General features: G+C 38.4%; 1 protein-coding gene across 1 annotated transcript; it reads right to left on the reverse strand.

The window, feature by feature from the left end:
* Positions 1-12,646: 12,646 nt before the first annotated feature.
* SEPSECS (Sep (O-phosphoserine) tRNA:Sec (selenocysteine) tRNA synthase) lies at positions 12,647-54,731 on the reverse strand. The gene is made up of 11 exons (XM_036920990.2): positions 54,520-54,731; positions 53,567-53,721; positions 51,649-51,767; positions 51,146-51,304; positions 48,654-48,807; positions 45,619-45,721; positions 36,869-36,998; positions 36,645-36,736; positions 19,780-19,873; positions 17,968-18,058; positions 12,647-16,586 (listed from the first exon to the last, which is right to left on the reverse strand). The coding sequence occupies exons 1-11, from the start codon at positions 54,631-54,633 to the stop codon at positions 16,280-16,282; spliced, it is 1,518 nt and encodes a 505-aa protein (XP_036776885.2). The 5' UTR covers positions 54,634-54,731; the 3' UTR covers positions 12,647-16,279.
* Between the last annotated feature and the right edge of the window lie 17,358 nt (positions 54,732-72,089).

A 72,089-nucleotide genomic window follows, 5' to 3' on the forward strand; every position in this document is an offset into this window, starting at 1 on the left:
AAGCATTTAACAAAATTCAACATCTATTCATGATAAAAACTCTCAACAAAATAGGTAGAGAGGGCAAGTACCTCAACATAATAAAGGCCATATACGACAAACACATAGTTAACATCCATAGTTAAGAGTGAAAAGCTGAAAGATTTTCCTCTAAGATAAGGAACAAGGTAAGGATGCCCATCCTCCCCACTTTTATTCAGCATAGTACTGGAGGTCCTAGCCACAGCAATCAGACAACACAAAAAAAATGAAAGGCATTTAGATTGTTAACGAAGAAGTTAAACTGTCACTGTTTGCAGAAGACATGATATTGTACATAGAAGACCCTAAAGAATCCATCCAAAAACTACTGGAACTAATAAGTGAATTTAGCAAAGTTGCAGGATCCAAAATTAATACACAGAAATCCATTGCATTCCTATATGCTAAATATGAACTAGCAGAATAGATAAATCAGGAAAACAACTCCATTTACAATTGCACCAAAAAGAATAAAATACCTACGAATAAGCCTAACCAAGAAGGTGAAAGACCTATACCCTGAAAACTACTAGACACTTATGAGAGAAATTAAAGAAGACACCAATAAATGGAAATACATCCCATGCCCATGGACAGAAAGAATTAATATTGCCAAAATGGCCATCCTGCATAAAGCAATCTACAGATTCAATGCAATCCCTATCAAAATACCAACAGCATTCTTCAATGAACTAGGACAAATAGTTCTAAAATACATATGGAACCACAAAAGGCCCTGAATAGTCAAAGCAGTCCTGAGAAGGAAGAATAAAACTTGGGGTGATTATGCCCTCCAACTTCAAGCTCTACTACAAAGCACAGTAATCAAGACAATTTGGTACTGGCACAAAACAGGCCCATAGATCAATCAAACAGAATAAAAAGCCCTGATATAAATCCACACATACATGGCCAATTAATATAGGATAAAGGAGCCATGGATATAAAATGGGGAAATGACAGCCTCTTCAACAAAAGGTATTGGCAAAACTGGACAGCTACATATAAGAGAATGAAACTGGATTACTGTTTAACTCCATACACAAAAGTAAACTCGAAATGGATCAAAGATCTGAATGTAAGTCACAAAACCATAAAACTCATAGAAGAAAACATAGACAAAAATCTCTTGAATATAAACATGAGCAACTTTTTCCTGAATGAATCTCTTCAGGCAGTGGAAACAAAAGCAAAAACAAAGAAATGGGACTACATCAAACTAAAAAAGGTTCTGTAAGCAAAGGATGCCATCAGCAGAGCAAAACGTCATCCAAGAGTATGGGAGAATATATTCATCAGTGATTTATCCAATAAGGGGTTAACATCCAAATTATATAAAGAGCTCACATACCTCAACACCCAAAAAACAAATAATCCGAGTAAAAAATGGTTGGAGGATCTGAACAGACACTTCTCCAAAGAAGAAATTTAGATGGCCAACAGGCTCATGAAGAGATCCTCCATATCACTAATTATCAGGGAAATGCAAATTAAAACCACAATGAGATACCATCTCACCCCAGTTAAGATGGCCAACATTCAAAAGAAAGAAACAACAAATGCTGGGGAGGATGCAGAGAAAGTGGAACCCTCCTACACTGCTGGTGGGAATGTAAATTATTTCAACCATTGTGGAAAGCAATATGGAGGTTCCTCAAAAAACTAAAAATAGAAATACCATTTGACCCAGGAATTCCACTCCTAGGAATTTACCCAAAGAAAACAAGATCCCAGATTCAAAAAGATGTTGGCAGCTGCACCCAGAGGGTGGCGCTCAACGTGGGGCAACTTGAAAGTCCCATACTTCCCAGTTGCAAAATACCCTACATCACAAAACCACATGCTAATCACTCCTTAGCATAAGAACCAATCAGATCTACTAAAAATTGCCATGCTAATGAAGCACGTATAGCAGCACCAATCAGCACAGAGCATGAGAGCTATATAAGCTGGCCCCTTCGTTTAGTCTGGGTCCTGCCCGACACATTTGTTTCACAAAGAGCTGAAGATTAAAGCTTTCTGCAGAAGAATCCTGCTGTTGTTGCGTGCTGTTCTTGCCGGCAAGGACGGGGCACGCGACAAGTGGTGCCGAAACCCGGGAACCAGAACATCACCGGCACAGGGAGGACCCTTCAGACATCTGGAGAGGATTCAGAACTGCAGGACAGAAGAAAGCCCGGAGAGGTAAGTTCCGAGAGACGCGCTTTTAAGGGTGGTGGCTGATGGTTCTCTGTAAATAAAGAGGCACCATGGGAAACGCACCATCATTAGTCTCAGCATTACAGGCAGTTCTCAAAGAGCGAAATTTGAAGGTCTCCGCCAAAGTTTTAGGATCATTTGTAAAAGAAGTAGACCGTGTTGCCCCCTGGTTTATCTGTTCAGGGTCCCTCTCCATCCCGAGTTGGGACAAGTTAGGGAAAGATCTTGATAGAGAAGAAGAAGAGGGACACTTGAGAGGAGGCACTAGACCACTATGGAAACTGATTAGAGCTTGCCTACAAGATGAAAAATGTGAAAAGGTGATAAAGGCAGGACAGAGAGCTTTGACAGAGATCCAAGAAAGCATGTCAGAAATGGAACGGGAGACAGAGCTAGCTCGCGGCCGAAAAAGGGCCGCTAGAACGAAAGTTAAAAAGCCCCAGAGTGAGGGAGAGAGCCCGTCCAGGGCAAAAGCGAAAGAGCCCCGAGAAGCAGGTGACGACCGCCTTGGAGAAAATAGCAAATACCCCTGGAAAGAGTTGAGGGAACTCCAACTTTCCAATAGGGAATCAGAAGATGAACTAATGTCCTCGGAAGAGGAGGAGGAGACTAGAACCGCGAAGTGCGGAAGTAAGGGAACCAGCAAGGCTGAAAAGCGGGCCAAAGAGAGAATGAAAGCAGGGTGCTCTCCGTCGCCCACTGCTCCGCCACCTTATGTGAGCGGTACACATACTTTCTGTCACCCAGATACCATACAAGCAATTAAGCAAATGTTCCCTGTGATTGAGGACAACGGGGTACGCTCCCACCAGCCCCTGAGCCATAAACAAGTTAAAGATTTAGCAGAATCCGTTCGGGCTTACGGAGTCAGTGCTAACTACACCTTAGCACAGATTGAAAGGTTGACAGAGACAGCTATGACACCTACAGATTGGCAGTATGTGACTAAAGCATGCCTTACTAGCATGGGACAATATATAGAGTGGAAAGTGTTGTGGCATGATATCAGCATGACCCAGGCACGTGCAAACGCTGCCGAAGGGCATCCCGCATGGTCGTATGATATGTTGACAGGCCAGGGACAGTGGGTGGCCAACCAGACCGCCTTCCCCGCACAGGTGTACGCACAAATAAACACGTGCGCTGCTAAGGCATGGAAAGCCCTCACTAACAAAGGGGAAGTGTCAGGCAATTTGACAAAGATTATCCAAGGGCCGAGCGAGCCATTTTCAGATTTCGTCGCTCGCATGATGGAGGCCGCGGGTAGAGTATTTGGGGACCAAGAGCAAGCTATGCCCCTGGTGGAGCAATTAGTATTCGAGCAGTGTACCAAAGAATGCAGGCAAGCGATAACACCCTGGAAACAGAAGGGGATGCATGCTTGGCTAAAAGCCTGCAGAGAAATAGGGGGACCACTCACCAATGCAGGCCTAGCCACAGCTATATTACAAAGCCACAAACAAGCCAGAATTACCAATAAAAATATTAAATGTTTTCAATGTGGGAAATTAGGACATATAAAGAGAGAATGTAGAAGCCCAACTTTAGAGCACACAACCCAAAAGACCCCTGGATTATGCCCTAAGTGCAAAAAAGGCAGACATTGGGCCAATGAATGCCGATCTGTTAAAGACATAGAAGGGAAACCCTTAGAGCTGCCAAAAAACGCCCAGAGGGGCCCCCGCCGTCAGGGCCCGCAAATATATGGGGCAACCAGCACACAAGTGTCATTCGGGAGCAACAAAGTCCCCCAAGGAGAGCCACTCCAGGTTCCGCGGGATTAGACATCCGTGCCACCACCAGAATAGTGTTAACTCCGCAGATGGGAGTTCAACCTATTCCCTCAGACTTCAAAGGCCCTTTACCACCAAACACAGTTGGATTACTCTTGGGGCGCTCTTCTGCTGCCTTAAAAGGCCTTGTAGTCCACCCCGGAGTTATTGACCAAGACTATGAGGGACAAGTGAAAATTATGTGTTCAGCCCCCAGAGGTATCTACCCCATATCCCCAGGAGACCGCATAGCCCAGCTTTTAGTGTTACCTAGTCTCCACGCCAATTACCCTTCCATCGCAGCGGAGAGATGAGGAAAGGGCTTCGGCTCCTCCAACTACAATTCCGCTTTCATAGCATTAGACTTATCAGACAGACCAAAATTGACCCTCAAAATAGAAGAAAAGAGTTTTGAAGGAATCCTAGACACTGGAGCAGATAAAAGTATTATCTCTGCAACCTGGTGGCCCTCCAAATGGCCTGTAACACAGTCCTCACACTCTTTACAAGGTTTAGGATATGAGTCTAGTCCTACCATTAGTGCCAAACCATTGAGATGGCAAGCGCCTGAAGGGCAAGAAGGTACAGTTACCCCTTATGTGCTCCCACTGCCAGTCAATTTGTGGGGAAGAGATGTTATGCAAGGCCTAGGCCTTAAACTCATTAATGAATACTCCACCCCTGCCCAAGGCATGATGATGGATATGGGATATATCCCTGGTAAAGGTCTAGGGAAACACCAACAGGGACGCACAGAGCCTATCCTTCCCAAAGTAAAAAATGACCGTCATGGCCTGGGTTTTTCCTAGGGGCCATTGAGGACGCCATGCCCATACCCTGGCTTACAGAGGAGGCCATATGGGTTCCTCAGTGGCCCCTATCCTCTGAGAAATTGGAAGCAGCTCACCACTTAGTACAAGAACAGCTCCAATTAGGACATTTAGAACCCTCTGTATCTCCATGGAATACGCCCATATTTATAATCAGAAAAAAGTCAGGATCATGGAGATTGCTTCATGATTTGAGAGCAGTAAATGCTCAAATGAGGCTGTTTGGACCTGTCCAGCGAGGACTGCCACTCCTCTCTGCTCTACCCAGAGAATGGAAAGTAATCATAATAGACATCAAAGATTGTTTTTTCTCTATACTCCTAAATACCAAAGATAGGGAAAGGTTTGCTTTTACCCTGCCAGCTATTAACCATGAACAACCCGACTCCAGATTTCAGTGGAAAGTCCTCCCTCAAGGGATGGCAAATAGCCCCACCATATGTCAACTGTATGTTCAGCAAGCGCTAGCACCAATCCGCGAGAACTACCCCAAACTAAAAATTATTCACTATATGGATGATATCCTTCTCTGCTCCCCACAATCAGCAGAGGTAGAAGAGGCCTATGTAAAGCTCACTAAATCCCTAGAAACTTGGGGACTGAATATAGCCAGTGAGAAAGTCCAAAAGTCTAGTATTAGCAAATTCCTAGGAACCACTATTTCCACAGATGTTATTTACCCCCAAAAGCTTGAGATAAGACATGATCAGCTGCGAACCTTGAATGATTTCCAAAGACTCCTAGGAGACATTAATTGGTTGCGGCCATTTTTAAAGATACCTACCACTGACTTGAAACCACTGTTTAAAATCCTAGAGGGGGACTCACAACTAACATCTCCGCGCTCTCTTACGCCTGAGGCAGTACAAACTATCCACAAAGTAGAGCAAGCCCTTATGACAGCACAATTGAATAGGATACAATTAAATGAACCTTTTGAGTTATGCATCCTTCCTACTCCGGGACTGCCAACTGCTGTCCTGTGGCAACAAGGCCCATTGATCTGGGTCCACCCCCAAGCCTCTCAAGTTAGAACTATAGAATATTACCCAGCTGCCATAGCCAATCTCGCTCTGAGGGGAGTAAAAAACTCATTAACACATTTTGGGAAAGCTCCAGCAACAATCATAACCCCTTACAATATGGAGCAGATACAAACATTATGCGCTATGAATGATGATTGGGCCATACTTGCTTATAGCTTCTCAGGAACCTTTGATAACCATTTCCCAAAACATCCCCTCCTCAATTTTGCCAAAACTCATCCCCTAGTGTTCCCTCGGATCACTAGCCAAACCCCGTTGCCACATGGAGAAACAGTCTACACAGATGGATCCAAGACAGGTACAGGTGCCTATGTCCATAATGGCGAAGTTGTGACAAAAAACTATACACCCAATACTCCACAGATAGTAGAATGCCATATAGTTTTGGAAGTACTACAAACCTTTCATGGACCTTTAAATATTGTGTCAGACTCTAGTTATGTTGTTAATGCAGTTAATTCCCTAGAAGTAGCTGGACTGATCAAAGCATCAAGTTCGGTAGCTACCCTGTTCAAACAAATACAATCACAATTACTCCTTAGACGCTCTCCTTTATATATGACCCACATTAGAGCACATTCAGGCCTTCCCCGGCCTATGACCCAAGGCAACCACTTAGCAGACCTTGCAACTAGAAGTATAGCTTTCCCTCTGCTAGACCCTGTCGCCACAGCTTCAAAATTCCACTCACAATTTCATGTCACTGCTGAAACACTGCGCAAGCGGTTTAGCATAACCAGAGCCGAAGCTAGGAACATTGTTCTTAGCTACCAACACTGCTGCAGTTTTCTTCCCACACCTCATGTTGGGATCAATCCTAGAGGTATTAAGCCTTTACAGGTTTGGCAAATGGATGTAACACATATTTCTTCCTTTGGGAAGCTGAAATATGTACATGTATCTGTGGATACTTGTTCGGGAGTCATCTTTGCCTCCCCATTGTCTGGAGAGAAAGTTTCCCATGTCATTCACCGCTGTCTTGAGGCTTGGAGCGCATGGGGGTTACCCCAAATTCTCAAAACAGACAATGGTCCAGCCTATACTTCTGCCAAATTTGCTCAATTTTGTCATCACATGGGAATTAAACATGTCACTGGTCTTCCTTACAACCCACAGGGTCAAGGGATTGTGGAGCGTGCGAACCGCACTCTCAAATCCTATCTAATTAAACAAAAAGGGGGAATTGAGGACATACCCCCCACACCCAAAACAGCTATAGCCCTAGCACTCTTCACTCTCAATTTTTTGAACCTGGATGCTCAAGGCCATACAGCGGCGGACCGCCATAATCAGTGGCCAAAAGACCCACAGGAACTAGTGAAATGGAAGGATGTATTATCTAACCAATGGAAAGGCCCGGATCCAATTATAATAAGATCCAGGGGAGCTGTATGTGTTTTCCCCCAGGGTGAAGAAAACCCCTTCTGGATCCCGGAACGCCTGACCAGGAAAGCCCTGAACAAAGGAGATGGCGTCTCTGTGCCTGTGGATCCTGCTCTTGTCAATGGGAATCCTGACTCAGGGAGTACTGAGATGGGGAATATTGTCAGTCTTCCCTAAGCCCATGCCTGTTCGCTATAATGCAGCAGTTTTTCCACGCTTTTTTACTACTAACTCTAGCATGAACCTGCCTTACTTACCATTAGATTCTCTAGCAGCTTCTTTAGGAGAAAAACGAACCTTTGAAACCGATGGATCTTTGTGCTTCACCACTCGTAACCACTCAAATTGCCTGTCCCTTAAACAGCATATGTACGGGTGGTTTAGCCGTGATAGAAAATCTGGTGAATTTAGTCAGTCCTTTCGTGAGAATAAGACCTACACTTATGCAGCAGTAAGCCAAATGGTCCTTTGGATCAATGGTACATTTGTGAAACCTCCTATTAAGCAGATTAATTATAGCAACATATTGTTCCCTTACCGTCCCCGTCAACCCAAATATGCTCCCCATTGTATTGGAGATTATGAGGGAGAGCAATGGCCCTGGACTGATTGCCAGTCACATGCAACGACCTGGGCAGATGAGGGACACAAATTTTCCTTGTCCCCAGATATGGAGGAAATTTCCGGCAGTGTTTATAGAAGGGTGGCAGAAGGAGGGGAGTTCCAACAAGATGTAGGCAGGAACCCCTTCCATAAATGGCTGCTGTGTGGAGTTAATGGTTCGTGTTCAGACCTTTCTCCCTTTATTGTCCTACAAGGGGGAGGGATTGGGATGTCTAATAGTTCCTGTACCTATGAATCTACAAGCCCAACCTTAGATGGCAAAACTGTATACCAGGTGAATAAGACTACTTATAATATTTCATGTCAAAGAGTTGCACCAGCCCCTGGCCAATATCCACCTACTCCAGTATGCGTGTATCCCCCATTTCTATTTATCTTATCCAATAACAGTTTTGACTCTTGCTCCAATGACACCTGTTTCTTGTCTCAGTGTTGGAATATAACTGTCCATTCCAATGCTTTAGTGGCCCGCATTCCTCGCTGGGTCCCTGTCCCAGTGGATTCACCTGATTCCATGACCTTGTTTCGTGAGAAACGTGACTTTGGTGTCACTGCCGCCATAGTGGCTTTAATATCTCTGGCTGCAGTGGCTGCCACTGCAGCTGCCATAGCCTTGGACACCTCTGTTAAAGCGGCTGCAGAATTGAATAATCTTGCGGATTCAGTAGCCACTGCTCTAGACCGCCAATCCTCACTTGATGGAAAGATGAAAGGAGGAATAATGGTCCTCAATCAGCGAGTAGATCTAGTGGAAGAGCAACTAGATGTGCTCTGGCAGTTAGCCCAATTGGGATGTGAGCGAAAATTTCGCGCTCTCTGCATTACTAGCATACAATATGAAAACTTTACGCGAGCAGCTAATCTGTCACGAAGCCTGTCCCAGTATCTTTCAGGAAACTGGTCCCAAGACTTTGATGGAGCATTGGAAGAGCTACGGCGAGAAATAACCCACATCAACTCCACCTGGCTAGATATCTCCGTAGCAGAAGGACTCTCTTCCTGGTTCCACAGAGCTCTCTCCCACGTTAAAGAGTGGGCGGGCATGGCTGGGATGAGTGTATTCATGCTTGGAGGTCTCATGCTCCTACTCTGGTTGTTATGCAGGCTCCGTGCCCGACATAGGCAAGATAAAGTAATCCTTGCTCAAGCCTTAATGGCGGTAGATATTGGCGCCTCTCCCCAAGTATGGCTCAACATGCTCAATAAAGAAGCTCAGCTTTAGCTTGAGGTAGCCCTTGCACCCTGAGCCCTTGTGGCATTGCACCAGGCCCGGGTACCTTATCGCTTCCCTGCAGCTTTCCCTAAGAAACTCGCGGTGCAAGAGGGTCAAAGAAAAGGTCCAAGACCCTTTGTACCAGGCGGTCCCAACGTCTGCTAGAGGATGCAAGGCAAAGCACTGCAAGAGGTTTTGGACCCCTCTGAGAGACACGCCTGACTGCATAGGGGTAGATGCCCAGAGACCCCTCTCCAAAAAGGGGGCATCAAGAAATGTTTGCTGGAGGTCAGGCCTCTATCTCCGCCTCAGCTGACAAGTTCCGTCCTGAGTTTCTATTAAACAAAAAAGGGGGAGATGTTGGCAGCCAAACCCAGAGGGTGGCGCTCAACGTGGGGCAACTTGAAAGTCCCATACTTCCCAGTTGCAAAATACCCTACATCACAAAACCACATGCTAATCACTCCTTAGCATAAGAACCAATCAGATCTACTAAAAATTGCCATGCTAATGAAGCACGTATAGCAGCACCAATCAGCACAGAGCATGAGAGCTATATAAGCTGGCCCCTTCGTTTAGTCTGGGTCCTGCCCGACACATTTGTTTCACAAACTGCTGAAGATTAAAGCTTTCTGCAGAAGAATCCTGCTGTTGTTGCGTGCTGTTCTTGCCGGCGAGGACGGGGCGCGCGACAAAAAGACATATGCACCGTTATGTTTATTGCAGCACTATTTACAATAGCCAAGATATGGAAGCAACCTAAGTGTCCATCAGTAGATGAATGGATAAAGAAGAGGTGGTACATATACACAATGGAATATTATTCAGCCATAAGAAGAAAACAAATCCTACCATTTGCAACAACATGGATGGAACTAGAGGGTATTATGCTCAGTGAAATGAGCCAGGCAAAGAAAGATAAGTACCAAATGATTTCCCTCATTTGTGGAGTATAACAATGAAGCAAAACTGAAGCAACAAAACAGCAGCAGACTCACAGACTCCAAGAAGAGACTAGCGGTTACCAAAGGAAAGGGGTTCAGGAGGGAGGGTCGGGAGGAAGGAAGAAGGGGATTAAGGGGCATTATAATTAGCACACATAATATAGATAGGCCATAGTGAAGGCAATATAGCATAGAGAAGACAAGTAATGACTCTTTAGCATCTTACTACACTGATGTACAGCAACTGCAATGGGGGGGACTTGATAATATGGGTGAATGTGGAAACTACAATGTTGCTCATGTGAAAACCTTCATAAGATTATGTATCAATGATATCTTAATTTTAAAAAAAAAGAAAAAAGACCTGAACGAAGTAGGGGAGCTAGCGAAGTGTCTAGACTGAGATGTTCCAAGGCAGAGGGAATGGCTGGGACCAAGGCTCTAAGGTAGGGTGCCTGCAATGTTTGAGGAACAGAAGATGGCCAGTATGGCTGGAGCGGCAGGAGCGAGGGTGAAAAGTAGGAAGAGAAGAGTCAGAAAGATAAAGGGGTTGGGGTAGGATGGCCAGGTGCTGTAGGGTCCTCGGGTACCAGCCAGGACTTTGCTTCTACTTAGCAACATGTAGGGCCACCAAGAGAGTTTGAGCAGTGTGAGAGGATACAACTTAAAAGGATCCCCCTGGCTGTTGTATTGAGAACAGACTGTAAGGGGCATGGGTGAAAGGTAGGGAGACAATTTTTTTTTCCCCCGTAGGAGAGGGTGATGGAGTGCTGTAATAATCTGGGCAAGAAACATTGATAGTTCAGACCTGGTTGGTAGCAGAGGAGGAGGTAGAAGTCATCTTGACTCTGGATAAGTTTTTAAGGCAAATCCAACACCATTTCTTGATGGAATAAACACAGGGTCTGAGAAAGAGAGCAGCAGAGGATAACTCCAAGCAGAAGATTTGGCCTAAGCAATTCAAAGAACAAAAGCATAGAACAGGTTTTTTTTTGGAAGATCAAGGAATCACCTTTGGCATGTAGAGACTATTAGACATCTAAGAGATGATCAGGCAATTTCATAGGAGTGTGCAGTTCAGCAAAGAGGTCTGCCAAAGATACAAATTTGGAAGCCATGATCAGTCACTCCACTATAAATCATCAAAGAATAGGGCTAAATATATTGAACTGCTATGCTTGTATGTCTGCTGACTATACCAAAAACTTCAGTCAGATAAATACAATTGATGTTGAAGTCATGTAACATAAACTTTTTGTGTATATCTCTCTTGGGATGTGATCTGACATTTCAGGTGCCTAAAATAGTTAATGCATTTTAAATTTGATTCTTTTAAAAAAAAATTCTCAAATGTAAAAGCAAAACAAACTCATAGAGATCAAAAGAGAAACACTCTGAAAATGTAAAAAAAAAAGATGGGTCATCTAAAACCAACTATATACTTTTTAATTTCCACTAGAGAATGGACAAAATTCATTGATAATTCCCTCTCAAAAAGATTTCTACTAAATAAACTAGACAGTGGTATATTTTAATTTAAATCTAGTATAAATTGGCTTTATGCAGAGCATCAAAGCAGTTCTTAACAGTAAGTGCTGTTTCAGGCACTGAGTTAGTAATGTCCGACATACTATCATTTCATTTAATCCTCAATCCGATAAGGTCGTACCCATTTCACATATGATAGAACTGAGATTCGGAGAGGTTAAATCTGTGTGCTCACATGGTTAATAAGTACCAGTGCAGAAATATAACTCCAAATCAAATGAGAACTACCTGCAAAATTCAAATAGCACAATTTAGAAATGAAATCTGCTGAAGGATGTGATAGTATTTTACTTTCAACTAAAAGTGTTTTAGAAAAGATAAAATATTTCTGAGCATCCAACTTCCTATAGTCAATAGATCCTTTGCAAAATGGTTGCTGGTATGTCTTCTCCTTTCTTTCTTTAAAATTCTCTTTTTTAATTATCTAGCTCTCCACCCCCTCAATACTCATTATAAGTATGGCTTTTCTTACTGATTGATGTTGATACTGATGACTGAATAAAAAAAAAAATCAAGTAATTTTGTGTCACCTGTATTTCAGATTTATCTGTAGCAATGATTAGGTAAAATAAAATAATGCACTGTCAATGATTAAAAGTTAATTTCATGTAATAAATTACATAATTCAATTTTATTTTTAAACAGACTACACCAAAAATATTTTTGGAAACATCCTTTTCTTCTGGTAAATCATATAGGTTGGCAGGCTGATTATCAGCTTCAATTCTAATAGCTAAACTCCCCACACGTATACAGTTAAATATAGCCTTTCTTCACATTTCTCTAAAAGTTCAACCTGATACCACTTGATAAAAACAAAACAGTATAAACATTTCCAGATTTTCCCCAGGCCTTAGACTGAATTGTAGAATATTCAGTGGGAAATTATAAAGATCTGAACCCATTAGCCTTAAACTGATATGTTAACTATGTACATAGTATAATTGCTAAAAGGACCGTGAAAATTAAAAGGCACAAAAAGATGCAGACGGTAAGTTTCAGACCTGTATATTAAGAGTGGCCATAAGGGACACATAATCAACATAATGTGACAGACAAGGAAACACCTGTTTACAAGAACTTTTTTACTGTTAACAGCATATTCATTTGTTCCTATCAAATTATTCAGAGGGTATCAAACCTCTGTGTTTGCAACCTGGATTATATTTTAGTTTCAAAATAAGGTTGGCTTCATGAATGCAAAACAAAACAAAACCATTTAAGGGCTTGGCAGAAATCAGTACATCTTAGAAAGCAGCAAAAGAAAACCCAACTTTTTTTTTTAAGAGTTTCTGCCCTGAGAGTTTTTTTTAATTTTTTATCATTAATCTACAATTACATGAAGAACATTATGAAGAAAACTCAACTTCTATATGCACCAAATGTGTGTTCAAAAACATTTCTCATGAGTGCATTATAGATGAGACTCATTAGAGTACATTGTTGCTCATTGTTAGCTATTTTCCTCTATGAAAGAACACAAGAATTTAACTCCCATGATGAGCTAGTAAGACATTAAAGTAACATTGCAGGTAGAAAAAATTACCTTTAAATTTAACTAAAACCTATGATATGCAAATATTCTAAAAATAAAAGCACATCCTGTAGCTTAGGCCTCAGTGACAGTTCATAATACAGGGTGGTTAGAGAAACAGAACCACAGGAGAGTTAGGTACTGGAGCACAGTATTAGAAAATTTTAATTTTAATTTAAATTTAAAATTTATCTCAAGAGCTTATTGGCTGAACAGAACTGTATTCAATAATTCATATTCTATAAATTCATTCCACTAACACAAAAAGCTAAATAGAAAGGTTTATAGTTGAACACTGATATCATTCCCTGATAGAGTGAGAATTCATCAGCAGAAGATAGAAGAGTCAAATTGAGAGCTGGATTGAAAATACCTTCCCAGGTGGTGTGTGTAAGTAACACACTGTGTAGTGATTAAAGAGTATCTTGTGTTTTTCAATTTTCTTTTTCAGGGTAGATTACGACAGCCCAATGATTTTAAAAAACAAACTCCCAAATTCTACCTGAGAGCCTTAATACAGGCAGTTGGATCATAAAGACAGAAAAGATCACCTTAGTGGTGGGAAAATGTATCACCCGTTGCCCCTAGGCCATGGTTCAAGGACACCTAAGGCCAATTATGAGGCTACTAATCAGTACTAGCAATTGTATGTACATACTTTTTTATACTTATATGTGGAAATGGGAAAGACCAAGAGAAAAACAGTGTTGGCAAAGGAAAGCCTGAATGTGCAAAACCCACCACATCCCTACAAAAATTCTTGTGAATTCTATAACCTCAAGGTCAAATTTAAACCAGCAGGAATAGAGATGGAATTCCAAAACCTCTCAAAAAATAGGGCTAATAATAAAAACTGCAGCTGATTTTATGCACCAAGAATGAAATGCTATAACACATCTATCATTCACATGTGGGTTCATGTAATTTATCTTCAATTAGAATTATTATCTATTCAGCAGCTGAAGCCCAAGAACTGCTGATACACTGCAGATGAGAAAACATTTGCTAGTCTCTCGGCTCTGGTCTTAAGCTAAATGATGATCACACAATATAGATCACTTGTTCTATAAAACCATTTTGGCTTACGTGCATAATAAACTGTACTGCCAGCATGGACATTTGCAACATCACTTCCTTCCCTCTTGTAGACTGAGAGGCTCTGTTCCAATTGTTCAGCTTTATTGGTTCTACAACTCAGTCCCAAATTCACATAAAAAACATTATACAACTTTTTAATCCAAGATTTACTCCTTTAAAATGTGTTATTATAGCCATGTAAAAAAAAAATCCTGATATTTAAAACATATGAACCCCAAGGGTTTAATAATTTAAAAGTAACTTTTAAATATTTATAATTAAGTACTTTATCTCAACACAGTCTTGACTTCCAAGGCTATCAAGCCAGTGTTTTAAGTATTCTAATTTACACGTTACTGGGACTGCCATCTATCTGAGTTCATGTGTAAGAGTTCACACACTGCCAAATAAATAGAGAAAAATACAATCCAGAAATCAGAAGAGGCGGCATTCTCTACTGTGTGTTTTCACAATTATGTTCAATGAAATGTCAGTATTTAATTTAAAAAATGGCTCCCCCCTCTTTAGATAAGGACACATTCAAACTGGTTTTGAAGGAATTCTTAGTCTTTTATATGCTAATAGGTAGGTTTGGAAAGTCCCAAAATTATTGTCTATGGAGTCTTTATTCCCGTGAGCATCTCTTAGGAATAATGCTCCACCAGAGCAGGTCTTGAGAAACATGGCTGTCATATTTTGGTGGATTCAGAAGCTTCCTTAGGCTATGAGATATCAGTCTGTTTCCTAAAATTAACAACAAAAATAACTGTGATAGCCAGTAAGTCTGGAATTTCAGACTTGGAAAGTGAGCATGTGGGCAGAAGAGGGGAATACACCTGTTTATCATACTACATCATTTTCACCTCCCCAGCACAAATATGTCCCAAAATGATGTCCCACATTAACTACTTTTATAATGGCTGTGAACAACACCTAAACTAACCAAGATACAAAGGCTGCTTAAAACAAAAACAGCAGGACAAAGTTTTCACTTGCTCTCATGGAAAAATGCCTAAGTGCCATATGGAACAATTTATAATCATATTTAGAACTGGTAACTCTGGTTGTCACTTAAGAGTCTAATACTGTAAAGTCTGATAACACTTATACAGCTATCTTTTTAAAAACACTACAGAATAATTAAAGTTGCTGTGGACAACTTCTCTTTACCTGAGTTTATTTACTTTACAGCAGTGTTTCTCAACCTCAGCACTACTAAGATTTTGGGCTAGATATCCTTTGTTTTGGGAAGTTGTCTTACCCATTGTAAGATTCTAAGCAGAATCCCTGGCCTCCACCTCTAAATGTCAAGAGCATTCCACCAGTCGTGATAATCAAAAACGTCCCCAGATGTTGCTTAGATATAAGCAAATCATCTCCAGTTAAGAACCATTGCTACTGAGTGAAAATTTAAGTTTACACCTTGCATCTGCTTCCCTGGAAAATGATCATTTTACAGGCAGATCGGGACTTAAACACACTGGCAAACATCTAGTAATCAGTAGTTTTAGAGATCTTCCTAATTGTGTGATCAGAAACATAAACAATTTGTGAATAGTAGAGAATGATTAGGAGGAAGCAGTCTACACATTTCAAAGAGAATTAGAGGTAATTTTACTGTCATATTAGTAAGAATTATCTGAATCATAGTGCTTAACTGATAAACATTCCAACAATTAGAAAAATGCTAACTATATATTATAATCTGTTAAGGATCATAATGATTGAGGCGATCTTAAAATAAAAAAGGTAACAATCATCACTGGCTAGCTCAGACTATATGCTATTCCTTGACCATTTATTCTCCATGAAATTCTCAAGAACCTTAAGCCTTAGTATACCATGGAGAAGACAAGTAATAACTCTATAGCATCTTACTACCGCTGACGGACAGTGACTGTGATGGGTTGGTTGGGGGGACTTTATAATATGGGTGAATGTTGTAACCACAATGCTGCTCATGTGAGACCTTCATAAAATTGTATATCAATGATAGCTTAATAAAAAAAATCTCAAGCCTTCAAACTGCTTGCTTACACTGTAGCCTCACCAAGTCTTTCAAATTATTGAAAAGAAAGCCTTCACATGTCATGAAGAAGAATTCTGGTTTGTGTCAAGAAGCACATTATCTAGTTTTAAAGCCGTTTCTTCAATATTCACATCTTCAGTTTTGTCGTAATTGCCAACTCCAGACACATCACTCTCTTTATTTTGTTGTTTTCTTACTGTCTTTAAACATTTGTCAAGTCTCTTTATGAACAAGTCCACATCCTGGATCTTCATTCCAATGGCTGAGGCAGCGTTGAGGTAAGCACAAGGGTAATTATTTGTATGTGACATAAAGCCTCTGAAAGTGTAGCCACTCACGGTTTGCACAGACCCAAGAGGCACAACCCTGAAAGGGAAAAGATTTAGCAGTTTAATATGCCTTGTGATGTTAACAGAATGCCACCCATAAATAAAGGATATCTGTGTTACTGAGCCTTACATCTACTTACTAAGAAGTTTAAAAACAGCCATGAATCATGGCCTATGAGAATAGACTGTGTCAGCCTTAAAATAAAATTATTCAATACAGTGCTATTTTACACAGAAAAAGTATTGCCTGGTGATTATCACTTACTTATACTTCCATTAAAGGTCTACAAAGCTCTAGAAATTGCAGCCACCTTCACACCTTCTCCAAAGAGGTAACAAGAAAATTATTTCTGTTTTTGTACCAATTATGGAATCTGACTTCACATATACATACTTTAATGGAATACTGAAATTTGTTAAGTTAAACCACTTCGATTAACTGCCATGTGTCACCTAAAATAATCAACAAACTAAAATTACACCTTGTGATCAGTGTTATGCAATGGATTTTAAATTGAGGATTCTGAAGAAATTATGTAACCACTGATGACAGTGGGGTGGTGGTCAGCAGTCAGTAATAATTCAGCAATGGCATATGCATTTTTTTAAGCTTGATTTCACTGGCATATTTGATATAAATAGATTTCTAATGGTACTCTTTTTTTAAAGAAGTCAGTTAAACCTTAACAAATAGTGGCAACACTGAAAGGCCAAGGAAACCGTTTTAGATGTGTCAAAACTATGGTGTATACAGATACAGTTCATTGAGGTAAAAGCTGAGTTAATCTAAGATTTTTTTCTTTTAAAAAGTTCTCCTTTGATATGAAATCTCTAATTTCTGGTAGTCAAGAGAGAAATTTAATAGAAGCATGTAAAGAAGAGTACTTAGAGCAAGATATTTCCTTTCAAGTCATTTTTCTCTGACCTCATCAAATAAAAAATGAAAAATGAAATTCATTTAAGCCATGTAACATATAAGAGTAAAAAGTACATCTTTCAAAGGCAGTACTCAGACAAGAATTGCAAAACCTTTTCAGTTTAGGAAATGGACTTTTCCTTAAAGCATTTTTACTGAAATATATTAATGAAGATGACTTATTTCTAACACCATAATGTGACTCTACTGAAGTTATCTAACAAGGAAAATAAACACAAAAATTTCTGCTTAGAGGTAATGAAATTGTTTCTGTATGTCAATTAAAACAACCAAGAGTCATCTTTCTGTAAGTATTTTAAGAGTAGACAGTCCACAGGTGGGCACAGAGCAGCTTCAGATTCTACACCCTCTTCTTTTACTCTAGGATGACTTCTCAGGTGCAGTTTTAACATATACTTGGGGGACTACTGTTAAGGAAAGGTACTTCATTAGAGTTAACTGAAAAGCCAATTAAATCCAAGCCCCTCTTAGACATACTTACCTGGCTCCAGAAACCTGTCTGGTAAAAAGCATTGAGCCAAGCTGAGTGACAGCTTTGTCACACTGTTCATCTAGTGTCTTAAGTGTCACAGCTGAAAAAGAAAAGTATTCTAATGTGACTTGGTTCAACAGCACAAAAATCACTCAAAAACCACTGAATGATGGAAATATTACTTTTAAAAAAATTGTGGTAAAGTACATGTAACATAAAGTTTACCACCTTAACCATTGTTAAGTGTACAGTTCAGAGGTAATTAAATACATTCACACTGTTGTGCAACAATCACCAGTATCCATTCTTATAGCTCTTCAGCTTGTAAAACTGAAACTCTACACCTACTGAACGGTAACTCCCCACTCTCCCCTCCCCCAGTCCCTGGCACACACTGCTGTACTATGTCTTTATAGTTTTGACTACTTTAAGTACCACATAAAATGGAATCACACAGTATTTGTCTTTTGTAACTGGCTTATTTCACGGAGACATTACTATTTTTATTCATTGCCAAGTGGCACAATTTTACTTTAATGCACTCAATAAATTATTGCAGGGATTTGTTTGCATATCAGACAAAATATGCTAATATCTATTAACATACTCAGAATGGGAACAGAATTTCCATTATCACCCTTCTAAAGAGTGAATCTTTCAGTTAAGTAGATAGAACAATGACATCATTGATACGGCAGTTCATTCAAATTCGACCATGAACAATGACATCATTGATACGGCAGTTCATTCAAATTCGACCATGTTTTAAGAATTTGTAAAATGAGAATGTGGGATATTTTCAGCACATCTATAAGAATAAGATAAATTTCTGCATGTGGATATGAAAATTATCTTTCTGAGTTATGTGGGTAAACTGTATCCTATTCATATCAGTGCTACTAGGTAGTATTTCCTGAAGACTGACTTACGATGCTATATGCTTTACAAATATAATCTCAATCATTCTTAAGCAATTTTGCATGGGAGGGATCATTATCTCTGTTTCATAGATAGGAAAAAGGAGTTTAGAGGCTAGTAGACTGCAGAATTGGGATTCAAACCATATCATCACCTTCTATGATTATAAACCAGCAAAGGACTGAATGGGATGGGTTTCATCCTATGTTGGTGGCCACATGACTCTCCAGGGATGAGCCCATTCCTGAGAGAGGCTCCAGTCACCAACGATTGTTTCACTGCTTTCCTCAGATATACATCAACTATGAAACATATTATACTACATATTTTCACAAATTAAATGGGGTAATTATGAAGCTTAAGTTAGTTAAATGCACAAAAGTCAACATTCACAGTATCCTTTTTTGGAGCCCTTATACTACAAGGACAAAAATACATTGACATAGTCCTTATACAAACAAAGGAAATTGTCATAAATGCAGACTTCTCTAATATAGAGACACTCAAGAGAACAAACAATAATCACCTTAAAAACAGTACAACAAGAGATTTCCTTTCTAATATTGTGGTGTTCTGTTAACTGGTAGAGATTTTTCAATATTTATATACAGTTCTTACTAGTAACCAAATCATTTTGGTTAGAAGCATGAATTAAAGTATTTCTATATATTCATGTTAATACTTAATGTTGACTTGGATTCTTTCATTATATAGTTTTTATTTTAGAAATGCATTAAAGCATTTCTAAAGGTTAACTGAACTTTTTCAATTTACAAATTAATACTGTAATGAATTTAGAAATATCATTGTAACCAGAAAAAAAATCATATTCTTTTAGAAATACCAGCTTCCTGCTGGGGATGCTTTAGAAGTACTGATTTTTTTTTTTAAGAAAAAAATTACCTAAAGATATAGGATTGTGAGGTGTATGCAACAGTCTTTCACTGTAGGTTTCTGACAGCTTCTTTAGTTGGTTGGACAAATATGAAAACATTTCCTGCAACAACAAAATATTACATTTAAAGAAAATCAAAGAAATACTGCAAACTTGCCAGATTTAATAAGATAGAATCTGTTTGGTGTGGAGTCTTTGGTGTGAAGTCTGTGCTGTAAATTAACCCATCTACGTTTCCTAGAGCAGTTCTTTCCTTTGCCACAATATAGTGAGATTTAAAGCTGCCATATTTATCAGAAACCGTAGGATTTAAGTAAAAAGAAGGGCAAAAAAAACAGCAAAGTTCCTGCTTTGGGGCTATTCTGTCCCTGTCACAATCCATCCGCCTTTCAGAACCTCCTGGCCTAGTCCTCTAGTCCCACCAGTCATCAACCTCTTCCCTGGACCACAATAGATTCTGAATAATTTCCCTGCCTACTCGCCTACCCCTCTACAATTCAATCTACACATGGAGGCCAGAGCGATCTTTCAAAAGCATACATCAGGTCAGGCTCCTTCCAGTGACTTCCTCTTCTAGGTACAAAAAAACCAAACTCTTCATGTATAAGGCCCCAAATGATCTGGCCCAGCCAACACACCCAACTCCACCCAGGCATTCCCTCCACTTACTTCAGCACCAGCCACGTCAGCCGCCTTCCCAGTCACTGATCGTGCCAGGCTCATTCCAGTGCCAGAACCTTGGTGCCTGCTTCCCCGGGACTCACAGAGCGCTTCTGCCATATCATTCCATGCGTGCCCCCTTCCATGGCAGACCTCGGAGACCCTCCTTGCTACTTCCCTGTTAGCAGCTCTCCGACTCTGCCAACTCCCAGCCCTCAATCTCCCTCATTCTCCCTCCAACACCCTTACCTTTTAGTTCCCTCACTGTACTTACAATCTGAAATTATCTTATTCGCTTAAATGAATAGTGCCTATGACTACTTACTAGAATGGAAAAACTTCTTGAGAGCAGTGGCTTTGTCTTCTTCACCACTGTTTTCCAAACACCAAGGAAAATGTGCCAGGATTTTAGCATATAAATAACTTAGGAAGATGGGAGTTTAAAAATCTATTTTCTTTAAATCACACAAACTTAAAATTAACAACTCCCTAATTCAATTAATAGAGCAACTAAAACCCAAATACTGTGTCCTTTATCCTACTCTGGAAAATAATGTATATCTAATAGAAAACAGAATAAAAATATAATTTACAAGTATAACATTTCATGTGCACATGTATATATTTGTAAGTTTAATGAAGTTACACAAATATTAAGTTGGCAACTTTCTTGCCCTAAGCTCTTTAAAAAGTGTTGAAATGAAAATCTGCCCAAATAAGTCTGTACCTGAACAAACCATTTGCACTAACCTCCTCCAGCCACAGTCAAAACATATAAGCTCTAAAGATGCCCCAAAGAGCCCAGGGCCAACACAGGACCTGAGTGGAGACAGCAAGAAAGGATCCTTCTTCAACTTCAAAGACCACATGAGCTGCTTCAGTTTTCTCTTAGGTTAAGGGTTGAATAGTCTGATCCCACATGGAGACCCAGAGTGGTTTTTTCATATCTAAAGCACAGAGATGACTACCTCCATCTTTTGTTAGGTAAAGATTAAGAGAAAAGGAAAATTCCTACCAAGTTCATGAATTATTAATGAGCCTACTTAAGACCACGAACATCTTTACCCTTATCAACACAATGTATTTTATAGTTCCATCTGAAAAAATTTCAAACTGTCAATCTTAAAATTTTAGTATATTTTATAAGATCAATTCTCAGTGTGTCCAAATTATGAAATCTTAGATCACTAAAATAGATTTTAATATTCATAAAGCTAACATCTACATTTGTCGTAAGAGCAAATGCCACTGTTAAAAGTAATAAACCTTTCTCTTTCATCACTAAAAAGAGTGTAGAGATAAAGGAGGCAAACGTTATCACCATTTGCAGAAATGGAAAAAGTTGTAGGCATCTGTTTTTAGACATATAAAAAGCCCTGGCCCCTTCCTCTTAAACTAATTTTCCGATATTCATTTCAGATGGTGAAACAATAGGATAATCAAATGGAATAAAGAAATTAAGAGATTTTCTGGCAACTTGAACAATTCATAATCTTTTAGTACCACACCGATGTTAATGAAAAATAGAATTCCTGGGTTTCATTTATATATTTTCATCTACTATAAAGCAACTAGGTCACTAACTTAAATGCTTTATATTATTTTTTTAAAAAAGCTGTCACATATTTCAGTTTAGATATTAATCGCTCATTTCTCTTCATCTATATTATATACCAAAGTTTTAATCCACATCTATCTAATTTTCTCTTCCTGTCAAATTCATCAACCTCTCATAAACAGAAACAAATCGGACACCCAGGTAATAAATGCCTTTTACAGCCTCCTTTGCTTCCCCCCCAACAGTAACAGCAAAAAACCTACTTCAGTGGTGATGACCGGTTTAAAATACTCTATCTGGTATGGCTGCCACAATCATCACCACTGGGCTCACATTTGTAGAGTAAGAAGAAACCTGTTGAGTAGTTAATTTGTACTTAGTTATTCCTACAAAAAAAGAAAAAGAGGAAATGTTTCCTTAGTAACACCCCTAGAGGGTGCTTGTAAACTTACTGATGATATGTAGCTATTAAAAAACAGGTTTTCCCAATATCAATTTTTAATACTTTAACAAATTAGTTTTAAGCAGTTCTACCAATCACTTACTAATGCCACTGGAACTCAGTTTTAACTGCAGTTAACATTACAATAAAATCTTTAGACTATAAACATAATGCTAAGGTAACTAAATCTTACATATCACTAGTGTGGGAGCAATTAGACAAAAAAGAAAATATTTGAGTCAAGTTCACATCCATCTGCAAATATTTACCATGTCTCTATTCTGTGTAAAGGGTTACAATAGGTAATCCAATAAGCAAAGAAGTTTAAAATATCTTAGAGTACAATATATTGAATCCTACAATATCCCACATATTGAAGTCCTACATACTCTCCCATTAATATCACTAAATTTAAAAAATATTGCCTAGGAGATTGTACCACTATTTCCTACACTAATACTTAGCTAAGCAGTTTTTTACCTGATATATTAAAGGTACTACAGAACCTGTACTATTTTTTTGCTATAGTTAAATCTATAAGTGACATTTATTATAAAATACTTCTGAAAGGGGAGAAATTTATAAGCATCCAAAGCAAATGTATATAGAAAGATCTTACTTAAAAGAAATGAAATATTATTGATTTTCTATGTCTTTTGTGCTGTATTTAACTTACTTTTAAAAGACTCTTCACTAGAGATAAACTGAACTGTATACCTGAATGCTAATGTCAGCTGTATTTCTGGAATAAAAATACAAAACTTTATGCCATAGTTCAAGATGTTAATGGAAGAGAAGTTGAATTATATTATGTATTATCTTTCATATGGCCTTTTGCAAACTGATTTGCAGCTGTGAAGTCTAACAGTTAGCCTATCCTTCCCCATAACCTAGAGATGTACATAATTCACTAAATTTTAAAGAAAAGGTCTTATGTAATCATGTTTTTTGAAACATACTCTTTATGTTATAGTATAAGATGAAAAAACAGAACTTCACATATTATTACACATGAGACACATAGTATGTATCATAAGGTGGGTAATAAATCAAAAGGGAAACATAAGTAGTCCAATATTTCAGTGATAATATGAAAGGATAGATGGACAACAGACTGGAGGTACAACACAGATATCCGTATTTGCAGATAAGAATACTAAACGCAATATGCTGCTCTCTGTGACCAGCCTGCTGAAAGAACCCAAGCACATTCAGCAGTGCTCGTTTCACAGTCTAATGCACTGCTTTTGAAGTGTTCTGTCGAGGCCCCACAATATCATGCATTTCTTGAGATTCAACTACTCTATTTTTAGGGCTGCAAATCTACTAATATTTCCAGACTTAGCTTTGTTATAGAACGTTATTATACGTCTGATGTTCTTTTAAAACTTAGCTGTCATCCAAGCTTCAGCTAACAAATTCCAGTCATTGGGACAGCCATTCCACTGTTACTTCTTTTCTGTACTTGTCCAAATCAGCAGATATTTGCAACAATGAATGATCATCTGCCTGCCCTGTTCAGCAAAGCACTCTCCTACAAGGAAAGCTAAGCAGAATAACAGTGTTCTCCGGAAGCAAACCAGAGTGAAGATAAACTTCCAAGACTGATCTTTCTTTTTGCATACAGAACTTAAAGAAGCTAAATTCATGGTTATTTCTCCCCTCAATGAAGCCGATGTGTTGATCAGGAAGAGGCTAGGGCAAAGAGGTTCAATTCACACAAACAGTTCCACTCTCTGATCCTTTCAACCCTTCAAAGAAGAAGGCTTGAGAAGGAATGGCTTCAAGCTGAGTTCTTGTCTGTGAAAAAGATAAAGCCTTTTCTGAAAAGATACACTAGATGAAATAACCTCTAAAAATATCATTGTGGTGAATACGGGCACAGAATAAAAAAATTCTAAGTTTTTTTTAACACTCCTCTTTTAGTATGCAATAACACCAACAATATAAAAAGGAGTTCTCAGTGATGGTATATAAATAGCTCTGACTGGAGCAAAGTAACTTTGCCTCAGCTTCTCCAGAGCTAAACCAATAAACTATCATGATTAAATTTTCACATTTCAAAAGCAAGTCCATTTAAACAAAAGAGGCCCTTACTTCTGTAGCAAATCCAATAAAAAAAAGAAAACAGTATTTATGCTACATATATGCAACTATGGTTTATTGAGGGCATCCACATTTTTCAATGAAAAGAACTGCCTGTTGAATGAAATTGTTAAAGAGCAAACTTTTATTCACTTACAAGGCCAGAGCTCTCAGAGGAGCATTGTAATATTTGGAAGATCACTATTGTAGAAAGTCTCTGTTCTAAGTAAATTCTATACAAAGAATTTTAAATAAAAGCAATTAATACATTTGAGCCTTTGGGTTTTACATGCCTTCTAGATAAGAACAGAAGGTCACAAGAGCATTTTTATGGTTCCAACGCACAGCAGAGAGCAGGTCACCACTCCCTCAGTGCTGGATGAGTGACCGTAAGCAGTGAGAAGAGAGTGGGAAAACAGAAGGTGCAGAGGTTTTAGCATCACACAGACCTGGGTTTCAATGCCAGTTCTGGCACTTATACGTGGTCCTTGGATAAGTACTTAACTTTTCCAAGCCTCAGTTTTATCTGTAAAATGGGGATAATACCTACTTTATAAACTTGCTCTAATTTGTATATGAAATAATGAATATAATGGACCTAGAAGAGTTCCTGACATACAGCAAATTCATAAAAACGTTAGTTTCCCCACCTATTTTTCCATTAGCCTAAGAGAATTTTCAGGTTAAAAAAATTAACATTAGCTAGCAGGATTCCTATATTCATGTGCTGATAACCTGTAATCCTATTCTTGTCCTGTCCCTGTTTATTCAACTGTACCATATCTAGATAAAAGAAAAAGAATAAAGTCCTGGATGTTAAAAGAGAATTACCACTTGACATTTGAGGTGGAGCCATACAATTCATAAATATTACTAGAACATAAAACTTCTCCCATAAAATATTTACCTTATTATTAATAAAGAACAAAGTTGCAATGAAAAGCAGAGCTGGGCTGCTTGCTGGATCCATTCACCACCTGAGCTACATATTTTTGCAGGACATTCTCAAAGCAGGTGGATTTTCATTCATGCTAAGCAAAATGTACACATGCACAGGCCTTTGGAATCATTTAAAAGTAGCTGAAATTTTAAAGTCAAACCCTATCTGTCAAAGTCAGAAGAAGCATGGCACAACAGAAATTCTTAGATTCAAAAAGATGACAGAACATCCCTAACATCAAAAATTCCAAAATCCTAAGGTAAGAAAAATACTCTGGAACTGGAGTACCAGCTAGGGAGGAAGTCCAACTCCCAGAAGTACAGTACCTATTACATATAACAGGTAATCACCATTTTAACTTATTCCTTTTTACAAGTTCTTAATTATATCCATATAGGAAAATGTTTCTATAAGAAAATCTAATTCATAATGGAAATCAGTAACAAAATGTTATTTGCTTTCTAAGCTTCCAGAAAGATACCTATTCTGTGTAAAACAAGAGATGTCTATATGACATGAACCTATGTGTTCCCAAATGTCTTGCATTAATTAGTTCACTCAATATCTGATGAGCTCCTTATATGAAGCAAGGGTTGCTAAGAATAGAGGGATAAATAGCAAATTCCAAGGTGGACACTAGTCTCCTAGACTACCTATGATCAAGGACCAAATTTCATTTCAGACACCTGATGGTAATTTTTTAGGAGCATGTACTCCAGTAATCAGTTTAATTTGTTAGTTAAAGTTTAACCACAAAAGCATTCAAGATTTGTATTAGTTTATTATAGCAAATATTTAATATTTTTAGCTATGATGATTTTGCTTCAAGAAAAACAGGAAATACTAAGTAGTATGTTTATTTGATATTTTAATAACAGCATATAAAGATTTTTATAAAGTTTCCATCTATTTAATAAAGTATAATTTTTAAATGTCTAAATTAATACTTTGTGTAACAGTCTTATTATCAGAACTATTATATATTCCATTTACTTAGTTTATAAATGATTTTTTTAACTAATCTGCATAGTAATCAATATAAGGTAAAAAGCAGCTACAATATAAGAAAAGACTATAATAAGATAACTAAAAAGATCAGGAATACAATTTACAAATTATATTTTAAGTCTTTGATATTCGGGATATTTATGCAGTCCATCTCAAACTTCATAAAAAATATTATCTACCTATGTATAAATATTAAAATGCTATGGCATTATATGTTTCCTCCCCAAGTGACCTGTGTGCCAAAAAGTAATGGGTTTCAAACTTGGGTTGCATCAGATTCACCAGGGCAATTTGTTAAAAATGCAGACTCACTGAATATGAATTTATTCTAAAGGAAAATTAGTTTTATTAAATGATTGAAAACAAATTCTCCAAGAACTGCACAGTACTTTGCTTTCTAGATTCAGACTAAAATACCCTCTTAGAGTTCCACAGTTAAGCTAGCCATAAATTCTAGCTTATGAGAATTTTGACATATACAGTCATGAAACTACTCCTATTATCAAGATAAAGAACATTTCAATAACCCATAAGTCCCCTCCCCCAATCCAAGCTTCTGGCAATCACTGATCTTTTTTCTGGTTTGGTACCTTTTGCCTTTTCCAGGACAGCATATAAATGAAACCATGCACTATGTAGCCCTCTGAGTCTGGCTTATTTCATTTACCATAATGCATCTGAGAGTTGTTATGTTCTCTCATTTATCAGTAGTTTGTTCCTTTTTATTGCTGAGTATATATGTACCACAGTTTATTTATACACCAAATGATGGACATTCCAGTTGTTTCCAGGGTTTGGCAATTATAAACACAATCACTATAAACATTCACATACAGATTTTTGTACAGACGTAAATTTTCAATTCTCTTGAGTAAGTAGCTAGGAGTGGGACAGCTTTATATGGTAAGTATATGTTTAATTTTGTAAGAAACTGGCAAAGTATTTTTCAAAGTTGCTGTACCATTTTGTATTCCTATCAGCAACACCTGAGATCTTTGCCAGCATTTGGTATTATCCATCTTTATTATATTAACCCTTCTACTAGGTATGCAGTGGTATCTCACTACGGTTTTAATTTGCATTTCCCTAATGACTGATACTCAGTATTTCCTCCTGTATCACATAAATCTTAAGAGATGTCCTCATGATAAAAAGTAAACAATTATTTTCCTATGGACTGGGTTAGTAGGGGCTAGGGAGGTAGGGGTGGGAGTGGTGCTACAATAAAATAGGGCACAAAATATTTAAATTTGTGTTACATACTCATAAGGCTTGTTAAGAGAATCTATCAGATAATACATATGAAAATATTTAAAAATATGTTAAGTACTATTACAAATCTAAGGGACTAATAATTATTACTAAGTGGTAGAAAGTACCTCACTAGGGGCCTCTAGCTCTCCCAGATGGGAAATGAATAAAACCTTAGTCTGACCTGCTCTGCCAACACACTGTCACTGTTAACAATTCTGGAATTGTCCTAAATTAAGCTAGTTTTTAGTATTGGAGACAAATTCCAGTTTTCAAGCACAAATGTCACCTTTTCTTCATAGCCAACATAACCAATGAGTTCAGCATTCCAATAATGGCAAGAGATGAATTTATTATTTTATAAAAAGAAGCTGACCAGAGGGGCGGAAGATGGCGGCGTGAGTAGAGCAGTGGAAATCTCCTCCCAAAACCACATATATCTATGAAAATATAACAAAGACAACCCCTCCTAGAATAAAGACCAGAGGACACAGGACAATATCCAGACCACATCCGCACCTGAGAGAACCCAGTGCCTCGTAAACGGGGTAAGATACAAGCTCCGGCCGGGCGGGACCCAAGTGCCCCTCCCCCCAGCTCCAGGCGGGAGAAGAATAGGCAGAGCGGGAGGGAGACGGAGCCCAGGACTGCCGAACACCCAGCCCCAGCCATCCGGGCCAGAGTGCAGACACAGTGCGTGCCCAGGGGTCCCTGGATACTAGGAAAACAGGGCAGCAAGAACAGTGAGCGGGCACCAGAGGCCGGGCGCCGGAGGACATAAGAAGAGCCCGCTACCAATTTTTTTTTTTTTGCTGTTTTCTTTTGGCTAGCGCTTTTTGGAAGTCTTAAAGGGATAGGGACCCCAAAACTAGGGAAACAGGGCAGCAAGACCGGTGAGCAGATGCCTGAGGCTGGTGCCAGAGAATAAAGAAAAACGAGCGGCCACCTTTTTTTTTTTTTTTTTTTGGTGGTTGTTGTTTTGTTTTGGCAGGTGCTTTTTGGAAGTCTTAAAGGGGCAGGGCGGGACACTTAATCCAGAGGTAGGGAATCCGGGGATCTCTGGGCACCCTAACCTCTGGGCTGCAGGGAGCAGGGGGCCCCTTACGGAGATAAATAGCCTCCCAGCCGCTCCTGCTCCAACGCGACTCCACCATTTTGGAGTAGCTGCCCGAGCCAGGCCACGCCCACAGCAACAGCGGAGATTAACTCCATAGCAGCCGGGCAGGAAGCAGAAACCCTGTCTGCGCGCAGCTGCGCAGCACAAGCCACTAGAGGCCGCTGTTCTCCCAGGAGAGGAGGGCCACAAACCAACAAGAAAGGAAGTCCTTCCAGCCGTCACTCGTCCCAGCTCTGCAGACTATTCCTATCACCATGAAAAGGCAAAGCTACAGGCAGACAAAGATCACAGAGACAACACCAGAGAAGGAGACAGACCTAACCAGTCTTCCTGACAAAGAAGTCAAAATAAGAATCATAAACATGCTGACAGAGATGCAGAGAAATACGCAAGAGAAATGGGATGAAGTCCGGAAGGAGATCACAGATGCCAGAAAGGAGATCACAGAAATGAAACAAACTCTGGAAGGGTTTATAAGCAGAATGGATAGAATGCAAGAGGCCATTGATGGAATTGAAATCAGAGAACAGGAACGCATAGAAGCTGACATAGAGAGAGACAAAAGGATCTCCAGGAATGAAACAATATTAAGAGAACTGTGTGACCAATCCAAAAGGAACAATATCCATATTATAGGGGTCCCAGAAGAAGAAGAGAGAGGAAAAGAGATGGAAAGTATCTTAGAAGAAATAATTGCTGAAAACTTCCCCAAACTGGGGGAGGAAATAATCGAACAGACCACGGAAATACACAGAACCCCCAACAGAAAGGATCCAAGAAGGACAACACCAAGACACGTAATAATTAAAATGGCAAAGATCAAGGACAAGGAAAGAGTGTTAAAGGCAGCTAGAGAGAAACAGGTCACCTATAAAGGGAAACCTATCAGGCTAACATCAGATTTCTCCACAGAAACCCTACAGGCCAGAAGAGAATGGCATGATATATTTAATACAATGAAACAGAAGGGCCTTGAACCAAGGATACTGTATCCAGCACGACTATCATTCAAATATGATGGTGGGATTAAACAATTCCCAGACAAACAAAAGCTGAGGGAATTTGCTTCCCACAAACCACCTCTACAGAACATCTTACAGGGACTGCTCTAGATGGGAGCACTCCTAGAAAGAGCACAGCACAAAACACCCAACATATGAAGAATCGAGGAGGAGGAATAAGAAGGGAGAGAAGAAAAGAATCTCCAGACAGTGTATATAACAGCTCAATAAGCGAGCTAAATTAGGCAGTAAGGTACTAAAGAGGCTAACCTTGAACCTTCAGTAACCACGAATTTAAAGCCTGCAATGGCAATAAGTACATATCCTTCAATAGTCACCCTAAATGTTAATGGGCTGAATGCACCAATCAAAAGACACAGAGTAATAGAATGGATAAAAATGCAAGACCCATCTATATGCTGTTTATAAGAAACTCACCTCAAACCCAAAGACATGTACAGACTAAAAGTCAAGGGATGGAAAAACATATTTCAAGCAAACAACAGCGAGAAGAAAGCAGGGGTTGCAGTACTAATAACAGACAAAATAGACTTCAAAATAAAGAAAGTAACAAGAGATAAAGAAGGACACTACATAATGATAAAGGGCTCAGTCCAACAAGAGGATATAACCATTCTAAATATATATGCACCCAACACAGGAGCACCAGCATATGTGAAACAAATACTAATAGAACTAAAGGGGGAAATAGACTGCAATGCATTCATTCTAGGAGACTTCAACACACCACTCACCCCAAAGGATAGATCCACCAGGCAGAAAATAAGTAAGGACACGGAAGCACTGAACACAGTAGAGAAGATGGACCTAATAGACATCTATAGAACTCTACATCCAAAAGCAACAGGATATACATTCTTCTCAAGTGCACATGGAACATTCTCCAGAATAGACCACATGCTAGGCCACAAAAAGAGCCTCAGAAAATTCCAAAAGACTGAAATCCTACCAAACAACTTTTCAGACCACAAAGGCATAAAACTAGAAATAAACTGTACAAAGAAAGCAAAGAAGCTCACAAACACATGGAGGCTTAACAACACGCTCCTAAATAATCAATGGATCAATGACCAAATCAAAATGGAGATCCAGCAATATATGGAAACAAATGACAACAACAACACTAAGCCCCAACTTCTGTGGGACACAGCAAAAGCAGTCTTAAAAGGAAAGTATATAGCAATCCAAGCATATTTAAAAAAGGAAGAGCAATCCCAAATGAATGGTCTAATGTCACAATTATCGAAATTGGAAAAAGAAGAACAGATGAGGCCTAAGGTCAGCAGAAGGAGGGACATAATAAAGATCAGAGAAGAAATAAATAAAATTGAGAAGAATAAAACAATAGCAAAAATCAATGAAACCAAGAGCTGGTTCTTCGAGAAAATAAACAAAATAGATAAGCCTCTAGCCAGATTTATTAAGAAGAAAAGAGAGTCAACACAAATCAACAGTATCAGAAATGAGAAAGGAAAAATCACGACGGACCCCCACAGAAATACAAAGAATTATTAGAGAATACTATGAAAACCTATATGCTAACAATCTGGGAGACCTAGGAGAAATGGACAACTTCCTAGAAAAATACAACCTTCCAAGACTGACCCAGAAAGAAACAGAAAATCTAAACAGACCAATTACCAGCAATGAAATTGAAGCGGTAATCAAAAAACTACCAAAGAACAAAACCCCCGGGCCAGATGGATTTACCTCGGAATTTTATCAGACATAAAGGGAAGACATACTACCCATTCTCCTTAGAGTTTTCCAAAAAATAGAGGAGGAGGAGGGGATACTCCCAAACTCATTCTATGAAGCTAACATCACCCTAATACCAAAACCAGGCAAAGAATCCACCAAAAAGAAAACTACAGACCAATATCCCTGATGAACGTAGATGCAAAAATACTCAACAAAATATTAGCAAACCGAATTCAAAAATACATCAAAAGGATCATACACCATGACCAAGTGGGATTCATCCCAGGGATGCAAGGATGGTACAACATTCGAAAGTCCATCAACATCATCCACCACATCAACAAAAAGAAAAACAAAAACCACATGATCATCTCCATAGATGCTGAAAAAGCATTTGACAAAGTTCAACATCCATTCATGATAAAAACTCTCAGCAAAATGGGAACAGAGGGCAAGTACCTCGATATAATAAAGGCCATCTATGATAAACCCACAGCCAACATTATATTGAACAGCGAGAAGCTGAAAGCCTTTCCTCTGATCGGGAACTAGACAGGGATGCCCACTCTCTCCACTGTTATTTAACATAGTACTGGAGGTCCTAGCCACGGCAATCAGACAAAACAAAGAAATACAAGGAATCCTGACTGGTAAAGAAGAAGTTAAACTGTCACTATTTGCAGATGACATGATACTGTACATAAAAAACCCTAAGGACTCCACCCCAAAACTACTAGAATGGATATCGGAATACAGCAAAGTTGCAGGATACAAAATCAACACACAGAAATCTGTGGCTTTCCTATATACTAACAATGAACCAACAGAAAGAGAAATCAGGAAAACAACTCCATTCACAATTGCATCAAAAAAAATAAAATACCTAGGAATAAACCTAACCAAAGAAGTGAAAGACTTATACTCTGAAAACTACAAGTCACTCTTAAGAGAAATTAAAGGGGACACTAACAGGTGGAAACTCATCCCATGCTCGTGGCTAGGAAGAATTAATATCATCAAAATGGCCATCCTGCCCAAAGCAATATACAGATTTGATGCAATCCCTATGAAACTACCAGCAACATTCTTCAATGAACTGGAACAAATAATTCAAAAATTCATATGGAAACACCAAAGACCCCGAATAGCCAAAGCAATCCTGAGAAAGAAGAATAAAGTAGGGGGGATCTCACTCCCCAACTTCAAGCTCTACTATAAAGCCATGGTAATCAATACAATTTGGTACTGGCACAAGAGCAGAGCCACAGACCAATGGAACAGAATAGAGAATCCAGACATTAACCCAGACATATATGGTCAATAATATTTGATAAAGGAGTCATGGACATACAATGGCGAAATGACAGTCTTTTCAACAGATGGTGCTGGCAAAACTGGACAGCTACATGTAGGAGAATGAAACTGGACCATTGTCTAACCCCATATACAAAAGTAAACTCAAAATGGATCAAAGACCTGAATGTAAGCCATGAAACCATTAAACTCTTGGAAGAAAACATAGGCAAAAACCTCTTAGACATAAACATGAGTGACCTCTTCTTGAACAGATCTCCCCAGGCAAGGAAAACAACAGCAAAAATGAACAAGTGGGAATATATTAAGCTGAAAAGCTTCTGTACAGCAAAAGACACCATCAATAGAACAAAAAGGAACCCTACAGTATGGGAGAATATATTTGAAAATGACACATCCGATAAAGGCTTGACGTCCAGAATATATAAAGAGCTCACACGCCTCAACAAACAAAAAACAAAATACCCAATTAAAAAATGGGCAGAGGAACTGAACAGACAGTTCTCCAAAAAAGAAATACAGATGGCCAACAGACACATGAAAAGATGCTCCCCATCGCTAATTATCAGAGAAATGCAAATTAAAACTACAATGAGGTATCACCTCACACCAGTAAGGATGGCTGCCATCCAAAAGACAAACAACAAATGTTGGCGAGGCTGTGGAGAAAGGGGAACCCTCCTACACTGCTGGTGGGAATGTAAGTTAGTACAACCATTGTGGAAAGCAGTATGGAGGTACATCAAAATGGTCAAAACAGACTTACCATTTGACCCAGGAATTCCACTCCTAGGAATTTACCCTAAGAATGCAGCAATCAAGTATGAGAAAGATCAGTGCACTCCTATGTTTATCACAGCACTATTTACAATAGCCAAGAATTGGAAGCAACCTAAATGTCCATCGATAGATGAATGGATAAAGAAGATGTGGTACATATACACAATGGAATACTACTCAGCCATAAGAAAAGGGCAAATCCTACCATTTGCAGCAACATGGATTGAGCTGGAGGGTATTATGCTCAGTGAAACAAGCCAAGCAGAGAAAGAGAAATACCAAATGATTTCACTTATCTGTGGAATATAAGAACAAAGGAAAAACTGAAGGATCAAAACAGCAGCAGAATCACAGAACTCAAGAATGGACTAACAGGCACCAAAGGGAAAGGGACTGGGGAGGATGGGTGGGTAGGGAGAGATAAGGCGGGGGAGAAGTAGGGGGGTATTAAGATTAGCATGCATGGGGGGGTGGGAGAAAAGGGAGGGCTGTACAACACAGAGAAGGCAAGTAGTGATTCTACAACATTTTGCTATGCTGATGGACAGTGACTGTAAAGGGGTTTATAGGGGAGACCTGGTATAGGGGAGAGCCTAGTAAACATAATATTTGTCATGTAAGTGTAGATTAGTGATACCAAAAACAAAACAAAACAAAAAAACAAAAACAAAAACAAACAAACAAACAAAAAGGGCAGTTCCTGTGTGGTAACCTCCAATGAGTTCTACACAAGGGTATAAAGGGCATATAAAAGTGTAGGCAAAGGGTCTGTTTGTGTTTATACAGAGGATCAAAGCCTAATTGGGCTACCCCGAAAATGAACTAAGATACGATATGAAAAAGAACTTCCAACATCAGCACTCTCTGGAAGACTCATGCCAGAAGATGATCATCAAAAAACCCCAACAAAGATCCACGCACTGCTACAGCTGTAGATGCACTCATCCCACCAGCTCCTGGACTTGCCATGGGAATGAAGGAGATATCTAAGCAGGCCTGTGCATCCAGTAAAACAACAAATTTGACTGGATCTATACTGTTGGAACTCAACCAAGAATTAGGAGAAGTGCAAATTGTAGCACTCCAAAATCTTACAACTACAGACTATTTACTGTTAAAAGAACATAAGGGATGTGAACATTCCCCAGGAATGGGTTGTTTTAATTTGTCTGAATTCTCTCAGACTGTTCAAGTTCAGTTGGACAATATCCACCATATCATAGATAAGTTTTCACAAATGCCTAAGGTGCCTAACTGGTTTTCCTGGTTTCACTGGAGATGGCTGGTAATTACAGGTATGCTTTGGTTACATAACTATACTCCTATTATGTTAATGTGTGCGCGCAATTTAAGTAGTAGCTTAAAACCTATACATGCTGAAGTTACTCTACAAGAAGATATGTCAAAGAAATAATCAATCTTCCCATGTTTTCTTCCGCCTGCTACTTCTATAGCTTTTCTTCTTCCTTCCTAATTACAACCCTTAAATAGAATTCGTGCCTCATATCAAATTTACTGAGTATCATAATTCTTCCAAGTGGTAAAGATACCTCAAGACAAATGCTGGGCATAGAAGCTACAGGGCATAAATATGCAAAGAAATAAAAAGCTAACCATTTCAAACAATAAGGCTTCTCTCTCACTTACCAACTTTACATTTCCCTGTATGGCCCCGGAAGATGACTGGTTAGCCAGAGACGGGTAAGATTCCTCAAGGGAGGAACAACCTAAGACAGGCACAGTCGCAGGGGGGTCATCAGGTGAGAAATTGGGGATCAACAGAGGTGAGGCTTAGAACCTCACCCCCCCTGTTCTGAGAGAAATCTTCTGCATACATGGATGTTTATTGCCCTTGTCTAGCTTGGATTAACACATAGTCTACAGGCACACACCTGATCATCTACATTTGCTCCCTTACAACACTAAACTATGTTTTCTACCTTTACCTTGTATCTATCTACCACTTCAGCATTTTATTAAAAATAATAATAATAAAGAGAGAAATGTGGTATCCACATATAAATCAAGTATAAAAATCAAATGAGTATTCATATTTGAAATGACTGTTTATAGTTCATAATGCATGAGCAGAACCGAAGGTTTCTGTGATGACTGCCCTTGTACTGTTCACCATGTAAGAACTTATTCACTATGTAAGAATTTGTTCTCCATGTAAGAACTTGTTTGTTATGCCTCAGAAGATTGGAGACTGATGAAAATTAGGCTTGGGGTGGATTAATGATTGTGCATTGAGCATTGACTCCCCTATACAGAATTTTATTGTTGTTAACAACCATTTGATCAATAAATATGAGAGATGCCCTCAAAAAAAAAAAAAAAAAAAGACAGACTTCCAATGGTAAAATAAATAAGTAACTGGGATGTAATGTATAGCATAAGGAATATAGTCAAGATATTGTAACAGCTTGGTATGGTGATAGCTGGTACCTAGAATTGTCATGTATATAAATGTTGAATCACTATGTTGTACACCTGAAACTAATGTAATGTAATACTGTGTGTCAACTACCCTTCAATAAAAAATAATTATCTACAAAAAAAAAAAAAACGAGAAGCTGACCAACTTCTGACCTGGTTCTTTCTCCTGCAATTGACACCTCACACTTACATAAGTCTTCAGAGTTCCAAAAACTAAAAAGAAAATACTTGTCCATTTGTCTTTTAAGGGCCTCTATCTTTAAGTGATAAATGAATTGAATTTTCCTCAACTGAGAAGAATCCCTGATGCAGGAGTTTCTCAAAAAAAACAAAACCAAAATCACCTGTCCAAGAGTCCTCAGAACATCTGGATAGACTGAACGACAGTGATTCATTGAAAACCAGCTAGGATGGTTCCAAATCTAAGTGAATCCCTAAGACCATACTAGATATCTATATTCCCAAACTGATAAACCAATAAATAGGCAAAATCACCAGTAATTTGGAGTAGTGTTTTAGTCAAGAGCATTATTTTATACCTAAAGAGAAAGCTTACCTTTCTTTCTTTTAATAGCTTCTTATAGCCATTTGATCCAAGTGATAATAAAGTAATAAGAACATCTAAAGAAGGGGAAGCTGAAGCTCTTCCTGAAATAAGGATAAACAAGTCACATTCAGGAGGTGGGGAAAAAGCTTTGGAAATTAAGATTTATTATAGGAGCCTATGCACAAATGGATTTTTGTTAGTTATTTTTTCTGAGGAGCAGCTGGTTTATTTACCTGGATACATCTTGCTGATTTCTTGAATGAAGGAGTCATTAAAGCCAGCAATTATAGCACCACCTACTGGAACCATAAAATTTTTGTCCAAGCTCTGAACGAAAGCATCTATTCTTCCAACCCGTGCCCCCTAGAATGAAATCACATACATATTAGTTTCTAGAAGAAACAACTGCTATTAACAAATAAATACAATTAAAACAATGCATATAAATCAAAAACAGATCAAAATATTCATTTACTTTGTAACAGTGCCAGTAAAATATTTTTAAGTATTCAACTGAGTTTTTAAATGCTGCTCCTTATATGTGGAAGACCACTTCATAGTTTAAAACCTGCTTTTACACATAAATCATTTAATCCTCAAACAACCCTGTGAAGACAGCAGGGTTTCAGTGTCAGTTCAGGTGTGAGTATTCAGAGGTTTCCACCTTAAAACTGGGCAAGAGAGAGTGGATTCCTTCCATGCCTTTAATCTGTGATCTTCTGTTTGAAAATAAATGTCAACAGTGGGTCCTGCAACTACAGCTGACCCTTAAACAACACACATTTGAACATGTATAATACAGCATATGATACATATATTACTACATACATATACATAGTATGTAATATATATTAATACAGTATGTAATATATATAACATACCAGTTTTGGGGAAGTGAAAAGTTATACACAGATTTTTCAACTCTGGGGGTTGGGGGCAGGGATCCTAATCCCCATGTTGTTCAAGGTTCAAGTGTATTAAGTAATTTTAAACATCCTCTGTGAATTCAAGAGTAGCTACCATAATCCAATGGACTGTAGCTGCCCACAAGGTCAATCAATTAGTTATACAAGCAACCCTCAGAGATATTGCAGGATTTGTTCTAGTCTACTGCAACAAAAATAAAGCAAATCAAATGAATTTTTTGGTTTCCCAGTATAAATGAAAAGTTGTTTACACTACATTGTAGTTTACTAAATGTGCAATAGAATTATATAAAAAAAAATACATACCTTAATTTTAAACCACTTTATTGCTAAAATATGCTATCATCTTGAGCTTCCAGCAAGTTGTAATCTTTTTGTTGATGGAGGGTCTTGCCTTGATGTAGATGACTGTGAACTGATCAGGGTTGTTGCTGAAGGTTGGGGTGGCTGTGGCAATTTCTTAAAATGAGACAACAGTGAAGTTAAGCTTGCCACATTGACTGGCTCTTCCTTTCCTAAACGATTTCTCTGTAGCATGCAATGCTATTTCATTAGCATTTTACCCACAGTAGAACCTCTTTCAAAATTCTTCTCAAATCCTGCCACTGCTTTATCAACTAAGTTTATGGAATATTCTAAATCCTTCATTGTCATTTGAATAATCTTCACACCATCTTCACCAGGAGTAGATTCCATCTCAAGAAACCAGTTTCTTTGCTCATCCGTAAGAAGCAGCTCCTCATCCATTCAAGTTTTATCATGAGATGCGGTCATTCAGTCACGTCTTTGGGCACCACTTCTAATTCTAGTTCTCTTGCTCTTTCCACCACATCTGCAGTTACTTCCTCCATGAAGTCTTTCACCCCTCACAGTCATTCATGAGGGCTGGAATCAACTTCTTCCAAACTCCTGTGAGTGTTGATATTGTGACCTCTTCCCATGAATTACAAATGTTCTTAATGCATCTAGAATGGTGAATCCTTTCCAGAAGGTTTTCAATTACCCAGGTCCACTAGAGGAATCACCATGTACGGCAGCTATAGCCTTACAAAATGTATTTCTGAAATAGTGAACTTGAAAGTTGGTATTACTCTTTGATTCATGGGCTGCAGAACAGATGTTAGCAGGCTTGAAAGGTAACCAGGTACACTGTCAATGAGCAGTTACATTTTGAAAGAATCTTTCTCTAAGCAGGTCTCAATAATAGGCTTAATATACTGAGTAAATTGTATCATACACAGATGAGCTGTCATCTATGATTTGTTGCTCCATTTACAGAGCACAAGCAGAGTAGATTTAAGGTAATTCTGAAGGGCGCTAGGATTTTAGGAATGGTAAATGGTTGAGTTTCAGAATGGCTTCACCTTAAGAGTCACCAGGTACATTAGCCCCTAACAGGAGAGTTAGCCTGTACTTTGAAGCTTTGAAGCCAAGTGCTGACTTCTCTCCAGCTGTGGAAGTCCTAGATGGCATCTTCTTCCAACAGAAGGCTGTTTCATCTACTTTGAAAATCTGCTGTTTGGTGTATCCTCCTTCATAAATGATCATAGCTGCATCTCCCAGATAACCTGCTGCAGCTTCTTCATCATCATGGCTGCTTCACCTGCACTTTTATGTTATGGAGACACTTCTCTCCTTAAACCTCTGCTAGCTTCAAACATTTCTTCTGCAGCCTCTTCACCTCTCTCAGCCTTCATAGAATTGAAGAGAGTCAGGGCCTTGCTCTGGATTAAGCTTTGGCTTAAAGGAATGTTGTTGCTGGTTTGATCTTCTATCCAGACCATAAAAATTTTCTCCATATCATCAATAAAACTTTTTTGCTTTCTTATCATTCATGTGCTTACTGGAATAGCACTTTTAATTTCCTTCAAGGACTTTCCCTTTGCATTCACATCTTAATTAACTGTTTGACACCAGAGGCCTAGCTTTTGGCCTATCTCAGCTTTGACATGCTTTCCTCACTAAGCTTAATCATTTCTAGCTTTTTATTTAAAGTGAGAAACATGTGACTCTTCCTTTCACTTGAACACTTAGAGGCCACCACAGGTTTATTAACTGGCCTAATTTCAGTATTATTCTGTCTCAGGAAATAGGGAGGCACACAGAGAGTGAGAGAGACAGGGGAATGACTGGTCAGTGGAACAGTCAGAACACACACAATGTTTATCAACTAAGTTTGCCATCTTATAGCAACACAGTTCATGGTGTCCCAAACAATCCCAGACCACTGATCACAGATCACCAAAAAATATATAATAATGAAAAAGTTTGAAATATTGTGAGAATTACCAAAGTGTGACACAGAGACATGTGAGCAAAGGCTGTGGAAAAATGGCACAAATACACTTGTTGCCACAAACCTTCCATTTATAAGAAACAAAATAATGGCAAGGCACAAAATGAAGTGCAATAAAATGAGATATGCCCATATATACAGAATCCTGTGTTTGATGCTTGGAAAATGTACTACCTATATGACTGCTTTAAGCAACAAACTCTGCTCCAACCACCACTAAGATAGCAAAAGAGAAAAGAAAAATTTGATTTTTATCATCAACTAATGAAATTTGTTTTCTATACTCCTGGCAATGTTTCTACGTAACTCATGTTTCCTAACATTATAATCTGATGATCTCATTCCACTGCAAATGAACTTCAAGTGAAAATCTAATATTCTGGTGGAGAATTGAATACTTACTCACTACAAATGTAAAAATGAAAGACTAGTCCTCATCCAACAGTCTATGACCTTCTGTCTAATGTACTTCAATTTTCTCCTCTTAAAAATAGATACTATCTAAATTTCAACTAAGATAGCTTTTTTCCTTATCTGTAGCCACAGATTTTCAATCTGTATTCACAATCTACATTCCTATTAACATTATAAGCACACTTGACCTTCAGCTTCACACTTTCCCTCCACATCCATATCTCACAGAGAGGGGAAGGAGCAGATAGCCGGCCTAATCTAAGAGACCAGACCCAGGCAATAGGCAGAAGCAGCAAAGTAGGAAAGGGGAGCAGACTACTCTGGGGGCTAGCACATGATTGCCTAAATCTTAACCTTCCTGTTACTGTTTCTAATTTCCTCATAAACTACAATCAGAAAAAATCTCACCATATCCCAGGAACACAGAGAGAAGCATACAGACTACTAGAATATATAACTGAAAAACATGCAAAGGAGTAACTCATAAAAATAAAGGGGAACAGTTAAGAGTTGTCTTTTTATCAACATGTAAGTACTATCCAAGGTTTCCTCAGAGTAACAGAAACCTAAATTGGGAAGAGTACTAAGCGAACAAATCTGTGTACTAGAATTTGCTAGAACTCCTTCAGCACTAAAGTACAGAAAGCATTCAAAGGGCAACACACGCTGTGGCAAGAAAACAGGCCGGACCCAAACTCAGGAATGGTGTACAGACCTCATTCCCCACAGTAAAATCAGAAGCTATCAATGGGGAGAGAAGAAGAAGAAGAAAAAAAAAACCCAAATACTAGAAGACTGGAAGGGCTTAAATAGGAGACATAGGAGCATGCTCTATGAAGTAAAGGGCTGCCATTTGTCAGTTTATTCATTCACTCATTTAGTCACAGAACAGATATTTGGGCACCTATCACCTGCCAAACATTGTCCAAGGCTCTGGGGAGAGCAGTAGTGAATACACAGATAATTGTCCATATAATATTTACTGCCAGAATTTACTGGGAACTTCTTATGCATGAGGCGCTGTTCTAAGCACTTCACATTCTTAACTCACTTAGCCCTTGCAGACGAGGTAGACGCCACTATAGCAGCTCTTTTACAGGCGAGAAAATTAAGGCACAGTGAAATTAAGGTGACCTGCCCAAGGTCAGAAATGTAGTTAATATAGCATAGCTGAGATTCAAATACAGTCAATTAAAACATCTATTGTAAGTCACTCAGGCAATCAATGCACAGCAGGGACTAAATCCTAGGTAATCTGGATGGAAAGCCCGTGTTTAAAAAATAAAATGTTATTCCTACAACATTTCCATTCTTCCAGCTACTGAGGCCAAAAGCCTTGGAATCCTGAATTCTCATGTCCTCATACCTCACATCTGACTCATCAGTATACTGTGTAAAATACACTCTCAAAACACATCTGACTCCAATCATAGCTTAACATCTTAACAGCTACCACTCTGGTCTAAACTATCAACATATCTCACATGGGCCGCTCCAACAGCCTTCTCTCTTATTTCCCTACAGTCTATTCTCCACAATGCAGCCAGGATGATGGTTTAAAAATGTAAATCACATGTCACCATCTTGCTCAAAACCCTCCAATGGCTGACAATCATACCAAGAATAAAATCTCAAATCCGTAAGACACCTCGAATCTCATTACCACCACCACTGCCCTCATTTGCCCTGGTCCAGCCAAACCGGCCTCCTTGCTACAACTCACACATGCCACGCACACACCTGACTCACAGGCCTGGCACTTGCTGTTACCATCTCTGTCTGGACTCTCTTTAGAGAGCTGCAGGGCTCACTCCTTCACATCATTCAGGGCTCTGCTCAAATGTTACTTCCTGGAGAAGACTTCCGGGACCACTCCATCTACTCTGAGATCCCTCCCCACCCCAAATACCATCGTATTTATTAAGACCTGTCACAGTTATTGTTTACTGTCTGCTTCTGCTCCATGAGGATAAGGATTTTCTTGTATTCACTACTGTATCCCCATTGGCTATCCTGATGCCTGGCACATTAGTGGGAACCCTGTAAATATTTATCAAATGAATTGACAAGTAGGCCTGTGAATAAGTAACATAACAACCTACTTGTCTCAAATTCTTAATAAGCAAGGTTGCTGCTTCCCACACTTTGGGAGCTTCACAATCCATTACCACTCTAAAATAATTAACCCTACCTATTTTTGTGACTCTACTATCCCTCTCCATTAATCTGCCTAATAGCTATATTCCATGAATCTCCTAAATTAGTTAGTTTGGTAAATAAACAGCAGTATAGGTCCCTTAAAGCTAACTTCCTGAGGACTACATGAGCATACCAAAATGTTTTAAATACTCAGCATTAAGTCATTCTGGGGCATCACCTGTAAAAAAAGAGTTCTGAAACATTTTAGTTACAGCTGTTTCTTCATTGATTGCTTGATTATCCATTACTATTTTTGCAAGAAAGTATTTGCAGTTTTAGTATTTTGTTTTTTAAAGGAAAATAGGGGGTTCTGGAGATGTACTAATAGTCCACGGAACTAGATGAACCACTTTGTAGCTGAGGGACCCTGGGCAAGTCACTTAATCCTTTTGAGTTTGTTTCTTCATTTGTGGAATGGAAACAAGAAATATACCTTAAATTGTTAGGATTAAGTTAATAAACTTTAGAACTCTAGCAGGATGCCTGACACATGGTAGGTACTTAGTACATGGTATGCATCACTAATAAGAACTACTGAGATGAATTAAAGCTAACTGTAATGTTCTAGAATGTCATGAAACAGCAACTAGCATTCAATAAGACCCAAGCCTTTATTTGCTTTAAAGCAATAGTTCTACCACCTCTTTTTGTGAGGGCCAATTTGAGAAAATTGGAATATTTATGTTTTTTTAATAAAGAAATGTCAATTCTAGAAGGCAATAGGGTCTGCAACAATACAATAGCTACATTTAAACAATCCATGCCTATCTTATGGTATTATTTTCTGCTTACATTTTAGTAAAACTATCTGGTAAATGAAGAGAAGTAATGGCAAAGCAGGGTATTCATGACACCCAACTCCAAGGGGACCTTTCCTATCATAGCCCAGAGCTCATTTTCTTTCAGTCTTAATCTCTTCAATTACGCCACCAACTTTTCTAGTATTTAAAAATACATTGTGCGCACCAAAACACTGAGCACTTCTAGGTTAAGTACATAACCTGAATAAATATTAAGGAGCCATTAAAATGATCACTATGAAGACTTTATAGGCATGTGAAGAATACAGAAATATAATTTACATTTATATTTCAGTTTAAAAATTAAATATATTATTTTCACTAAGTTTTAAAAGCTACTAAATGTACATATTGATTATAACTATGTAAAAGGCAGTATACACATAAAAAAAGAGAAAAAAAGTAGATACATAAATTAAGGGTATTTGTTAGTGTACTAGGGTTATGAGTCATCTACTCCTGCCTCACTTTTCTACACTTAGTAATGCTGATGCAGTTGACTTTTAAAGGAACTGAGGCTGCTAAAAATTAAAAAGGAGGAGAAAGGGGCAAAGGGGGAAGAGGAATAAAAATTAGTTACTGAAAATGTTTTTCAAGATTTCCAGCACAGAGAATTGTACAACCTTTCTGTACCACCATTGACTTCAGATACAGTGTAGCCTAGAGGTGTGATGAAGCCTTTAAAAGTTGTAGAATAATGGAAAAGGATGCCAAGGAAATGAGTCTTCCTCCAAAGGTTTTAAGAACTAAGACATATCAGGCCCACGACCCACTCACCTCTGACTTCCCCCCACTCGCCTCTGACTTCCACTGTTATGTAAGCTAATCTATTTCCTTATTGGTTAAGCCAATTTGAGTTGGGTTTCCCTTACTTGCAGATAATCACATTCTAATTGGTACAACCTTTGAGTAAGGAAATAAAGCAAATCAGCTAATACTGTCATATAAACCACTTTCAAATCAGAGATGATACTAGTACCCTCAAAAAATTTTACTAGATAGGATTTCCTGGGCTAAAGAGATTTCATCACCACACTGGAAAATGCCACAGATAATCTGTGAACAATTCCTGACCACACAACACAAATCACATTTGTATCAAAACTGATTAACATCATTAAGCACACAAATTAACTCATATCGTATATGGATATCTATTCATATCCTAATATAGTTTGAATAATTAACCATTATAAGTAAATAATAATAACTATAAATAAATATAATGAAAATTCACTTACTAATTCAATTTTTTCAGTAATGTTACTGTCAGTCATGTTCCTCAATAGTTAGGTACTATCTTAATTACTGAGGACATAACAGTGAACAAAACAAAGGCCTTTCCCTAAAAGAATATAAAAGAACCTTAATTCTAATTACTGCCATTACCTAGACAACAAATATCAAATGGTGGTAAGTGCTATGGAGAAAAAGATCAAGAAGCCATCAGTTTTAAGAAGCACCATTATTCTACATGTGACTAGGTAAGAAAAAACAATGTTACAAGACATCACTGATTATAAGACACCCTATATTAATGTTATAATACAGGAAAATGTGTACCTCAAAGTCAATGAATATAGTAAAGTAGGAAAAGGGGATAGAAAATTCTGACAAGGAAAAGGAAGTTGTTATTTTAAAAAGGTGTCTGGGAAAGTCTCATTGAATAAAGAGAGCTAAGAAGCCACGCAACTCTCTGGAAAAGCAGTCCCGAAGACGAACGTGCTGGGGGAGAGCAACGGCAAATGGAATCTGAGAAGCTGCAGGGGCTTGAATACACAAGGCCCTGAAGGCCATGACTGTGACTTACTCTGAATGGGATGGGAAGCCCAGGCATATTTTCAAAACAACAATGTAAAATAGGTGACAGAGATCTAGTTGATGCTTATAAAAATTTAGTTAAATTAAACTTTTAAAAAACCTGCCAACTCCATGTTACATGCTGAAATACTTATAAATGAAGTCATTTCCAGTCTAGGATAATAAGGTAAATTGATTCCTTATATAGTAAATATAGAACAAGTTACCAATAGAGTTTTAAAAGTATTATAATCCAGTATATTAGAAAAATGAGAATACTAGTAATGAAATATTCCCCAAAAGTTAAAAAAATAAGCTACTTTAGTATTACCATATTGGTCCTGACCAAAGCTATTTGTCCAAATACCACGATACCACCAAAGAAGGACTTTTACTGAGTGACTCAGATGCAAATTTCTAATGCTCCATGAAGTAGAGGGTGCTAAATAACTGTTTTTACTATATTAGGTGGTAAGAAAACCAAGTAATAATCCTGCAATACATTAAAATCCATTTTTTTGTTGACACATCTTTTTAAGCTCTCTTACCTGCTGAATGAGATGCATACACTTTGAAGACTGCACTCCATAAGCATTGTTGACTATATGTGGGATATCATAATTAGCACAAATCACAGCCAGTTCTTCTAATCTATAAGCGTAAATATTCAATATCAAGACATATCCACCTTTTGTTTATAAATCACAATGTGAAAACTTTAATAGTTATCCTTAACATATATTAAAAAAAAAAATGACAAAACTAAAATTTCTGTAGCAGTATTTTAGCATATAATTTGGCAGCTTGGAAATACACAACAGGAGCTTTAGGATAACCTAAAAACGCTTTTAAATTAATGTTAACAGTAAATGAGAAAACACGTGTTCACAAAGATCTATATATGATAGCTTTTAAATCACTTTAAAATTCCTCATGAAAAGCAAGAAGCAAATTATTTATAATGACGCCTTATAAGGTGGTATGCTCATTTTAAAATGCTTTTGGTTTCTTATCACACTGAAGCTAATATCTGCAAACTAATTAGCATATCTTGAAATCTTAAATCTCACATTAAACATCTCATAAAGTAAAAAATACATTTTCAAATAGATTTTAACATATTAAAAAATACAGAACATTAAAATGTTTTGGTACCAAAATAACATTTTCCAGCAACTTGAATACTTAAGAATCTTTAAAATAACTGCTGGTTTTAAATTCACTCTTACTTTTTCATTTGATATTCCTCTTATCAAGACAATTTGTGAGTCTAAGTTTTTGCAAAGTAAGGTAAAAAATTTCAATTAGACTATAATATTAGATATTCCTTTGCAAAACCAAATAGTATTTGTGACTGAGATCATCTCTAAAAGAAATGTCTTTACACTTGAAAACTAAAACTAAATCCTCTGGCCTAATAAAATTATTTCTAAAACATGCTCTTTCCACAGTATAAAGAATTTGGAAGGAAAGGAATTTTACACAATAAAAGTTCTTTCACAAGGATGTGAGAATATATAATTATATAGTTTTAATATCTATGTATATTTTATAATGTCTATTAGTTTTACTATATATTATATAATTTTATTATCTATTTATGCACATTTTCTTTTTATAGTAGATGTTAGTATATTCTTAAATAGGAATATTATTTTGTTCATTTGTCAGAAGTTTTCAATTTACTTCCTTGAAGTTTTATGAATTAAAACTCATTTTGTCATTTATTTTCATAAACTTCACAAACTGACACAGAAAATCTTTACAACTGAAACCAATCAGATGTTGTTTTTAACAAAATAGACCTCCTGGGATACATACAAGTATTTTTATAAAAGGCTCTTTCACATGTCTGTGTTCTAATGAAAGCATTCTTTAATAAAAAACTTCCTTGAGGGTAAGGCACCATAATAACATAAAACACTAATTTAAAAAAGAAAAAAAACCATTTATAAGTAGTTTTAAATATTGTGACTTGGTCAAATCTGCCAATATTTTAGAGTGTATATCAAAGGTATTCAGTGAAAGACAAGAGGAGGCAAAAAAATACATATTCCATGAATCAAATTGTATCCTAATTTAGAAGCCAATTTAAGGTGTTCATCAATTAGAAGAAATGATCCCCTTCTCTTTTAACATTTCCTTTGAGTTTGTCCCACAATATTCTCTGTCCAATTAATTAACTACTAAAGACCACATACATGTATGTATGCCTATCAAATTATAAAGGAGTTAAGCTTAATGTAAAGAAATCAAACTGTATTTCTAAATTTAATAAAATCAGAAATGCAAATGTTACTAATAACTGTACATCACCATTTTCCTAAAGTTCATTATCAGAAACATTCACTGTCTAACACCATTAAAAAGTGGCATGTGAGAATTTTGTTGACTGATAAAACAACTTTGACTTTTTTCCAAAGTAGATAATACCAGACATACTGTTACACATCAAAAAAAAAAAAAGGTAGTCAAAATGAAGCAAAAACAAAACTATCCTCAAGGATGAATAATCTAATACAGATATCCATATGCTATTTTTGGAAATGTGGTTCATTTCTATCACATTAAAATTTTTCTAGATAGCAAAACTATCAAAGAAAGAATAGAGATGTTTAATATTATGATTACAGTAATAGAGATGTTAAATATTGCAAAAAAGATTGAAAATTACAAATTTAAAATCTGGTAACTAAAGAATAAACTAAAGTATATGCCATATAATCTTAGAATTCACAAATTCATAATAAAACCAGGTAAATTTTCAAGAGCATGGTTTTACATTGTCTCTTAAAATCTACTTATAATAAAAGCTAACACACATTTGTTACTGCCAAATTATGTGATTTCTGTGAATTAAATCAAAGTATAACTTGATGGTACAAAAATAGCTCAAAGTCAATGCAGCTTTTACAAATTATAAGCACTTATGTTCAAAATATTAAAACAAAATAGAGTTGCTATCAAAATAGAAATTTGTACTAGTATACCTAAGACTATTACATTTTAATAATAAAAATTTGTGGTCATCCTTTAGAAAAGTATGCATTTGCTTTTTTTCTTTTTGTTTTTATTTTCTTAAACAGTTGCATTTTTCTTAAAATGCACAGTCAACCATTGTGTATACCTAAGTGTACATCTGGATTAATCTTGCAACTAAAAAAAATTCAAAGGGTGGTAAATAATTCTAAAATTTTCTACTTAAAATCCTTTAATACTGACAGTTTCTACATATGAAAACTAACTGTAAGATCAAAGAAGGGGAGATAACAATGAAAACTAGGAAACCTAACATTTAGCTTAGATACTTGTATTAATAATGAAAATGATGCTGAAAGATCAGTAACAGGGAACAGGGCAAGAAAACAAGAGATGTCTGCATCTACTAAGGTGTTAAAGAGATCTCTACTCAGCTCTAGCTGTTGTTTCTTCTTCTGCATCAAATTTTTATTTTCCCAAGCCATTATGCTGTTTCTCCAACAGCCCAGTCATCTTTCTACTGCTGTTACTATATCTGCATTTTATTTAAAAGACTGATGATCACCTAAATTAATATTAATTCAGGCGATCGTCAATCATTTACCTGTCAGGCACCCTTGGAGCAAAACAGGATGTAGTAGAATGAACACACAGAACATAATCAGGCCCAAGTTCCTGGACTTTAGCCTCCACCGCTTTCAGGTCTGTGCGCAGCTCATCACCTTCTAAAACGTTCTCTATCACCACAGGCTCAAAACCTAACCAAGCCAACCAGAAATCAAAATGTTAGTGTAAACTAAAATCAGGGAAGCTCCTGGAACTTTAGGAAGCAGTGTATTCTACACAAGAACTCTAAATATTTATTTCAGTCAATGAACCCTTTTCTAGTAATAAAGACCTGGCTCAATATTGCAATGAGTCAAAGGGAGGTCAAAATAATGCAAAGGACAACCAGATCACAATTAGGACCAAAAATCTATTAAACACTTGGATGTAACAAGAAAGCCCAATTCTGGGAAGTAAAGAAAACAATGTTAAATAGATACCTATAAAAGTGGTAACACAGTCACTATTAAAACAAATCACAATCATCAACTCAATGTTCTACTTCTAAAGAAAAATATAGTGAATTTTAGTGGCCTAAGGATCATTGACCATCTCATGGCTCACATGGGCCTTCTATAATTAAACATAAAAATTATTTTCCAATTTTCAAGTTAATTAGTACATTTAACTGGCATATGATCAAAAGTCCACCAAAATAATAACTATGTAATCTTGTATGATTAATATTTAGGTATCTCTAAACTTAAAAAGTTGTGTGAGTAGCATATACACTAAATAATGTACAAAGCTCTTACATAAATTATATATAATTTATATACTAAGAACTTTGTGATACTAGTAAGTACTTAAGGTAAAAAAAATCTAAGGGTTTATTTAAGTCTTAGAAAGTGGATAGAAAATAAACTTAGGAAATACTGCACATGAAGTTATTACGTAGTCACATCTTCAGTCTTCCCAAATACCAAATCTAGCAGCATGCTAGAGTCATGGATTTAAGAGCAGTAAGGGATTTAGAAACCATTTAGCTCAACTTGCTCATTTCAAAGATAAGGGAGTCAAAGTTCAGGAAGATTAAATGACTTCCCCCAAGGTCACACAACAAGTTAAAGCAAAATTAAGACAAAGTAGTTCTGTGTTTTAGAATCCACATCAAGTTGTCTGCATGCTATCTACAGAAATATAAACCTTGGCCACTATAAAATCAATTCAAATATGTTGGTTCAGAAATGCCCAGGTTTTTTTATCTGCACTTCACAGCTATTAAAACAAACAAAACTGTAAATTGTAGTCCAAATCCTAACAACTTCTGGAAAAAAGTCTCTCATTTTTCAATATGCTCATCTTTTCATAAATTTGCTTATCAGTTCTTTGGTTAATAGGATGTAAATTAACAGACTTGACAACTTGATGTCACTTACAATAAATAAGCCTATTTTTTAAAAGTCTATCGGTTTCTGCTAAATGTCCTTATTATGAATCCCTTTCCATGGGTTTCTCTTGGATTACTTATGCAGTTTAACTACAGCCCAGTACTGTTTATTTTATATGGAAGACTGAAGACATTCAAAAATAACATTAAATTCTCAAATTTAACTTCACTTATGCAAACAAATACTAAAATACCATTTAAAGTTTTTGTCTCATACACTTAATGATGCCTATATCCTTGCACTGTGATTCATGGTAATAATTCATATGTACTCTACTCATGTATACACAACAAACATTTCTGAAGTGCCTTTTATGCTTCAGGGAGTTTTGTTGGGCATTTCATGTCTTCCTACTCAATTCTCAAAAGAACCTTGTGAGGCAGGTAACCACACCCAAATCTGAAAGAATAGGGACATAAAATCCAGAAATTCCACTTCTGGTATATACCCATAAGAATTCAAAGCAGAGACTTAACCAGGTATTTGCAAACCCATGTTCATAGGTGCATTATTCCTAATAGCCAAAAGGTGGAAGCAACTAAGTGTCCATGAATGAATGAATGAATAAACGAATAAATACAGTGTCAGATATATACATATACAATGGGATATTAGTCAATCTTAAAAAAGGAAAGAGATTCTGACACATGCTATAATACGGATGTACCCTAAAGACATTATGCTAAGTGAAATAAACTGGTCACAAAAGAACAAATATCCTTTAATTCCACTTATATGAAGGACCTTGAGTTGAGTACCTAAATTTTAGAGACAGAAAGTAGAATGGTGACCACTAGGGGCTGAGAGTAGTTTGGAGAGGAGAGTTATTGTTTAGTGGGTAGAGTTCCAGTTGAAGAGAATGAGAAAGTTCTGAAGGTGAATGGTGGTGACAGCTGCACAATTACGTGAATGTACTTAACATCATGTAATTGTATATTTAAAAATGGTTTAGATGGCAAATTTTGTTATGTATATTTTATCACAATAAAAAGAAAGTATAGAAACAGATTTAGTTTCTTTTTTACTTATTTCTACATAAAAGTTTGGATTTTCTAACTGTGATATTGAAAACATTATATATACCACTCTCTTCTTTTACCTGCAGTGATCATGGATTTAAAGCAGGACTTCTGGTCTATTCGTGGCCATATAATATATTTTGCCTTTGGTCTTTTGTGTCGTAATGTTAAGAAACACAGGGTTAGACTCATACCAGTTGCCATTGGAACTACAAAGCAGTTCGTCACTGTATGGACACCTACAAATAAGAAGTAAAACAAATTAGCTATTACACTGAAATGAAATGATATATATCACCCTTCTTGAAATGATATATTTCTTCTATCAAATAAGAAGAGTTGTGGACTTCGTACTTCTGTACTTGCTCTCAGGAAGCTCACTATCAAACTTATCCTCCAGACATATGGCTCTGATTTTCTATGTTATTATAAAGGTGTATACACACACACACACACACACACACACACACATCTTCTCAAAAGCCATTTATATCCTTTTTGGAAAGAGGCATTAATAAAAGAAATTAGGCAAAGGTGTGTGTGGCTGGTCAGCCAAAATTATTATGATTAACACAGTACATACCAGCCAACTTTATGATGTCCAGGACCAAAGAATTGGTAATTTTGTTCAAAAGACTAGAACCTGCAGCTTTTGGTTGCACAGCAGAAATATCACCAGATCGTCCAATTCCATGAATGAACCTAAGTAAAAAATGGGCCAATAACTGGACAAAAATATTCAGTGTTCTAAGTAATCCACTGTATATACAAATATAACAACCAAAGAAAAACGAGAGGCAATACTTGACTATTATAGGTATATTTCATAAACTACTAATAATGTGAAACTATCCTAACTTAAATTGCAATAAATTAACCAATTACACTGTGGTAGGTAGTCTCCAACGATGGCTACCAATTCCTTTTCTCCCTATCATATATGACCATATATCACTGCCACATCAAGAGGTGGAGCCTAATTACTCTCCATATGAATCTGGGCTGGTCTTTGTGACTTGCTTGGCCAGCAACAATCTAGTAGAATGATGGTCTGGAACTTCTGAGCTGCGTCATAAGTCTTTAAGCTTCCACCTGGCCTCCTGAAGGGCTTGCTCTTGGGGGCTCCCTTTTACAATCCAGCTGCCATACTGGGAGAAGCCCAAGCCACATGGAGAGGACACTTGACTTCCCAGCCATCCAAGTGAGTCAACTTGGATAACTGCTCAGTTGGACCTTCAGATGACTAAACACTCAGCCGGTATCTGACTGCAACTCCATAAGAGACCATTAGCCATAATCACCCTGCTGAGCCCAGTTAACCTACAGAACTACGACTGATAATAAACGACTGTTCTAAGCCACTAAGTTTTGAGATGGATTGTTATGGAGCAATAGAAAACCAGAACATATGCAGCATTAAATTCTCTCCTTTGTTGCCATTTCCCTAACCAGAGCAATAGGCTAGGTTATGGGGCTGAGATGACGTTTCAAATACTGCCTTAATTTTAAAAGAACTACACACTCTTGAAAATTAGTGTGTAAATCCACTCACTTTAAATTTGATGATGTTATACAGGAAAGACACTTCTGAATACTCATCAAAATAAAAAATCTGTTTGTACTTTATAGTTAGATCGGAAATTCTGCTCACGAGATTATTACAGAACACTAGCATTACACTACAACTGAGATCTCATGTACAAAGCATTTAAAAAAATATATCATCAACCATGTTATCAGCCCATTTTTAATCATTAATTTTTCATCCAAGTTATACATTCATTATCATTAGTTTTCACTGCAATGGTTTTGATGGAAATAAAATTCTATCACTAGGAAAATTTCATCATGATTTAAAATAATGAAAGAGGATTTTTTAAGAGTTTACCTATATTTCAAAGAAATGTTTGAGAACTGAAAAGTGATCCTATTTGGAACCTCTATCAATTAAATGCTATCAGGACTGATGAAAAGCTTTCTAAAATAATGTAAAAAAAGTAATTTAATAATCTAAAATTAAATTTAACATACCTTTCCTACATCTATTGCAACAGAGCAAAGTACTTATAAACAGGATTCAGTTTAGATGCAGATGAACATTTTGAAGTTCTACCAAATATCATTTTCTAAGATAACTTGCAATGTTAGAAAAGAAACATGGAAAACTATAAACAACCTTTAAATATTTTAAGTTCTTACAACCAAATAGGTTTATCAGGTTAAATGTTCTTAGCAGGACATACAGCCAGTACTGTTAGCCACCCAGAGCCTGACAGGAAACCAACCACCACTTACTAGAACTTTTACCCAATTGTCTTGAAGAGCTCTTGCTCAGATCAGTTGTTTCCATCTCCCTGTTGCATCTAGTTTACATGCCCATTTGAACAGGGAAGAAGTAGGTTATAAATAGCTGTTTTATAATTTAATATATGATGAATACTACCACTATTGCTTTTAACAAAAAAAAAAGGAAAAAGAATATCTTCTACTTAAAAAAATACCTGTAATGACGCCGAGCAACTAAAGCAGATGCCACTCTCCCTTCCCTTTCTCCCACACCACAATTGCCCAGGAAATTGTTGCTATCCATAATTGCAAGTTCATGTAGAAAGAGTTCAAGCGTACTTTCATCCCAGCCATCCTCAGGACACTTGCCCTTTAAAAAAATTTAAAAGCTTTTAATTATATTTAAGAAAGTCATCATTTCCTAGAATCCTACTGCAATAAATTTTATAAGTTTTTAATGTGTATTTTCCCATGCTCCTTGCTTTCTAAAATTCATAGATTCAGCACTATGAAGAAACCTGGAATAGGCAAAACGTTTGTGTTACACTGTATTACAATTATCTACAAATTGTGAGAAGTGATGATAACCACATAGGATGAGATTTAACTCAGATTTAAAGTTAGAGTAAGTTAAAGTAACTGGAAACCAATACACCCTATCTTCAACGAGGAGTCTTCAAACTAGAGTGTTAGAAGTAGGAGTTGTGAAGCTTTAGTGAAATTTAAATTCGGGATGCTGGCAGGAATGACACCTGTGAAGTTCAGCGGCAGCACTTGGTGCAAGTCAGATATAGTGGTTTATAAACATAGTTTGTTCCGAGTCCTTGGGAGTAGTAGAAGGTGGAAGACGAAAACTTTGCCCTTTCTGCAAACAAAAACGTAAATCAACTGAGGCTTTCCTTCACTTTCGCCTCCTGAAGTTAGGAAAAATAGGATTCAAAATCCCGACCCCTACACATGCTCTAATGACACTCTCTGGGTTTTGCTGGCTTTGATTGAGGCTGAGAAGCTGAACGCAGCAAGTCAGAATAGTACAAGCCAAGCTGCGATAGACTCGGGACAAATCTCAACCAGCAAACAGGAGCGCGTGAGGCAGGACCCAACACAACAGGGCGCGAGCTGGAGCCTGCAGGCGCGGCGGCTGGAGAGGGACCCGACAGTTCGGTACCTTCTCCAGAAGCAGCCGTATGAGGTGCTCATGCGAGCGGCGGGCCTCACAGCCCTGCCGCACGTAAGCCGGCGACACCAGCCGCTCGCCTGCCGCAAAGTTCTCGCGGTTCATGTCAGCAGTGGCAACTGCGGCGAGAGAACGGTAGACACACAACGGACACGCGACGGTACGGCAAGGCTTTGGGACAAAAACCTCCGCCCGGCTCTCGCACATGCGCATTTAACTCTACATGGTGCGTTAAGACACTGAGTTTTTGAGCATGCGCAGGAGTGTCTGCGCCGTCGGCCCCTTCAGTTTACTGAAAATTAGCCCCGCCTCGCTGCAGCTGATTGGTCAAATTAATCCTGAGACGGACTTGAACCTTGCACTTGTGGAGCGGGGCCAAGGAGAGTAAAAAGTATCTGTGAGTGCTTCTCTGAAGAAAATGTTTCCTAAGTTGCTCTGCATTCCGATCTTATTGAATGGTGAGATGTGCGGGGGAGTTTGTGCTTGTTTCTTAGAGTGTGTTTCTCAGATTCCGGACCCTTTCATCCTTACCTTCGTACGTCTCAACACACACAATTGCTTGACAACCCCGTATGAAACAGCGGTGCGCCACTCCTTTTCTTCTGTGCACTACAGAAATTTTAGCTCCAAACTTACCACCCAACACCTGAAATGACAGATATTTGTCTATACACACACACACCCACCCATGAATGTAAACTCCCTTATAGTAGTTTTTGCTGTCGTAACCCCAAGTGCCAGAATATAGTTGCCGCTAAAAAAAAAAAAAAAAAAAAAAGTTTTTTTAAAATATTGAATTAATGAATTACTTTGACAATTCAACAACCTAGCACTAGATGCAGAGTTACAGAAATGAAGAGGTAGAATTCCTGCCTTCATTTTTCTTACAATCTTCACCTTAGGGGAGCCTACAGTAATTCCTCGGGTTGCTCTTGCCAGTGGTGTATTAGAGCCGACTTGGCACTAGTTCAAACTCTTTTGCAAGAGCTGATTAGTGAATGTTCAGTAATTTTGTGAGCTGGTTTTTAAATACAGCTGCTCTTTAACAATAACTTATGTAAGTTTATAATTAAGTTAGCTATATCAAACACTAAAGTAATAAATACTCAAACTCATCACTTCCTAATTATTTTACTATATTTTACTATTGTCTCTCCATGCTTTGGAGATTATTTATATCTGTTGTATCCTGAATCGTGGAAATAGGATGTAATGGTAAACCAGTGCACATTTCTTTCCAACTTATTTTTTAGTGGCATCGTGCTAGTAGCTTGACATTGGCCATAGTGACACTGTTTATATCGTGGAAATCAGCAAATACTACAAATCAGGCCCTTACCTCCCCACCCTGCCCTACGAGTCAGTTATTTTAACATGTACCAACTCACCACAGTTTCTATTATATGTTTCCAGGCTATCCTGCCATTTATGAACCATGGTATTTGTTAACTTGCATTTCAGTTAATTTTCTGTCTTCCTCGACTGTGAGCTCCTGGTTATCAGGAGCTCTATTTGATATCTGTGTTCAAAGCACAGGACTGAACACATAATAGATATTAAGACAAATATTTGTTGAATCATGAAGACCATTTGAGAGCCGTGTAACACTACAAGAAAAGATAAAACTACAAAAATAATGAGAATTTAGCTAATTTTAAAAAATAAGCATTAGCTTTCAAAGTTCTGAAAAGTTGAGCTTTTGTTCCCAAAATGCAAATATTTTTGCAACTTCTCCTTAGGGAAAAGCCTTCAAAACTGTTTTATTAATCACATGCAAAATGTGCAAATATGCCTAGATCCATCTCATTACTGTATGGACACACTAAACTTTTGAGCCAACAGGTTCTCTCAACTTTTTCACTAGTCTTAATTTGGAATAATGTTTTGTTTCCAAAAACAAAATCTATCATCAAGATATGCCTTCATCAAAGGTATTTAAGAAATGCAGGCTCTGGGAACAATTTCAAAAGAGGTGTTCCAAAAATATTCATCCATTCTCTCACCCAATGAGTATTTATTGAGCACCTAATATTTTTAACAGATAGGGCAACATCAGATTAATTTCCTGATCTTTTTATAAGATATAATATAGTTAAAATAAGTCCAGCTTTTGTAAGTCTGAATTTTGCTTGTGTCACCAGTTGGATGATCTTGGTTACATTACTCACATTCCCTGAGCTTTCCTTTCCTCATCTGTAAAGTAGGGACCTGGGGGAGACAGCTGATTAAATGAGATGTAATTGCTCAGTGACATCTTTGCCTTGATAGACTGATTATGCAAATGGACGAGGACCAGACCATATGTGATAAGAACTTCAACCTACATCCCCTGGAGCAAGTAGCTCAGGAAGCCAAACCACAACCTCTGTAGCAATAAGTCCAGGGAGCCAAACCAAAACCCCTGCAGCAATCTTCCCAGAGCAGTTAGGACTCGGTCAATGCCTGCTGGCTTTCCACTTTTTTCACCCACTTCCAACTCAAGACTAACCTGAGAAAGCCAAATATGCTCCCCAGACCAATAACATAAGATGCCAGTTTCTAGCTCCTGCCTCCAGCTTCTCCTTGCCAACAACATCCCATCAGCACACCTTAAGCATTCCCCTTTTTCACTATAAAGCTTTCCCACTCCTGCCTGCCTTTGAGTCTGCCAAGTACAAGTGATGGTGACTAACTCCCTTGCTCTAGGAAGCTCTGAATAGATAGTGTCTGTGGGTTATATTTGGGGGGCTTTTATTTATTTCCACAGTTTCCCTGGAAACTCCACCAAGACATGGTCTGCATTCTCCATCACCATGGACTCCAGCCTTTGACCAGCTGTAACCACAGAGACCACTTGTGCCCTGCTGCTTGTCACGTCTGTGCAGTGTGGTAAGTTAGTGCTGGGTGGGAACTCTGCTCTCTTTGCATTGAGTTCCCCAGCTATTCATTCCAAGTTTGGTACCTGGTTTTGTTACTGGTTCCCATCTGTTCAGCATCTTGGTGGAATCAGGCCATTCCTTTTCATCCTTTTGGTTCTATTTTGTACTTCTGTTTTGTAGTGCACCATCTTAAAGTGTTTGTTTTAAGAATCACTATAGGATAAAATACAGACATAGGTCCTGTAACTGTTCTTCAAAAAAGTCACAGAAGCCAGTGAGTTTGCAGTTCTCACCAGATTGGCATCCATTTGGAGAAATTTTGTTGTGGGTCACTAGTAAAACAGCTCAAGATTTGCCTTCCACTAGATTTTTTGTTTGCCTTTAATTTAGAGAGTTTGCCTCTAATTTTCCACCTGCTAGGGGCAGAGATTATTGGGTCTGTGTTCAGAGAGGGCCAATCATCTAGAGGGAGGCCTGAGACATGAACAACACGAGCATCACTTTCAGCCAAGCATTGCCAGCCCTCCTGGGGTTGTATAAGCCTTAATCTTCTCCCCCAAGAAAAACTGCTACTTCTTGTACATGTTCTTGTTACAGCCCTAATTCTGGTCCCTCGTTCTCCAAATAGCATAAATTCAGTGATGAGAAATTGGGTCTTCAATGGCCACTCTGAGGAACATTTGACTTGAACAGATTTTTTTAAATTTGATAGGTACCTTAGAAAAGAAGGAGAATTAAGATGTCTCAGATCAATGGGCAGCAGTTTTTGACTGGTATATGGAGGCCTCCAAAGAAAATTCTGGTTCAAAAATTATTTTACTAAAAGATTCTTTGGCCAAAACTAATGAGCCATTTGACAAACGTAAGCAACAAGAAACTAGACTCATTTCCTAGTCAAACCTCCCTCACCTTGTCCTCCAGTCACCTCCCTTCATCCCTCCAAATATTCCTTTTCTCTTTACCCTTCTGATCACTCTCTTTCCTCACTTCCATCAACTCCACTCTTCTTTTCTTCTCAACCGGACCCCCTGCCTTTTCCCAACAGCTGTCCTAAATAAGACCAAATGCCAATTGACCCTAAAGCTCTGTCCTGCCTATGAGCCAGGTATACAGGCAACTACAGAATTTTAAATTTGGACCCAAAATAAATTAAGAGCTATAGTTAAGGATCTCTCTGCTCCTCAACAAGACTAGCAATTCTTCCTAGAAAAATTTACAATGATTTTGGATGCATATGATTATGGGTTACCTAAACCACATCATGTAGCTTATATGCATGCTGATCAGAACCTCAGATGCTACATCTTGGATGACACAAGCTGATTGGATCAACCCAAAAAGGGATCACAGGATCTTCTCTTTCCACAATAAATGTAAGGCCAAAAAAAAGGCCTGAAAAGTTCAGTAAAGTCTATCTCCAGATGTTTCCAATACAAATTGATTGTACCATGATTCAATTATGCAATAGAAAAAAAGGTGAAAACACAGATTTTCATAACAGATTAGAAAATAGCTTCTGACAACATTGAGGAGATAATAAAGCTGCTGGTGGAAAAGTAGCCCTTTCATCTCATTCTGTCAATGCACCTAAACCTGAAATTGGAAGCCTATTTCAAAAATAGAAATTAAAATGAGAAATAGCAACTTTGCCTGAACTAAAACACCTCTCAGAACATTTTGACAGGGGTTTAGTATAAAAATGAGAAAAAATCCAAAATAAACTACGATCTTGCAGATCAAACAGTTAGGTGGGCCACTTCCCAAGCTACCATTTTTGACAAGGGCACTGTAGATAAAGAGAAGGGACTTGGAAAAAAAGAATGTCTCATCTTATAAAAGAAAAACCAAGACAAAAAAAAATCCCTCAATGTTGATCAATAAGGGTACTCTGAAGGAGGGAAAAGCTCCCAATATCCTAACTTACCTTTAAATACTCAAGTTCTATAAATAGAGGTGGTTACCCATCAGTTCCTAATAGACAGGGATGCTGCTCTTACTATATTAAACCCCTCGTTTTTGATCAGCCTCTTCCTCAGCATAAGCAAACCACAAGTGACAGGTCTTACAAATAACCCACAGGTTTTCCTATCTCCCAGCCCTTGACTGTAACACTTTGGCCCTTGGATGAAAAACATTCTTTTCTGCTCTGTGATACCACTCTGGCAAATTTAATAAGGAGAGACTTACTAACAAATGGAACTATAATATTAAATGCTCAATAGAGGAACTACTTTTTACACTTCCAGAGTCCTTCTCTATTCATAATCAAGTTGTACCTGCTCTGAATACCCCTTTGCCTTCTCCATTATGCGAGATGTACGCCCCAGATAAAAGTCTTGACATTCTACCTGACAGTCTATGGCATCTAAAGTCCACTGATATTGAAAAAATAATTGGGGCAGAACCGAGAGAGTATATAGATCCTACCAAATTGTTACCCAAACATCCCCAACAGCTTTGTAGCCAGAAGCAAAGGAAGGGTTCAAAGCTATAGTTGAAGGCCTTATATCCAAAGGTCTTCTCAGACCCTGCACTAGTCCTTGTAACACTCTGGTCTTGCCAGTAAAGATTTTTGTAAATAGAGAATTCATTTTGTAATCTCTAGAGTAACCAGTAAAGAAATAGTAATTGACTGTGTAATTTCCAACCTAATACAGGGGAAAAGAGGAATAATAAAAGACACTCAGTTCAAAAAAGGCAGGAAAAAGAGAGAAAAAAAAAATAGGTAGGACACATAGAAACTGAGATTAAATAAAAGTGACCTAAGTATTCCTTTTTTAGAAGACAATGATTATCAGACTAGATTTTTAAAGACAAAAACAATTACATGGTCTTCACTGAGAAAGCATCTAAAACAAAAGGCTATGAAAAGATTAAAAGTTGACAGAAAAAAATGGGAAAAGATATAATATGCAAATGCTACCAAAAAGAAAACTGGACTAGATCATTAATATTAAACAAAGTAGACTTTAAGGCAAATGGCATTACTAAACATAAAGAATACTTCATAATGGTAAAAGATTCAGTTTACCAGGAAGATACAGTAATTTCAAATTTGTGTACACCTAATAACATAATTTCAAAATACATAAAGTCAAAACTGACAAAAGGAAAAATAGGCAAATCTAAAGTTATACTGGGATATTATATTAATACCTGTTAGGAACTGACAGAACAAATTAACACAAAAAATTAGTAAAGATACAAAAACACCATGTTTAGTAACTTGATCTAATGTACATTCAAAGAAAATTGCAGCAAACTTAAGAGCACACATTCTTTATAAACTCACATGGAACATTTACCAGAATTGATGATGTCCTAGGTCACAGCAAATTTCAGAGCAGTGAAATCATGCAGAGTACACCCTCTGATACAATGCAACTAAGCTAAGAATCAGTAATAAAACAAGGCTTATTTGGAAATTAAGCAATCCTCTAAGTAATCCATATGTCAATGAAAACATTATAGTAGAAATTAGAAAGTATTTTGAATTGAATGATAATAAAAATACCACTTATCAAGATTTACAGGAAGTAGCTAAAATGATATTTAGGGGGAAACCTATGACTTTGAAAGTATATAGCAGGGGGTTGTGGGAAATGGGGAAAAAAAACTAATAGCAGAAAAGAAAAAGAGGCTAAACCTTTCTGAGCTAAGATTTTATCTCAAGTGTTAGTAAGAGAACAGAAAATAAACTCAAAGAAAATAGAAGGAAGGAAATAATAAAGATAAGAGCAGAAATTAGGGTAACGGAAAGCAAAGAGAGGATTAGCAAAACCAGTAGTGGTTTCTGTGAAAAATCTAAGGTTGAGGAGGGAAGGAGAGTCCAGGGAGACTGCAAGAAGGGAGTGTGTAGGGAACTAGATGGGCAGGAAGTGGCCAGAAAGGGAGAGAAGGGGCCGGATTTTCAATGGGGATTTTGAAATGAAATGCTGTACATTGTAAAGGAAATCCCCATCCTCCATCTCCGTATGAAATACTCAATAAAATAGACTTCTCTTGTTACTCCACTAATGAGGTTGGGTCTTTTTAGGGGATGCCTTGAGGGGATGTAAAAGGGGTGCAGAGTGAAATAAAGGCAGCTCTAAAGCACCTGGTCCCCTCTGATTTAAATTAATAAGAGCTAACACTGAGCCTGTGTGCCAGGCACTGCCCTAAGAACTTTACTTGCAATAGCCCATCCACTCCTCCCAGCCCTATGATGGAGGTATGATTACACTCACTCCATTTTATAACTGAAGAAGGCAAGTGTCAGAGAAGCCAGGTGAGATGGTACCAGTAGTTCAGGGAAACAGCCAGAACTCCAACCAGGCTGTCTGGCTCCAGAGGCTATACTCTTACTCTTGCCGGACACTGTCAGAGCCAAGAGGCATTTCATGGTCTAGGCCCTAGGCAGGTAAATATGTAGTGCCAGCATTCTGTTCCCTGGGATGTGGATGGAAGTAATTCCAGGGGGAAAATCCCATGGCAAAATATGTTTGAAACCGAAATCAGTCAATGGGAGATATATAGTGGGAGAGACCTGTTTATTTCTTACAAGCAGTTATCCACCATCTCTCCAGACCTGTCTGCAGAAGAGAGAGCTCCACCCAGCCTCTCTGGTCCAGATAAACTCTTGCTCATCCACATAATTACCTATTGATATGGAGATGGCTGCACTTCCCACCCCTTGGAAATACCTATTGATATGGAAATGCACTAAAGCCAGGAGAGAGATTCTGGGAATATTGTAATTTTATCCACAATGGAATAACAAGAATATAGCCAAAACTGGAGGGGGAACAAGTTGCCAAGAAGTATGTTGATTCAAAAAGCCCATTAAACCCCATGGGCAGAAAAGCACCACACACACACACACACACACACACACACATATTGGTGTCAGGATTCCGCAATGCTGAAAACCCAGAAAACATCATAGACCCCTTTGGTCTGCACCCCCCATCTCATCTGTCAGCAGTCTTGTCAGGCCTCACCCCACCCCTCCCATTCTCTCCATCTCCCTGGACACCACCTAATCCAGGTCTCTGTCGTCTTCCCTTGGGAAAATACAATGGCCTCTCTGTTTCCACTTTTGCTTATCACCCCTCATCCTATACCAGGCCCCACTCAGCAGCAAGAATTTTATTTCAAATATACATCAAATCACATTCTTCCCCTGCTCAGAACCCCTCAATGACTTCCTATCACACTGAGCATATACCCCAGACTCCTTATCGTGACCTATAATGCCTTACAAGGTTGGCCCCACTGACATGAAGTACTTCTGGCTGGTGGACTCCCACACCACTGACCTCCCTGCAGACCCTGAAACACACCAAATTTTTCATTTCCTACTTTAGGACCTATCCATATGCTATGCCTGTGGCCTTAAATGATCTTCCTCTCCTCATTTGCATGGCCGGCTCATACATTTCCAGCAATGTAAATGTCACATTCTCTGAGAAGTCTTCCCTGACTACCTTATCTAAGAAGGAACCTAATTTGAAGTAATGCTATATACATTCACTTCAAATTCTTTTATTAGTTTATTGCCTGTGTAATGTCTGGAATGGAAGCTTCTGGAGGACAGGAACCCTGACTATTCACCTATTCTTCCTAGCACTTAGCACAGTACCTGGCACATGATAGGCATTCGTAAACATTTTTGAATGAATACATTATAAGAATGGGCCCCAAAGATAGCTTTGGTGGTTGCTGAATGAACCTGTTATGGAAAAACCTGAAAAACCTGGACTGGATCGCTGACAGAGGAACCAAGTGGCACTTGGAGGCATTGGAGTGTTGAGGTTTTATTTTTACACCGGCGGGCTTAGAGGGGAGTACTCTCCCAAGGTCTGAGCCCTGAACAAAGGCAAGGGGAGCAATATATATCTTTCTGCTTCTGTATCTGCAACATTTCTACGTGCACAACAAGCAAGCAAAGCAAGCAAGGGGGAATAAGTTTAGGGAGTGAGTGCCTGGCAGAGCAGGAAGTGAAGGGAGTTTCTGTTGTCTTTGCTAAGAAAAGAAGCAGAAGGGAGCCACCTGGACTAGATTGCTGTCCTTGAAAATTTTCCCTATTAAACCCAGATATGGAGAAAGGAGAGACTGCAAGGACCAGGGACGAATGAGTGATACCTCATGTTATGAGGGTATTTTAAATTGAGGGGGGAGATATTTTCCAATGGCAGATGCAAATAACAAATACTGACCATACCATTTTGTCGTTCCATTCACATGTGTTCTAAAATGTTTGGGTCAGGGAAAATAACATGTCTCTTAAGAAACATGGCAGGATCTGGCTGTCATCAACCTCATTAATGAGGCCTCTTAAGCAATTTGAAGCAAAAACACTTGCACACCAACGCCAAGCTTCAAAGAGCAGTTGGAAGGAGGAAGTGGGGGAATAGTAGAATCAATAACTAGGTTGCTCAAAACAGTCTCCTGTGATTAGAAACAGAAAAAAGTAGTGATTACATTTTGCTGAGACTCAGAGAATTTAGAAAGCATGGTTTTGCCTTCATCTTCAGATGGAGAGAGATGAAATAAAAGGAGATGTGGATGTAGCAAAAGATAATTTAGGACATTCCCTGGGATAAGTGAGGCAGTTCTCCCTCCAGAGAGAGTACAGAGAGGTAGAGAAAGCTTCCTCCAAGCACTAAAACTGTGGAGATCGTTACAATTCCCCATAAAAGCAGGAGCAAGAGAAAAGCTGCAGGAAACTTGTCAGGAGTCTGTGAACTGGCTGTGAGCCTGGGGCTTGCTGACACTTGAAAGAGAGTGAGGAAGAGTTTCTGAGGCATTTGACCTAGAGGGATGGCTGGTAGTGGAGCTGTGACAAAGGGAAGTGATCAAGTAGTGGTGAGAGGGTTGGCCTCTGGAACCAGGCAGAGGGAGCTCGGAGCCTGGCTCTTCTTCCTCCAGGGAGAGTCTGTGCAAGTCACGGAATCCCTCTAGGCGCCAGCTGGCTTCCCTGTGAAAGGGGTATAATTCTAGTGAGGGAAAGCAATGAGGGATGTAAAGGGCTCAGCCCAGCACTTGGCACAGAGGGAGCACCCAGCAAATGCAGGACCACGATCTGTGCTGTTAGAGATGACTTAAGTGAGGAAGCCACTGTTCCCGCGGTGTGCAGAGTGTGGACATCGGCTCAGCCTTCCCGTGAACTTACCAGAGGCTAGACAACTACAAACTACATTCTCCACACTCTCCACAGCCAGCGCTCTAGAAGCAAATTAAGTTTAGCCAGTTAAATGTAGTTTAATGAGACTTGGAAGATGGAGGCCATTTCCTGCTTCTTTTGACTATGTGTTGTCTTTGGAAAGCAAGGCAGTAGAGACGTGAAGTTTTTTCAGCCTTCCAGAAACTGTTCTCCAGCCTCCTGGGAGTCCAGAGGCAGTGTGGCTTCCTGACACTAGGCACATGTGTCAGCAGTAGGTTCTTGACATCGTTAGCATTAGCAGTTGCCTGAGAGGTGGTAGCTCCCCTTTTGAGACAGTTCTGCATTATTCTGGGAATCACTTCTAAAAGCCCAGTCTAGGGCCCATTCCCATAGGCCTTCCAGTGATTTTATTTACATCTTGGTCTCTACATTAAGTCCCTTGCTGTTTAAAATACCTAGTCACATCTGCTTCCTGCACTCAATCCTGACTGCTACACTAGGTGTTTGCATGTTTTGCTGTCTCACCTGAGGGGGGATTGCCCCCGGACAAGTTCAGTCTGGATTTAGTGAGACGGAACAGCAACGGAACATTAAGGAGTAAAAGGGTTTATACCAAGCTTTATTCTCACATTGGCAGTTTGAGTGCTGGAACCATATCTGCCTTTGGCAAGTTCTGTGATCCATCTCAGTCTCTGCTTTGGGCAGAGCTCTTTATATAGTAAAAGGACAATAACAGCTCATCACCAAGGCATTTGGGAGCATTAGCCTAAGCAGTAGGTCAACTGCATCATCAAGTAGTTTAGGGTCAGGTGAGGGTACTGGCCATAGGAACTTTCATTTTCCCTACACGTGCCTTCAGTTTCCATTGTGCACACATTTTCTGCAAGTGAAAAAAAGAGCATCATTTTAAAGAGCATCATTCACTTCACCTGGTAATATTATTATTCCTATACTACTCATGCCTACAGAAAGACTAATTACTCCATCCCTAGATAACTAAGCCTAAGACATTGTCATCCTCTGGTGACAGCTGTGCAAACTGCTACTGAAATACTGGGAAGGGCATATCAGGGTCAGAATAATCAGAACAGAGTGGACTTCACAATCCCAAACCAAGAGTGTGAGGCCCCATCAATACTGATGCTCTTATGGGATATTGAAAATTGAGACACTGAGAGAAAAGAATTTCTCCAGTATTGCCCAAGAGACATAGAGCATTGATGACTCGATATGAGCCTTCCCATCAGATTAGCAGAGTCAGCCTTTTCACTGAGAATGACTCACCATGTCTCACTGGCAACTGTATTACTTAAAAATAGCCACTTGCTTTGCAGTGAACTCAAATCCATTTTGGAGGAAGGCAGGAAATAAACACACTCTGCAACCTTTTCATCTTAATTTCCCTCTGAAAAAAGATCATACTGACCATCTGATGCCTGTGCTGGTGTGATTGTCACTTCTTCATCTCCCAAGACACTAATATGTTAGCATTTTAGACTTTCTTTCAGCCTTTTTTGAAATCATTTTATCAATGATTCAGTTTTACAGAACCTGAGAATTGTTCTTTAGAGAACTAAGAACAACTTGTGAACCTATAGACCTGAGTGAAAATCTGAGCCCATCTCTATGAGAAGCACATTACCCCTGTGTGGGGAAAATGGAAGTTCCTATGGCCAGGATCCTCACCTGACCCTAAACTACCTGATGATGTAACTGGCTTACTGCTAGGCTACTGCTTCCACACCCATAGGCAATAAGCTGTTATTGGCTGGTTCACTATATAAAGAGCTCTGCCCAGTGCTCTGGGCAGAGGCAGAGACGGAGGAGGATAACAGACCTGCAGACTGTTGCATGCAGACATGATTCTAATGCTTGACCTATCACTGGGAGAATAAATCTGGGCATAAACCCTTTTACACCAAGAATGTTCCATTTGTCATTCCTCCATCTCACTGAATCCATAGTGAAGTTGCCCAAGGCTAAAACCATCAGGCAAGACACTTGGGAACTTTAAGTAGAGTCCAATAAATAAAACTGCTTTTTCCATCTAGATTTTGAACCAGTTAAGAAATAAGACAAAGTATAGGGCAGACAGAAGCCAAAATACCATTTTTATCACTGATAAAGCCTGTTCTAGCATGGAGCAAACAGAAGTTCCTATGGCCAGGATCCTCACCTGACCCTAAACTACTTAATGATGTAATTGGCCTACTGCTAGGCTAATGCTTCCACACCTATAGGCAATGAGCTATTATTGACTGAGTCACTATATAAAGAGCTCCAGATTAGACCTTCAGACTGCTGGATGCAGATGTGATTCTAGTTCTCGACCTACTACCTTACGAATAAAACCAGGTATAAACCTTTTTTTACCCCAAGAATGTTCCATTGTTATTTCTCCATCTCACTGAATCCACAGTGAATTTGTCCAAGGCTGAAACCCTCAGGCAAGACAGTTAAAGGCATTGCTAAATGGGCTTTCAGAATTAGCCAGATGTATCCATAATCAGTGCTGGCCCAGGGCAGTCTTCCCAAAGAGAAGGCAGAAGAAAGGCCTGGCTGGGGGTAGGCAGAGGAGTGAGAAGGGCTGGAGAGAGCCAGGAGAGTTACCTCCACATAAGAGGAAACATTAGGAATGGAGATAGCTGTGTGTGAGGTGGTGGCAAGAGAGGTGTTCTATAAAATGAGGTCATCTCAATTGCTTAGAAGTTTCTTAGAAGTCAAACAGTTCAGAAATTATCTTTAATGATGACTGACTGATGGTATGATCCATTAAAATGAAATGATGAAAGATATAATTCATGATTTTTTGAAAACTGAGATTAGAGTTTAGGATGGATGGTAATGATAGCAAAGAACATGTTTGAAAGTTTATGAACAAGGATAGTGCCAAAACTGAGGTGAACGAAAAGCAATGTAGATTTGGAGAGAGCTGAACTTTATTTATGAAGATTAATATTTGGCTCAGGAGTGGAGAGAACAAAGACTTCTGTATTACCCCATGACTTTGAGTTGCCCTAAGATGTTCTACTATTACTGTTATTAGTGATAATGATAAGAATGGTTAAGCTTTGTGAGCACTTACTGTGTGCCAAGTCCTGAACTGTAACAACAATATTTAAGCCCCCTAACAAGCGAGTGAGGTTAGTATTTTTATTACCAGTGTTCTGATTTTATGGATCAAAACAAGATTCAGAAAGGGTTATCACTCATCTAAGGTCACACAACTAGTAAGTGGTAGAGCCAGGATTCACACCCAGGTCGCCAGTTCTTTTTTTGACCTCATCCCTTTTATTCTCACTTCCGTGTAATCTGTAATTACCTTATCTTTAAATAACTTATTTTTTCTGTTTTAAGTGTAATGCATTTTTGTTATATTTCCAAAAATTTAGAAAATACAGATTAAGAAAAAGAAAATTAGAATTACCTTTAATTTTTCACAGAGATATAACCATTTAAAATTGTGGTATATATCCATCCATTCTCTCTTCTGTGTATATATTTACTATTTTTTTCTTGTTTCTTACATAAAAGGGAGCATATTGTATATATATTTTGTTACCCGCTTTTTACACTTAATGCATTATAATGATTTCCCATGCCATTCTAAGCTATGTGTTCCAAAATACCATTTTTAACATTGCATTTTACTCTGGTGTATGAATCCACTATTGTGTGTTTAACCAATCTCCTAATGTTGCTTACTTAGGTTGTTAAAATATTCTCACTATTATAAACAATTATGTGATGAAAATTTGCAACCTTATCTTGGCACTCGTCCTCATTTCAGACACTACTTTTTTCCCTACTCCACCAAAGCCATTTCTTCTTCTCCTTTTTCCTCCTAAGGAAACATCCTTTCTAGAAATTAGAAAGTAGCTATCCTTTGATCTAGACAACTTTTCTCAGACCTGTTGTAATTAGGTGTGGCCATATGACTGAGTGCTAGCCAGTGGAACATAAGTAAAAGTGGAATGTGCCATTTCCTAGTCAATGTTCCAAGAAGCAGCTATTCCTCTTTCATTCTTTCTGTCCCTGTCCATTAAGGAGATGCAACTGCAATGGCATCGTGGTCCTAGAGGGTGGATGTATTAGTCAGGGTTCCCCAGAGAAGCAGAACTAATGGGATATATATACGAAGAGATTTACTGTAAGGAATTGGCTCACATGGTTATGGAGGCTGAAAAGCTCAAGATCTGCAAATAGCAAGCTAGAGACCCAAGAAGGACGATGGTGTAGTTCCAGCACAAGACCAAAGGCCTAGGAACCAGGAGAGCCGATGGTGTAAGCTCCAGGTCGGGTCCAAGTTCAAGGGCTGAAGAAGACCAACCTCCCTGTTCAAAGACAGGCAGAAAAAATTCTTTCTCACTCAGCCTTTTATTCTATTCAGGCCTTCAACAGATTAGATGAGGCCTGCCCACATTAGTGAGGGCAATCTGCTTTACTCAGTCTACTGATTCAACTGTTGATCTCATCCAGAAACACCCTCATAGATACACTTAGAAACAATGCTTTACCAAATCTCTGGGTACTCTGTGGCCCAGTCCAATTGACACACAAAATCAGCCATCAAAGTGACAGATCACAAGATAGAGTCCAGGCCCCTTGGTTGCCAATTGGAGGAGAACATTTGCCAGACAGAATATCTTTCTTGGACTTTTCTGTGGATAAAAAACAAAACAAACTTCTATTACCTTGGAGCTGTTACACAGATATTTTTGCTGAGACAAAGAATAGATATTGCTGTCAAACCACACATTCAGCAAAATTGTACTTTCAAAATAATGCTTTTTAGGAATATTAGGATGATAGACCACTAAAAATTTATGTAACTTTGCAAGTAGAACACTAACAAAAACAGTAATTGGTACCTTGAGAGACAACTTGGGCAGTCTAGGCAGGAAGCTCAGCATGGTTAGAGGTTGCCTCAAGGCTATTAAAATGCTATTAAAAAGTAATTGTGGGAAATTACAGAGCTGGAGAAGAGATTGCTAGGGGTTAGGGATGGTGGCAGAAGGGGCTGAGCATGGCTGTGAAGGGATAGCACAAGGGAGCCCATAGAGATGGAACAGTTCTGCAGAGAGTAGTAGTTACTCTAATCTACTCATGTGACAAAATGGTATAGAACTACACACACATACACACAGTGCTATAAACTGGTGAAATCGGAATAAGCTCTTTGCACTGTACTGATGGCCAATGTCAGTTCCCTGGCTTTGATAATGAACTACAGTTTTAAAGGATGCTTCCTTTGGGGGATCTGGGGGCAAGGTATATGGTCCCTCCATGTACATTTTTTTTTGTGATTTCCTACAAATCTATAATTAATTTCAAAATCAAAAGTTTAAAAATTGGGCAGAAATGCTGTCTGTGCTTGTAGAGACACTACAGATGGAAATGGAGCTTTGAGCCAGTGGCAGCCAGAGGAAGACGTGGCACCTGCCCTGAGCAGGGCTGGGACTCTGCCTTCTGGGAAGAAGGCCCAACATGTTGCACTTGTTTTAATTTTCTTAGCAAATACCTAAAAGAGCTCTTGCCTGAGTATCAGTCATGTGAAGGGCTTTGTCCCTTCCTGTGAAAGGTAATAATTCTATTCCCACTATTTAAGCTCCTCTTCTTTCAAAGTACGTTATTTTGAACTTGATTTGTTTTTTTGTCCTTGCTCATGATCTACCTAGCCATTTACAGAGGTATACTTGATTTCAAGTGTGACATTTTCAAAATATAAGCGATAATATATTTAAGGAACAGAGATTGGAATCATATTTCTGTGTATTGCTGGTGTCTTGCCAATAGGTCTTAGCCCTGGGCAAGTTCTTTATGATTCTGTGAGACCGAGGAATGACAATGGAACATTCTTGGGGTAAAAGGGCTTAATACCGGGCTTCTTCTCCTGGCGGTAGGTTGAACACTAGAATCACATCTGCATCCAACAGTCTGCAGGTCTGTAATCCTCCTTTGTCTCTGCCTCCACCCAGAGCAGTGGGTAGAGCTGTTTATATAGTGACTCAGTCAATAATAGCTTATCGCCTGTGGGTGTGGAAGCAGTAACCTAGCAGTAGGCCAGTTCCATCATCAACTAGTTTTGGTTCAGGTGAGGATCCTGGCCATACGAACTTCAATGTTCCCCACAGCTGAGAACAGGCTTCTATAGATTGTTGATGTCCCAGTGTGTAAAGGAATACACAAGGCCCAACCAAAACATAGCTGATGCCTGTACAAGCCCTCAGCACAGAGAACTTAACCATCAGTGCAAAGGAATCACCAGGGGCATTTGTTTAAAGTGCACGTTGCCTGATCTCCCATTCCCAGTGTATCTGAACATGCTGGTCTGTGGATGAGGTCCAGGAATATGCAGTTTAACAAGCATCCCAAGCAGTGTAGGTGCTGCCTGTCTGAGGATCACTCTTTGAAAAACATAGGCTTAAATCCTTAAAAAGGAGGAGGCTGGCCAACTAGCTTTTAAGTATTTAGCTGAGTTCCTGCTGAAATAGTGCAATTCGGATGAACAGTGAGCTGTGGAAGAGATGAGTAGAGGCGATGCTTCAAAGATTTGCTGAGCAAACTGAAAAGCAAGTTAAAGCCTCGTGACACTGCCTCCAGAAGGCTGACAGTCCTGCTGGTACCAGTGTCACCTCTGAATACAAAGAACATTGGGTATTTTGACTTATTTCAGCAGGGACGAAATGTAAGGAAGGAAAATATTCCCCTGACTAGTTCCCTCCTCTGAAGCATCAGTGTAGAATAATAATGCCTTATATTCATGCTTCAGCTTTCCAATCACCAACTTATTTGAAGCCATTACAGGAGAGAGCTTTTGAATCATCTGCCCTTAGGCAAATGGTACATTTCTTGAAATTCCTTGAATGTTGAAAAATGTACTTTTGAAAAACACATTCCATGTTCTTTATAGCTTAGGAACTGTTCTTTCTCAGGATGTTAGGATATGTCCAGTTGAAAAAAAAGTGGTTGGTTAGCAGGTGGTTAAGACTGGTGGTTAGCAGGTGCATTTGAATTTGAAAAAATTATGAGACCTTTGTTTTACCAAACACTGTCCCAGACATTCACTGAAGAAAACTCTTCTTATACTCTTGGAGACTCTAAGGTATGTCTGGTCCATTTTTACAATTTGGGTTGGAATATTATTGGCTCCTCAAGGACAAAGACCATAATTCATTGGTTTTGTATATTTTGCATTTAGCGCATGATCTAATGTATAAAAGATTTTCAGCAACATTGAAAGAATGAAAGACCTCTTCTAGAGGTGGTGGTAGAACTTCTACAGGCCAGAGGGAACAGTGGATACTAAGAACCAACAAGTATGCCCACCAGAACTGGAGATCTTCAACAAATAATACAAGTTCTAAGGCAAGGAGCTCTAATTAGGCATTTGGATCAAAAACAATTTAGGGTTAATAATAATAATAATACCAATAACTACTACTGCACCAGGCCCTGTGTTTGAATTATTCCACTTAGCCTACACAACAGCCCTATGAAACAGAAATTATTATGTGCTTGCTTATCATGGTATCCCCAGCCCCAACCACTTGGGAATG

Source organism: Manis pentadactyla, chromosome 5 (genome assembly GCF_030020395.1).
Source record: "Manis pentadactyla isolate mManPen7 chromosome 5, mManPen7.hap1, whole genome shotgun sequence".
NCBI lineage: Eukaryota > Metazoa > Chordata > Mammalia > Pholidota > Manidae > Manis > Manis pentadactyla.

What these genes read in the sequence shown, in the direction of transcription:
- SEPSECS (XM_036920990.2), bottom strand. Translation starts at nt 54,633, where the DNA reads ATGAACCGCGAGAACTTTGCGGCAGGCGAGCGGCTGGTGTCGCCGGCT. An exon ending in TACGGCTGCTTCTGGAGAAG is followed by an intron (nt 53,722 to 54,519) that starts GTACCGAACTGT and finishes ATTTTTTTAAAG; the next exon opens with GGCAAGTGTCCTGAGGATGG. An exon ending in GGACATCATAAAGTTGGCTG is followed by an intron (nt 51,305 to 51,648) that starts GTATGTACTGTG and finishes TCTTATTTGTAG; the next exon opens with GTGTCCATACAGTGACGAAC.